This window comes from Helianthus annuus, chromosome 15, assembly GCF_002127325.2.
Source record: "Helianthus annuus cultivar XRQ/B chromosome 15, HanXRQr2.0-SUNRISE, whole genome shotgun sequence".
Lineage (NCBI taxonomy): Eukaryota > Viridiplantae > Streptophyta > Magnoliopsida > Asterales > Asteraceae > Helianthus > Helianthus annuus.
The window spans coordinates 6,588,610-6,645,500 of record NC_035447.2 but is presented as its reverse complement, the minus strand read 5'-3'; the positions used below and the strand labels follow the sequence as shown (position 1 = coordinate 6,645,500).

Below are 56,891 nucleotides of genomic sequence, written 5' to 3'. Positions count from 1 at the left end.
TTAACGACGAACGACAAAGTATAACCCTAATGTGGGCGGCACTTAAACATTCTTTGGATATATTGATCGCTCGGAAAATGAATCGTAATAGCGATTGAGTGATTATTGGTTAGAACACCAACGTATAGAGAGAAGAAGAAAAGAAATGAGCAAAGAAAAATGAATCCTAAGCTTCTTATTTATAGCAAGCAGGCAAGCACCTCAATTCATATTGTGGGATAAGTTGACGTGCCTACCTACCTGCTTAACGTGCTAGCTAGCTTGCTTATATATATTAATTCAGCTGCTTCACTCGTTTTTCTTGCATAACTTTTAAAATATAACGTTTTATAAAACGACGAATACGTATTTAGAACGAGCATATTTTTATCTACGTTTTAATCTAAGTTTCATTAAAAACGGAGTAAGGAAAAAAAAAATATATTTTATTATTAATATTAAACGTTCTTATACGACCCCATATATATCTATTTTTAATAAACCTTACTTAGCTTAATTAATCATGTTAGCTTAATTAATATTGATTAACTGATTAATTAATCATACTAAACTTAATTAGGGTTTCCTTATTGCATAATTATCATACTAAATATTGATTTTAGTGAGGGTTGTTACACTAACCATTCGATTATATCCATCTCCACTAGGCATAATGCGTATACACCAATTCAGGAGGAAAACCCAATAAATATGAGAAGACCTCCCTTGTGAGAATCGAACCCAAGACGACCATTTTACCTTATTATTATATTATACATATACATATATTAAAAACACAACCTAATGAATAGTGTTTTATTATTATTCCATATATAAATAAACAACTTTTTTATGCATAACCACTTGTACTATATGCTTTGGGAGTTTTTCAAAAAAAAAAAACTTGATTTTTTACTTTTAACCCAAATGTTTTTAGTTTTTTAATTTTAACCCTACATAATTTGTTTTTTTAACTTTAACCCAAAACTAAACTTGATTTTTTACTTTTGATCCAAAGGTTTTTAGCTTTTGCAATTTTAACCTTATATAATTTGTTTTTTTAACTTTAACCCAAAATTTATTTATTATTTGTAATTTAACTTTACAACTTTTGTCACTTATACTTTTCATCTTTGGCAAATTTTCGTTTTACGTATAGTTCTAAATTTTTTGACTTAATACAACGCAACGTACAAGTGTAGTTCAACTTTTTTATGTTTTGTTTCAATTTTTGCAAGTTAACACGACGCAATGTGCATGTGTGGTTCAATGTTTTTACCTCTATTATTCCATATATAAATAAGCAAGTTTTTTTGTACATAACCACTTGTACCTTGTGCTTTGGGAGTTTTTCAAAAGAAAAAAAACGTTATTTTTTACTTTTAACCCAAATGTTTTTAGCTTTTGTAAATTTTACCCTACATAATTTGTTTTTTTAAATTTAATCCAAAACTAAACTTGATTTTTTTACTTTTAACCCAAAGGTTTTTAGCTTTTGCAATTTTAACCTTACTAATTTGTTTTTTTAACTTTAACCCAAAACTTTTCATTATTTGTAATTTAACTTTACAACTTTTGTCACTTATACTTTTCATCTTTGTCAAATTTTTGTTTTACGTATAGTTCTAATTTTTTCGACTTAATACAACGCAACCTACAAGTGTGGTTCAACTTTTTTATGTTTTGTTTCAAATTTTGCAAGTTAACACGGCGCAACGTGCATGTGTAGTTCAACGTTTTTACCTCTATTTTTTCATGTTTGACAGGTTCGTCGCAACACGCAGATCCTAGGCCGAGTCAGTGTTGATGGTCGATGACGGTTGTGTGACATTAGTACTATTTGACACCATTTTACACCCCGCCGCAACACGGGGTCTGCTTTGGGGTTTTTCTAAAGAAAAAAATGGTTATGTATATGGTTATCATGACCTTGCCTTTGGGGGTTTTTCAAAATAAATGATTTTTTACTTTTCACAAAAAAGTATTTCATTAATTACTTAAACCCAAAACTATTTGTTTTTTTTACTTCTAACCCAAAACTTTTTATATTTTGCAATCTATCATTGCAATTTTTTTTACTTTCAACTTTGGTCCTTTATAGTTTTCATTTTCTGCAAATTTTTCGTTTTATGTTTGGTTCTATATTTTGTGACTTAACACATCGCAACGTGCGTCTTTGGTTTAACGTTTTTACGTTTCGTTCTAAATTTTGCGAGTTAACACGACGCAACGTGCGTGTGTGGGTGAACAATTTTACATTGTCTATTTTTTCCCGTTTGACAGGTTTAACATAACGTACGGGTCCTAAATCGACTTAGTTATAACTAAAGAATCCCCGCCGCATTGCGGCGGGTCTCAATCCTAGTTATAATAATAGTAAAGTAATATATAGTTTTTTAAATACTTTTTATTATTTTACTATCATAACAATAATTATTTTCTTACTTTTTAAGTTAAATACACTTTCATATTTTCTTAACTTTAATTATTTTTTTGTATTACAGGTTAGGATAAGTTTAGTGTCAACCGGTATCGAAAATACTGGTATGGTCATGTCCGGTATCTGTACATGAAGGTAAAAACCACCACAAGGCTGGTACAGAAAACACCATAAGTTGGTACCTAATTGCTATTGAAAATCTTTTAGATCGGGAAATTCGGTACTGCTATGCGGTACCATTTGCTCATCCCTGATCACAGGTAACGTACGAACAACGGTATTGTACAACTTTTTTGTTGATTTTCTTCAACTTTTTATTATTTCTTTTTTTCAATGGTAGGGATGAGCTCGGTGCCAACCGATACCGAACCAGTACTAGTACCGAAGATATATGAAGGTAAAAAACAGTAGCGAACCGGTACCAAGAACGCCAAAAGTCGGTACCGAATTGGTACTTAAGATCTTTTGGTTCGAGAAACTCGGTGCCGGTACCCAGTACCATTTGCTCATCTCTGACAACGGGTTTCATACGAACAACATCGTTACCATACAAATTTTTTGATTGATTTTCTTTCGGTTATCTTTTAGTGTTTTTTTTTTTTACATTTTCTTTTTATTCTTGTCAGTGATTCCATTCGTAACGCGGTCGTAATGATTTCAAAACATATATAAACACATACTAAATAAAATAATGTTCGCCGCGTTACGGCGAATTTGTTTAAACCTAGTTAATTATTAAAAGACATAATGTATAATGTGCAATGTTGAGCATTATTTTGTTTTCATGTTGTTTTCTATTAATTACTTTATTTCTTTCTTGTTTTAAATTTTTATCACTTTTGTTTTATAAGCTTATTTGAAAATTTTTTATTTTATTGATCATCAACTAATCAGAAATTCAGAATATAGTTTGTTGATAGATTCTTATTTTAATTACTATATATTTATTTTCATTTGCTCAGTTATCTATTTACTTTTTTTATTTATAAATTTTCATAATTCAAACAAAACAATTTGGTGAGTTGTGTTTTTTGTCATAAAAAAATGAGTAAATTGTAGAAAACGTCTTTTATGTTTTCTCAAACTTACAGGTTTCAGCGTTAATGTTTAAAACTTGTTAAAAACATCTTTTAAGTTTATTTTTGTTTCTGGTTTAATCATTTATGACTAACCGAGTTAATTATCTCAGTTTATTTCCCTCACATGCGTAACATGTGAGGATTATCTTCGTCATTTTCTTCCCCTACTTATAAAACCCTAAAAAACACAACATCGTCAAAACCAAATACCCCTCATTCAAAACCCTTCCGACGATCAACCACCATCAATTTTCCGGCTAGAACCAGCACCATCGATTTTCATGCACATCGAACACCACCATACCCAGATATGAAAGTCGCATCCATCATTGTCTATCCACTATCGTTTGATGACCGACATCAACTGACTCGCAAAATGGAACGAAGATGTGGTGCAAACGCAAAACTGTCTAAACCCAAGCAAATATGCCTCTATTTTCACCTGAGATGTAGGCCAAACAAAATTGGATCTCTTAAATTTATGGGGCCATTCACATGGAACAAGCCCCTTTTCATTCCGAGCTATCAACATCCAATCGGAGGAAAGATCCAGCCCGCGTTTCGCTGATTAATGCCAAACAAGCCAGATTTGCAGGTTGATAGCCTCACGTTAGTTCTGTATGTGAATTCATATTGAAAAGTGCATATCATTTTTTGTAATTATTTTCCTCTTTAGTTTTGATTACTCTATTGAGATTATATGTATTAGTTAGGGAAGAATAAAAACTAATATTAAGGCCGTGGGGTATGAGGCGGGAGTTTTGGCGTGGGTTGGGGTAAAACGCCTAAGTCACCACCCCGGGTGGGCTGGGTTTGGGGCGTGGCCCTTGGGGCTTGGGTTTCAAGCCGGGCGTGGGGCGGGGGACCAAGGTGACATGGCGGTTGCTGAGTGGCCCATTCAAAGTAGTCGTTGGCTAGCCGTTGGGGGCTAGGTTTTTTTAAAAAAAAAAAAAATCTTTTTTCCTCTATATATACTTACCACATTTAACATTTTTCTCACACAATATCAAACTCATAAAACACAATATTACCATGAGTTCTTCAAGTTATAGTGAATCGTCATCATCATCTGACGATGGTGCGGAAATATTTCTACAAACGATCGCGGCTGTGGTGAAAGCTATCGTGGAAGACGAAGACGATGAGGAAGAGACTCAACAACCTAAACGGAGGAGGAGGTACATCGCTCGTGAACGGCACAACGCTAACGATTTGTTGGTAAGCGATTACTTCTCAGCGGAACCTAAGTATGATGAAAAAATGTTTAGGCGTCGTTTTCGTACGAGTAAAAACTTATTTTTAAGAATATCTAGAGATCTTGAGGAGAAATATGATTAATTCAAACAAAAACCCGATGTAACCGGGCAATTAGGATTTAGTACGTGGCAAAAGGTCACGGCCGCACTTAGGCAGTTAGCGTACGGCAATAGTTCGGACATTATGGATGACTATTTAAAAATGTCTACACGTGTAGCTAGAGAAACTCTTCACAACTTTTGTTCGTGTATTCTAGAACTAAGAAAAGATATTTGAGAAAGCCCTCCTTCAGTGACATGCAACAAATATTGGAACATCACGCTGATTATCATGAGCTACCCGGGATGATAGGTAGTTTAGATTGTATGAAATGGCCCTGGGAACTTTGTCCTACCCAATGGCAAGGTGCTCACACTAGTGGATTTCACGGGGTGCCAGCCATCATGCTTGAGGCGGTTGCGTCCCAAGATCTTTGGATATGGCATGCGTTCTTCGGTATGCCAGGTTCACATAATGATATTACCATAATACACCACTCGCCTCTTTTCAATGATCGGGTAAATGGTATAGGACCCAAAGGAAGTTTCTTTGTATGTAACGCCCTGCGTTTTCAAACTTCCTACATTTAGAAACCTTACGTGAAATTCTATCTTTGGAAATCTTGTGTTCTTATAACCATTCTTTCATTGTAATCGTTGTAAAATACGGAACTTGCTTCGTAATAAAACTTGTACATTACACTTTTTACCTAGTTAAATCATGTTTTATTTCATATTTCACCTTGTTACAAGTTAGGGGAAACATTGTTGCACATTATTACACAACTTAACTAACAAAATTACTCATTATAATGTTTTAAAAAAATAAAAAAATAAAAAAATAAAGAAATATGGCAGCCCCAATTCAGCAAAATTCAGCCCATATAGTTGGGTTTTGTGGGCTAGTTTCAAGGTGTAACCCCTTCTAAACACTTCCAAAGCCCAACCCATTGAAACCCTAATCCTTCCCCCTATAAATACCACTTATAACCAGCCTCCCTACCACTTTTGCAACACTAAAAACTCTCAAAACATCCTCCAAACCGTAGCTGAAAGCAAAGGTTCGAGTAGATTGACACCCCTTCACGAAAATGAGCATAACTCACTCAATTCTTATCCGATTCACTCGATTCTTTTTCCTACTTGCTTGTATAATCATGGGGTTCGATTCCTAGACTTCTCCTTGGAGAAATCAGACCTGGAAATGCCCCGAAATAGTCCATAAACTTTTTGTTTGTTTTTATGTTCATCAAAAACTTGTTTAAACCTATGCAACTTGTGTCTAACACATCTCATACCTATGTCCTAATGCTTACAACTTATCCCATGGTTGGTTAAGCTTAAAAACAAGGTTGAGACATTTAAAATCAGAGGATTAAACCTCATAAACTTGGTGTTTTGTTTAGGGTTTTTAACCCACAAGTCATGTCAAACTTTGTCTTTGATACATGAGTGATTATGGAACAACTTGGGTTGTCCAAACATACAATCCTCACATGATTTGATGATTTCTCTTAGTTAGTGTGTATATTTCTTATTCTTTATTGTATGTTCATGACCCTCCTTGGTTGTTTTTTTTACATCAAGTGTAGTAGGGCTGTAAACGAACCGAACGAACACGAACAAGACCTTGTTCGTGTTCGTTCGTTAAGGAGATAAATGTGTTCACGAACGGTTCATGAACACTTACCGAACGAGATTTTATGTTCGTGTTCGTTCATTAAGTAAATGAGTGTGTTCGCGAACGGTTCACGAACACAAACAAACACAAATAAATTTGGCGAACACGACAAAAGATAAAGATAGATGGCTCAGAGAGTAGCACTCGAACTTGAATCCCTTATCGTGGGACGGGGGTCAATCGTATTCGCCGATGTAAATAATGAGAAATGAAAGGGAAATGATGCATAAACAACGTGAAAGTGGGTTTCTTAGTTTAATTATTAGGGTAATAAAATAAATAAAAGTTTAATAATATAAAAAGTACAAATAAAAAAGTACAAAGATCTTCAATTAAAACACAAATATACAAACATAAACGAACGCAAATCAACGAATGTTCATGAACATGTTCACGAACATGTTCACGAACACGTTCACGAACACGTTCACGAACACCTTACCGAACGTTCACGAACACAATCGAACGAACGAGACCTCCGTTCATGTTCGTTCATTTAACTAATCGAACGAAATTTCTTGTTCATGTTCGTTCGTTTATTAAACGAACGAACATGAACGAACTTCCCGTCGAACGGTTCACGAACTGTTCGCTGAACGTTCGGTTCGTTTACAGCCCTAAAGTGTAGTGGTGAACACATAGAGGTGCCTAAATGGAAGACTTGATCTTCCTACCTCCTACATGACTTCTATGACATTTAGAGGTACCAAAATGAAGATTTTAATCTTCTACCTCATGCTTGAACTATTGGACATATATTATATAACCTAAATATATTATTCGAATAATCGAATCTTTGATGATGAACTAGTGTTCATATGTCGGGGTACTAGATTACATCATCCTAGACTATGATAACTTGTCACGATTCTAATGGAACCTTGTTCCATGAAAACATCTAAACTCCTTCGAGTTTCCTAGTGTCAAGAACAAGCATCATATGTACTAAATGATTATTTTCCATGTTATTCTCATATCTTATTTTTACGTTGTTTTAAACACCGAATCTCGACTCTAAACATACTTGAACTTTAACCCTTATACATTCGGACTCTAAATCTCTACTCGTCAACAATTGGATAATCGGAAAACATATGCAAACTTTGTGAGTATACTCGTACTTTTCCCCTTTTTACTTTTACTACTTTTGGGGTGTAACATGTTTACCTATTGAAACTTACACATGAACTTTTGTCTAAACACATGAACATTCCTATAACATGCTTGTATATGTGATGGCTTGATACTTTAAATTTGGGTGATTCTTATGTGTTGAACTTATCATTAACTTCGTACGAGCCAAACCTTGACATATGTAGCGCTATAGGATTAACGACCCGCCTCTACTGAAACTTTGGTTATGTCATGAGCAAGTTGCGTTTTCTTGGTTTGATATGTTACACACATGCCATATTTAATGTTTATCTTGAATCGCATGCTTGCTATGAGGAATTGTTCACACTTTTATCTTATGCTATGTATGTACCAAACGTGTATACTCGCCTTTGCTTTTGCATTGAATTATTTTAAACATGTTACAGGTTGACGAGGACGATGCTAAGAAAAGAAATAGCGTTGATGCCTAGATACACATATAGACATTAGGGTTTAATATGTAGTATCAAATTTTGTCATGTTATCATGTTGTTTTGTTAAACTTGTTGTATTTGAATTCCTTGTAATGTTGACTATTTGAAGTTATGAAATGAAATGAAATTTGGATTTTCTAAATATTGTCACAAATAGCGTTATGATGTCTCTAGCAATCTTCACACTTCGTCTCATCCCGATGTTTCCGCCATTGGTTGGGGTGTGACATTGTAAACGGGGTTGAGTACGCGTACGGGTACTACCTAGTTGATGGGATTTACCCAGAGTGGGGGGTTTTTGTAAAATCGTTCACAAAACACGGTACCACAGATCCAAAGAGATTAAAGTTTAATAGGGTCCAGATGGCTGCACGTAAAGACGTCGAGCGAGCATTCGGTGTTTTGAAGAAAAGGTGGCGAATATTGGGAATTCCTTGTCGACTATGGGACAAGGATCAGATTGGAAACGTGATGTACACATGTATCATTCTTCACAACATGATTTTGGAGGATGAAGGTAAAGCGGTCATTACCTACTATGATGACGATGACCCCCAACCAGGTAACGTAACAGACGAAGATAAAGCGGCAAATGAATTTTTAATAAAGTCAATGGATATACATCAGAACCTTCGAGCTGATTTGGTGGAACACGTTTCAACGATTCCTGGGTTCGAAACCTACGAAGACGACGAAGAATGACTGTCTTTTATTTTGATAATTATTATGTATGTTTATGTATTTTTTTTAAATATGTATGTTATATGTATTTATTTTTTGTATAATTATAAATATAAATATATATTAAAATTAATTGTTGAGATGGCATAGCCACCCGCCCAACCCAAGCCCCGCCATACCCCGCGGACAAGTAACCACCCCGTGGGCTGGCTCCCTTTACACGTGTCACCTTTTGCTCAACCAAAGCCTCAATCCAAGTCCCACCATACCCCACGGCCTTAGGTACAAAGCAATGGATCATGAATAGGGAAAGAAGAAATCAATGGATTTAATGGACTAAATGTATATTTGGGTACAGAATTTGTGTTTCTTCGAATTGTGAATAGATTTATTTCCTACCCAAAAGTCTCTAATAGTGGTGGCAGCCTAAGGCTACGAAGTGTTGGTGGGTTGTGATTGTTGTGTTGGTTGATGAAGTGAGAGTTATGGTGGGGCTTAATGAATTTAGTATTATTATTTTCTTACTTATGGTTTTTTTATATTTTTCGGAGGTTTTATAACAGGAACTAAAATGATGAATATAACCATCACATGTTAGGTGTGAGAGAAATAAACTAAGATATTTAACTTAGTTAGTCATAAAGGATTAAATCAGCAACAAAAGTCATATTAAGGCTGGAACCTGCAGATTTACAAAAACATAATTTACGCCTATTTATTTGTTTGAACACCAGTACAGATACCTTTGTAATTCAATAAACACAAAAATAAGGTATTGCATCTCAGACTCTCAGCAATACATCATCGAATTTAAGAAAAAAGAAGTATTGCATCTAAGCAATACATGTTTTTCTTTTCAAACACATATCTATGTAGACAAACAAATTCAAAATCTAAAATCCAAAACCATCGATTTCCAATTCAATTTCACAAGAAAAATAAACCCTAATTAATCACCCTACCAACAAGCAGTTGCAGGATCATTCATATTCTTTCAACCAGAAACAACATTATCTAAAAACCATAACACTAAAATCAAACTCTATAACCTCCCCATGGGCAACAATATGATAAACAGTCTAATTATACACCCATGAATCCACCATCATCACCTGAAAAACTTTACATCTAACATCTAAACCAAACACATTCACTTCTTCGCTTTCCTAGCCGCTCCGGCTCTCTTAGCCGGAGTAGCTTTCTTCGCCGCCGGTGCTGCCTTCTTCGCTGCCGCCTTCTTCACCGGTGTCTTCTTAGCCGCAGCCGCCTTGGGAGCCGCAGCTTTCTTGCCTGGAGATGTTCTAGTTGACGTCCGAGCAGCCTTAGCAACGGGCTTGGTAGGCGTCTTCGCCTTGGCAGCTGGCTTCTTCTTTGCAGGAGCTGCGGCTTTCGGCTTGGCAGCTGGCTTAGCCTTTGCAGCCGGCTTTGTTTTAGCAGCAGGTTTGGCTTTCACAGCCGGCTTTGCCTTCGCAGCTGGCTTGGCTTTCGCAGCAGGCTTGGCGGTTTTGGCAGCTGGTTTGGCTTTAGCTTTCGTAGCAGCGGCCGGCTTCTTTTTAGCTGGAGCTTTCTTGGCAGCCGGCTTGGCTTTCGCAGCGGTTTTTTTCTTCGGAGCAGCTTCGCCAGAAGCCTTCGACGGTAGCTTGTAAGAGGCTTTGACCTTAACAAGCTTACCGGCAGCAACGAATTTCTTCAGCTGAGTTGACAGCTGCTTCTTAAAGTTAGCCGGAAGATTCTTCTGCTTCCCTTCGATAAGCTTCGCAATTGCGTACTGGCTTGAACCGGTTCTTTCCTTCAAAGTAGTTATGGCGTCCGTAATCATCTGCATAATCAACATAACAACAGTTTGAGATCTGTAACTGAATCGATTTCAAACTTAGCAGACGAAATGTAACCTAAAAACTGCGTAATCCACAGAAACAATTATAGATCTGTAATCGTTCAGTTTCAAATTTAACAGGCGAAATGTGACCTAAATGCTGTGTAAGCAACAAGATATACAAAAACAGATCTATAATTTTTCAAGTTTAACTAAGAATATAGAGTCAAACTGCTACCTAATCAGCAAAACCAGATCAATAAGCAAATGAATCTCATATTTATCAAGCGAAATGCACTCAAAATGCTTCGTAATCAACGAATGTAACAAAATTAGATCTATAATCAACTCGATTTCAAGTTAAACTAGCGAAATGCGGTCAAAATGCTTTGTAATCAACGAATATAACAGAACTAGATCTATAATCTAATCGGTTTCAAGTTTAACTAACAATATACAGTCAAGACTACTACCTAATCAGCAAAACCAGATCTATAATCGAATTAATATCATAGTTAGCTAACGAAATGCATTGAAAATGCTTCGTAATCAACGAATATAAACAGAATTAGATCTATAATCTAACCGGTTTCAAGTTTAACTAGCGAAATGCTGTCAAAATGCTCCGTAATCAACAAATATAACAAAATTAGATCTATAACCTAATCGATTTCAAGTTTTAACTAGCGAAATACTGTCAAAATGCTTCGGAATCAACAAAAAAAACAAAATCAGATCTGTAATCGATGCAATTTCAAAATCAAGCGAAATGCAGTTGTAATACCTCGAGGTATGTAGGATGAGCAGCAGGAGTCCTAGGTTTCCTCGGAGCAGAAGCTTTCTTCGTTTTCTTCGCTTTGGTCGCTTTGGTCTCTTTCACCTCCGTTTCAGCAGGAGCATTCTCCGTCGCAGTGACGTCAGCGGTCTCCGTCGCCTCCACAGTAGGCTCGGTCGCAACGATTGGCTCTTCAGTCGACATTGCTAGCGTTAGGTTAAGGTTGAGATTAGGGTTTTGATTTCAATGAAAAGTTGCAGGTTTGTGAGGATGAAGAAGAAGATGAGGATTTAAATAATGTGAATTAAGTGAGAATATATCCGTATGCTGAAATTTGATTGGTGGAGAGGCTACAACGCGGATGGTGTCTGTTTGAATATCGTCCGTTGGATTGGTTTTAATCTACGGTTGGAAAGTAAGATGTGTGAGGCATTTGATGAGGGTTGTAATGAGGATTTTGAATGTGTGATATAGATATGGTGTGTTTCTATGCTTGATTCATTTCAGTATAACTTGAGTTATAGTTGATGGATTTTTGTGAAATTTTGTTTGGTGTGTAGAGAATTTAGTTAGCTTTGTAACGAGTATCTACATTGTTGCTGACGATAAGCGGTTTAGGAGATAACTGGCTTAAAAGGTACCGTGGTCAAAACGTTTGGTTTTCGATAGGAAATTGTATTTTAAAGCGTTTTCATAACCGCATTAAGGTAATTTTGTAATATTATTGACTTATGTGATGCTACTTTGATTGAGCAACGAGTAGATCCAAGAATTTACGAAAGTGGATGAAAATTGAGTATGTTAATGTTAGTTATACCGTCGTTAAAGATGAACACTTTTGATGTGTGATATTGTAACATGGAATTACATGGGAGATCAAACCCCTAAATTACGGTGAACACTAGTATTCGGGTTTTTGTCAAGTACTTGCATAAATACATGTATTAGAGCTTGATATCAATGATAAATTAGTTATGATATAAACATTATAAGTGAAGATGAGCATTTAGGGTAAAATCTTAGTCATTTGTGCATGTTTTTATGGTTAGTGTCCTACTTGGATTTTTTTTATTTTTTGTATGTGTTTCACCTAATTACACAATTTGAGTTTTTTCCTTGGTGGGTTGATATTTATAAAATATATTAAAAACATTCTATATAAACATGTTTGGATAAAAACAAACTGATTATATATCAATTTTGATTTATACTTGGACTATTGTCAATTAGACCATACACCATATGCTAACGAATATACTATAGTTCAAAATTAGTGTGTATATCTATAAGTACATATAACATTACAGTTATTAGTGATTTTACGTGTATGTACCTGTTGTGAGTTCACTGGTGAATCAAATGGTCCTAATGGATCAAACTATTTAAGAGTGATTTCACATGTAATGTACTCATGTTATTCCTTTTTTTTCCTATGAATCATGTGCCATTTACTATTTTTATAATTATATAATGTGGCAATCAAAGTTTAATTGTTGAGTGCATACTTCGTGTGGCAGTAATGTGTGGGAGTAAATGTGGAAAAAATAAGTGATTCTTACATGTTCGATTATGCTTTTTACTTTTGAATCTTACATAATTTTATTCTAAACACTAAACTATTGCTAAAGCATAAAACTTAAAACTGAACCGAACCGTGCACACCCCTATTTTTAAGTACGTACACAAGACTGAATGCTCATATGATAATTTTAGGCTACAACTCTCAACATAAAAGTAACAATAGACTACCAACAATGTTGATCAAGTGTAATTTGTCGTTTATGCCACTACAGGTTTGCTAAACGTTTCCCATCACGGTCTAGTATTATACCTTCCACATAGTACACTCAAGTAGAAAATGCAATGACAACATGATGCTACACACATACCTCATGGCTGGTGGTTAATCATGACGACATTCATTGCCTCGGTCTCATTTGCAATTGAAGTCTAGACATTTAAAGATGTCCGGATCTTTTAAACCTGTCTTTGATACCAACTTGTAAGGCCCTTTAAAGCGGGCACCCTATAGTTGGATCTCATTACAACATATAGTCGAAAGTTTATTCAATTATCTCGAAACACATAACGAAATTAAATACAAACCATCCACTAGCCAAGAGAAACCACAACTTGAACCAGTGACCCGCAGTCAAACTAACATACATGTAAATGTGAGCTACGCTGAGTGAGTTATAACAATTAAGTTTAAGCAATAAAGTTGACAACAAAACACTTTATTTTTGACTCAATAACTCTTTTATAAGCATCCTCAAAACTCTTTAAGCGTGTCACAACCCAACCAAAATCGCAGACTCAAAACTTGTCACCTAACACAACCCATAGCTATGACCCCAAACCCTTCTCACACATAATAGGCCACCCTTACCTCTTTAAACTCAATTATCTTTAACCATGACTATTCATCCATACTCATTACTCTATGGCACCAAGCACCCCCAGGTACAACTCAACACTAAATCTCCAAGTTGACATCTCTAACAAATACATAACATACCCACTAGTTCATCTACACGCACACAAGTATGTCACCTAAGGTGGGAATCTACACACAAATTTAGTCACATCACAAAGACATGATTGATCATCTCAACTGGGCTTGTTGATATAGTCTCCTCATCAACAACTCGCGCTTCAAGTACAACTCGCGCTTCAAGTGACACGTGAATGTGATCGTCTATAAGTGCTCATCTCATCCAAAATGGCATTGGCTACTAGCACACACTGATTTCATCTAATGTCGAAGGCTTACACAAACATCTCAAGAATGCTACATCACACCTAGCACATAAACACACTCTAGACGTTTAAGACCTTGTCAACATCACAACATAGTGGATTAGCCACATAACCCTTTTATATGTCATTTACCTTGTCCAACTACCTTTATGATACAACTACACATACGTTCCCATTGACGAACTATCCCAACTACACATCCAATACCTCGTTAGTAAATAAAAATCACTCGTCACACGTGCATTCCTAACCATATGTCAATCTATGCATGAGGCATTACTCAACCCTTGTACATCGAGACTCTACACGACTTACGTTATTCAACGAATACTGGCCCACATGGTTCCCTAACTTACCCTTTGACTCGGTTTTTAACTCAAATACCAGACTACATGTATCGACCCAACAACGCCATCTCTAAGGCTACTTACTTAACTCACATAAATATTTAAAATAATTGACCCATGGGAAAACGCTTAATAAACCATCTTATTCCCATTGATTTAATGTATGGGTTCACCTATGAATTACATTTGGACTTAGAAGTTTGGGCTTGATAAAAATTGGCCCAAATTTAGTTAACTAGAATAATTATTATATGATATGTTAGAAATTATATCATCATATTTTTCATTCTACTATATATATTAAATCAAAATACATCTATACACTATAAGACCATAGGTAATGGTTAATGCCCACTAAGGGGCATTTTTCATCACATCATCATCATAATGTCCTTTTAAAAAAGGTGTAATGGTTAATGCTCATTTCATTTTTTACTTTCCATTATTTTTCTTCTCTTTGGGCATTATTATAGAAATGCCCCTCACTCTTCATGCCCCTATAATGCCCATGAGTAATGGTGTAAGAGCATTATCAAAATCTTTCATGCCCTTATAAAGCCTCATTACATATGGTCTAATAAAACAAAATAATTTTATCTACATGACAAGCTTCTAAGCCCCATTACAAATTTCCTCACATAGTTTTTAACATCAGTAATATTAATTAATTAAAATTTTCATCTATTAATAATTACCAAAAATAAGTACAATTAATTTATTTCCATATTCAAACCTGTTTTGATTTACTTATGAAAAAAATGATTTTTTTTTTGTATCATATCAACACCATCAAACTATATCAAAAAATTCCAATGTTACTCAACTCAATTCTACAATTTTCTTACTATGTACATGTTTTCCTTTGGAATTTTTGTTTACATTTCTCAATATTTGATTTGACTATATCTCAAATATTTAATCTTGTTAACATATGTTACAAATTTCGTTTGTATTACTTTACTAATCTATCAGTTTTAATATTATAATTAAATGTTGTTTATACATTCTTAGGACAGGACGTGTCTCAAAAAAGGCGAAATATGGAATGATAATATATATATTTGTTACGACTAACTTCATTTGACATGACATAGACAAAAAAAGATTGATAGTTGTTTTTCTTGATCTCGAAGTAACTACATACTTTAAATTTCTTCATTTTATAATTAAATGTTGTTTATACATCCTTAGGACTCGGAATTTAATATAGAGTAAATTACAAAGTTCGTCCTTTATGTATGTCATTTATTACAAAGTATGTCATTTATCTTTACTAAGTACAGAAAACATACTTAATGTTTGAAAAACCATTCAGGTTATGTCTTTTACCCTAAACCTAGTTTATTTACCCAGTTAAGTTAGGTCACGTAAGAAGCACATGAGGGCATTAATGTCAATCCACCTACCAATTACAGTCATATCTTATAAAAACCCTAAACCCCAATTTCACCTACCATTGTTCCCCCAATTGCTCAACTCGTCCCTTAGGTTTCTTCGCCGATTGCAACGACGATTTCAACGACGAAACAGAACCATGTCTCAATCAGAGACTTGGTACATACGAGAAGGACTTGATCATTATCAAGTGATGCAGCTATACGGTAATGAATCCTAGATTTCTTTCTATAAACTTATAATTTTCTACAATACGTTACTGATCAAGTTCGAAATTGTTGAATAATGCAGACGGATTCCCTAATCTTTTCTCCTTTCGGATTCATCATGGTGGTAGGTTAACACATCCTCCTGGTCGCACTTATGTTGGAGGTAGGATTAACTATGTTGACCTAATTGATATCGATTTGTTCTCTGTCCATGAGGTGTCCTTAATGATTAATGAGTTAGGTTATTCTTTGAATGATCATATAATATACCATTACCTTAACCCTAAAAAAAATATGGATAATGGTTTCGGGGAACCCACTTCCAATGGCGGACCAACGTACCCTCATGGATTATCTACGACCCACTGTAGGTAATCTCGGCGCCGCTATCAATGCACCGAACGTTGAAGCCAATAACTTCGAACTTCGGCCGCATTTGATACAGATGCTTCAAAACTCTGCAACCTTCCATGGACTTGCGGACGAGGGTCCCCATCTACATATTACTAACTTTTAGAAATATGTGATACCTTTCGAATCAATGGAGCATCAAATGACGCCATCCGCCTCCGAATGTTTCCTTTTTCACTAAAAGACCGAGCAAAAGCTTGGCTTAACGCCCTCCCAGCTGGATCGGTAAACACCTGGGATGAACTAGCCCAAAAATTTCTATATAAGTATTTCCCTCCCGCTAAAACGGCTAAATTAATGACTGAAATTAATACATATTCACAAGAGGCCGGGGAATCCTTATATGAAACTTGGGAAAGGTTCAAGGAGCTATTGCGAAAGTGTCCACATCACGGCCTTGCGGTATGGCAACAAGTATCCACTTTCTATAATGGGTTGTTGCCACACACAAGGCAAACACTTGACTCTAGCTCCGGGGGACTTTAAGGTAATCGTCGCCCGCATGAAATATATAATCAAACTGAGGAAATTGCTCAAACCAATTTTCAGTGGCACACTCCCCGAGGCAATAAATCTATTGCCCCGGGCGCCCATAAGGTTTATGAAAGCACTTCTTTACAAGCCCAAATCGAGGCCCTCTCTTCAAAAATTAAAAAGTTGGAAATGACAAAAACGGTCTCGGTTATGGCTTGTGAAGGGTGTGGTGGGCCATATGAAAATTGGAGTTGTATGAAAGAAACAGACAATCAACAAGAATCGGTAAACTACATTGATAATAGACCTAGGCCGTCGGGTCCTCCAACGGGCACCTACAACCAAGGATGGCGAAATCACCCTAACCTTGGTTGGAGAGAACCCGGCAATGGTAGTAACCAACAAAGCGTAACCCAACGAACAAACTTTCAACAACCAAGAAATGAGTCACAAAATTTCCTTCAACAACAAGGTGGACGAGAAAGGCTTGAAGATACTATATCTCGCCTCATCTCCGACACTGAAAAGAAAAACTCGGATAGGTTTCTACAATTAGAATCAAATTTTAGAAATCAACAAGCTAGTATTCAAAACATCGAAAAACAAGTAAGTCAACTAGCCCAAAATTTCTCCGAGAGACCACAAGGCACTAGGGCTGTAAACGAACAGAACGAACACGAACAAGGCCTTGTTCGTGTTCGTTCGTTAAGGAAATAAATGTGTTCACGAACGGTTCATGAACACTTACCGAACGAGATTTTATGTTCGTGTTCGGTCATTAAGGAAATGAGCGTGTTCGCGAACGGTTCACGAACACAAACGAACATAAATAAATTTGGTGAACGCGGCGAATGATAAAGATAGATGGCCCGGAGAGTAGAACTCGAACTTGAATCCCTTATTGTGGAACGGAGGTCGATCGTATTCGTGGATGTAAATAATGAGAAATGAAAGGGAAATGATGCATAAACACGGGTGAAAGTGGGTTTCCTAGTTTAATTGTTAGGGAAATAAAATAAATAAAAGTTTAATAATATAAAAAGTACAAATAAAATATATTAAAGTACAAAGATCTTCAATTAAAACACAAACATACGAACATAAACGAACGCAAATCAACGAATGTTCACAAACATTTTCACGAACACCTTACCGAACGTTCACGAACACAATCGAACGAACGAGATCTCTGTTCATGTTGGTTCATTTAACTAATCGAACGAAATTTCTTGTTCATGTTCATTCATTTAATAAACGAACGAACATAAACGAACTTTCCCCCGAACGGTTCACGAACTGTTCGCTGAACGTTCGGTTCGTTTACAGCCCTACAAGGCACGCTACCAAGCAATACCGAAACAAACCCAAAGGCGCAAGTTCATCTCATAACACTACGGAACCGCACCGTGGGTCCTACGGAAGGCCCGCCGCCTACCGAGGAGACCGCAACACTGCCCCAATAAGAGAAGGGTTCTCCTCCCTCACCAGAGCCTACTAAGGCTCCTCGAGTTCCGTACCCCGGTAGGTTAATCTGTCAAAAGACCAATGAGTAATTCGCAAAATTCGAAAGTCTACTAAAACAATTGCATGTCAACATTCCTTTCATGGACGTCCTAACCCAAATGCCTAAATACTCTAAGTTCATGAGGGACTTCCTCACTCATAAAAGGAAAATTGAAACATTGCAATTAGTTAACTTAGGCGAAGAATGCTCTGCCCTCGTACTCAACAAACTCCCCCAAAAGAAAATTGATCCCGGAAGCTTCACAATTCCTTGCTCGATCGGGGACTCCCCCGTTCGTAATGCACTAGCCGACCTCGGGGCTAGCATTAACCTCATGCCCGCATCAATGTTCAAAAGACTCGGCCTAGGAAAAACGAGTCCTATAAAAATGAGTATACAACTTGTTGATCGATCCGTCAAATACCCGCAAGGTGTCATTGAAAATCTCCTAGTCAAGGTCGACAGTTTCGTATACCCGACCGACTTTGTCATACTTGATATGGAAGAAGACACCGAAGTCCCCCTCATACTAGGGAGACCATTTCTCGCCACCGCACAAGCAGTGGTGGATATGAATGATGGAACACTCACTTTAAAATATGGGGATAATGAAGTAAAGTTCGGGGTTGGGAAGAGAATAGAGGATGATGACCCGATCAATTACATGAAGGTTATTGATTCGAGTTTGGATGATGCTCTCCGACGGTGCAAATTGGGATGCAAAACATCCCGCTCGGAAAACATATAACCTCGCATTGGGTCTAGCCAAGGACCCTTATAAACGTGGCGCACCACGGAGGCATTCCGCGGAACTATCCTTAGTTTAGTTTAATCTTTTAATTTTAATTTGCAGAAATAAAACACACTCATGGTGATCAAGGATAACAAGGGAAACGAGAAACATAGGCCCATGCACGAAAACAGGGCCATCCGACAACAATTTCTCCATTACAGTAAGCTCAGCACGGGCCGTGCCCAGCCAACACGGCCCCGTGCTGAACATCCTGCAGAAAAGTGCCCAATTCAGGTAACTGGACACGGGCCGTGTTCACCAAACACGCCCCCGTGTCCAGGCTTCTGTTACTTTTCTTTAATTATTGTTACTGGCACCTGAACACGGGGCCGTGCCCGGTCACCACGGGGCCGTGTCCAGACTGCCAGTAACCTAAAATTTTGCTTTTAACACCATTTTACACATTCAATCAACCTAAAAAAAATTATTTTTGGGACACATTGAGGACAATGTGTAATTTAAGTCTGGGGGGATGCTAAAACCTTGAATTTTGCAAGTCCTAATAACAAGCGTTACACAAAACTCTATTGGAATTGCTAATCAGCCCAATTTTTTTTTTCAAAAATTTTCATTTTTTTTACTTGTCTAAGTTTAAGTTGGGAATTCTAAGACTAACAAGGTTATATTTTTATAAGTTTACAACCGATAGCGTCGTGATAAAAAGAACCAACATAAGAAAATTATGAAACGGCATGACAAACTTAGTTAAAATTTGATTATATATACTTGATCACATAAAAACCCATTCCCACAAAAGTGAGTTTTGAGCCTTTATTGAGCATACAAATATACATCTTTACGCTAAATGCTCATTTTTCGTTTCTTGTGTGAATAGCCGCTTGGTTCTTACGACTCTAGAACTTGCCACGATAATTCATTCCCGGTCCTTATCAACTTAAACCCAAGTAACTAAATGATGGAGGCACTAGGACTAACCCTTTTTCTTTCAACACCATTATTTTTATTTTTCTTTTCACCTACCAAAAAAATTCCCTCTAGTTAACCCCTTTGAGCCTAAACCTTTTCATTTCTTAACCCAAAACCCTTTTTTCCACCAAAAAACCCTTTTTGTTTTTACCTTTTATTTTAGTAACAAGCTCGGTTTTCGTGTGACTAAAAAAAATGATGATGAAGTTGAAAATAAACAAACAAAGCTCCTCAAACAAAAGCTTGTTTGAATAAATACTTCATTAAAAATAAAAAGTCACAAAAACAAAATGTTTTACGAAAACCGACGCTTTTTACGCCTTTCGCCCTTTTCTACTAACCACTAACCCAACAACCTACCTTTAGCCCAAGCCTAACCCTTCACCCAAAAAGTCCTCTTGATATTTACAAAGGTATAAAGTTAAAAAGAAGGAGGATTGATTGCTTGGCAAGCTTATGGTAGAAATAAGTTCCATGCCGCTCTCGAGTGATTCACTAAAAATACACATTCGGTCGAGTGTGAGTGATTTCCTCCGTGAGGCATGTGAACTTGAATATAAATGGAATTTTAAAAAGGTATGCTATGCCTTAATAAATAATTTATCCTATGAAACGTTTTTAATAAATCATGACGAATAGGATTGTAAATAAGTAAAAATAAAACCTAAACAATCTTGGAAATTCTCGACACTCTATGACAAGCCCAAAACCTTCTCTTCTACCCATTCCATTTGGGAGTGTAAGCCATATGTTAAAGAGTTTTGCTTGAGGATAAGCAAAAATTCAAGTGTGGGGATATTTGATGTGTGTAAAATGCAACATATAAATTACATCAAATAAGGCATAAAACTAACCCTTTTTAAGTACTAATGTTGGAAAAAAGTGTATTTTTGTCTTCCTTTTGTATTTTCAGGATTAAATGAGCTCAAATTAACAAAAGAAGCAAAAAGACAACTAAATCTAACATAAATACAAGAAAGGGAACAAAAGTGGACTGCCCGACCCCTCGACAGCATCCTCCCAAGCAAAACAGAGAAGACAGAAGACTGAACACGCCCCGTGCTCAGCGAGCACGGGGCCGTGCCCAAGAAGCAGCAGAAAAGACAAACCTGTAGAAGCTTCTATTGCTCACCACGGGGCCGTGCCCGGTGAACACGGGGGCGTGCCCAAAGTACTGCAGGCGCATTAATTGTAATTGCGAATTACAATTAATGAGGAGAGACAGTGTCAGACGGGCACTGAGCCGTGCCCAGCGGACACGGGGCCGTGCCCAGGCTTCTGTTTAGCCTATAAATAGGAGTGCTTGGAGCCATTGCAACTCATCCCTTGGCACACCACCTCTCTCACACTTCATCCACCACCCACCACCATCACAACACCATCATCCACCACCATCATCCATTGTCCATCATAGAGTGTGTGAGTCGTCTCGGGATCCAAGATTGATCGTAAGAGTTCTTGACAATCAAGGCCATGTTTGCCTAAGTCTCTTACATCACTTGGTGAAGACAAGTGTTTAGTAAAATACTTTTTAATTTTAATCTTTTGCACTTCTTAATTGGTTTTGTATTAATGATGTTAATAACTAGTTTCTTATGTTGAAGGTGATTCTTCCTTATCGTTTGTCCGTGGTGTCTTGTCATTATTTTACTATCTATATAAAATAAAAGATTTTCACCATTCATATCTCCACGGTCTATATGGAGGTATGTTGGCTACCTGGTCGGGGGTTAAGGGAACGGTTTGGTAAGGGTCTTGCCCTTGTTCAGCGTTTAGAGGTCCTGCAAGGGACCTAGGTCAAATTTAGTAGGACCTCCTTCAATACCCAAAGGTATTGGATCGCGGGGGTCCAAACTCTTTGATCCCCTCATAAGTTAACTACTATTAATACTATAACCCGGCTATTTAGGACTGTATCCCTGCTGACTCAGACTACTTAGTCAAGGGTAACGTCACCTCCAAAAGAGGGGCCTACCATAATTTGCATTAATAAATTAATTAATTATCTTTCAATAATCCGACCCTTTAGGATTGTATCCTTGCTGACTCAAACTACTGGGTTGAGGGTAACGTCGCCTTCAAAAGAGAGGCCTACTACAATAACTAAGATAATCTCTTAAACAAGTGCAAAAGTGCGAAAATAATCAAAGGTTATACTAACACACGAGTCGGATCCAAGTGATTTATCTTGTCTATCTGTTTTTATTTTTATTTTTCAGCATTTAGTTAGTTTTATTTTCTTAGTTTTAAAAATCTTTTCTAACATTTTGATTTGATTAGACGTTGAGGATAAACCGGTACTAAAAGCTCTTGTGTCCTTGGACGACCTCGGTATCTTACCAACACTATACTACGTCCACGATGGGTGCACTTGCCCATATGTGTGTGTGGTATTAGTAAATATCGTGTTTTATAAATTTATAACTTAGCTAAAAGAGTGTAAAAAGGGCTTAAAATATATACCTAAAACATATTACACCTACCGCACATCACGCCTGATTCTCTTGAAGACTATGGATTTTACTTGAGACCGCAACTTAGTGGAGCCCATGGCACACCAGCATGGATCCCATGTGAATCGATATGTTGTGCCAGGATTGAAATCTGCTAAGCCAGGATTAAACTTTGCCATGCCAAGGGACACGTGCCAAGCACCGGTTGTTTGGAAGTTTTAAAAGGCAATACTATATGGTCAGACTCATTGGTCAAGATGGCCATTTGGATGATTTTCCCATCGTATATTCATACCGACTCGAGTTTACACACTAATTTTGCCATCTTATTCCTATTTACTGATAACATATTAATATCAAGCTATTATCTTATACAAGATAAGTAACAGAGACATTAGCATCTCAGAATCCGCATAGATACAAAATGAGATCGATCATATATTCATATTAACAACAAACATAACAAACTAGCAACAATCATCATAAGGAAAATCAGTCAGTCACTAGTCAAACTGATCGTAATAAACCATTAGATACGTTATCCTATGATTATCTTCACTCAGACGTAAAATCAACTGCATTAACAAATATACTTCATATCACAGCAACACAGAACCTAAAATCAGTAATCAGAGACCCTAGCATCTCAAAATTCACATAGTTACAAAACAAGTTCAATAAAATCCACAACAGACATAACAAACTAGCAACTGATCATCACAAATTCCAAATCGATCGTAATAAATCATCAGATACGTCCTAAGATCAACTACATTTACAGAAATACTTCAGATAACATCTTAACACATACATTAACAGCACGAAATCAAATGAAATGAATTCAAATTCACTACATCTGTCTTCAATGAGATAGTTCAACGTGTTCAAATCACACCTCAACACATAATTTAAGAACACAAATAGTCAAATACAACGAAATTAAATCAAATTAAACTTACTAAATCCGTCTTCAACGCTTAATCTCCTAAGTCCTAACTATCTTCATCTGCAGGCAATTTTGCAGCCATTTCTGCAGCCAATTTTGCAGCCTCTTCTGCAGCTTCTGCATCCATACAAGTTTCGAAATCATAAGCCAGGTTGTCCCCCTTCATCACGGGTATGAGGATTTTGCTGAAAAAATCAGCGGTTAACCATACCTTGCCCCCTAGACCCCATTTCTTTCCAGAAGAGTTTCTTACCTCGAAACTATGGTCTAGCAAGTTCGGCTGATCACGGATCGTGTACATCCCCGTGATGAGCATGACATAGCCGTTTGGGGGATACCAGCGGAAATTTAAAGCGTCCGAGTAGTTGTCAAGACGACTGTTGTACGTCCCAAAGCGAAAGGGCTCGCTCATAGATGTTTGAGCAGCTTCATCGCTAGTTAACGGTTCCATCCTCTCACAACATGCTAGAACCGGATACTGGGGCCCGTTCGGACCAAAATTCCCTTTTAAAGCCATAACGATAGTGCTAAGCGTGTTATACTCGTCGAATTTTGCGATTTTCCACCTTCTTCTTCTGGAGATGTCGTAGTTATGATTAGGTACCACAGAACGCACAGCTTCATTGTGAAAACGGTCTTCAATCCCATGATCTCTAAGAATCTCTTCGAGTTGAGAAGTGCCAATCCCGTATACCGGATCCGCGTATGCGATTATGGCATCGGGTGATAGCAGCAAGTCTCGCTCCTCGGTTTTCTTCCTCAACACGATTGTCATCATGTGGGTGGCATCAATTGCCATACAATTACCGGCGTAGTCGCCCTGGTCCCAAACTTCCTTGTAAACATAATCGCATGATGCGTAATAGCCTCTGTCCTCAACAAGTGTCCTAAAATAATTGGAAAAAATATATATAATATAAACTTGCACGCAAAATAAAAAACTGTTGAGCTAAAACTTAAACTTACTGTTCTATTTTAATTTCTGGCGGGAGTGGGTTTGCCATGAGTGATACCCGTGCCGTCACACCTTAAATCTCCTGAACTTTAGGGTTGTTGAAGAATTGACGACAATCCAGAGATGAAAAGGGTGACCTAGTGATGAAGGATTGACGACAATCCAAGGATTAACTAAAAATATAGCCCTAGTGATGAAGGGCTGAAGGGGGTGACCTAAACCCGTGCCGTCACACACTTAACCAACGTTTTGAAACCCGGATCGGACCGGCCGGCCGGACCGGAGACCGGAGCCCTAGGCGGTCCGGTTCACTATGTTGGACCTGTTTAGCACGTGACCGGCCGGCCGGATCGGTGGTCAGCGGCCAAACCGGAAATTCCTTGGAAAGCAGCGGCTCAGCCGCTAGTTAAGGTGTCATTTGTGTTCGCCAGTGGTCAGAAATTAGGTAGAAAGCGACAGTTTTCGCCGGAGATGTCAATGTCCGAATCAAATTGTCCGAATCAAATAGAAGGTAGTAAGAAATAGTGTAGGGACTGAGTAGAAACTTTGTATTGAAGTAGAAACCTTGTATTGATGTTGATTCAGATAAAGTTGACATTTTGGATGAAGGATTTAGGGTTGAAGGTTGTTGAAAGAAATGAAGCAGAGAGGATGAGGCTAGGGTTACATAACATATAATGTGAGTTATGGGCTGGGGTTAAGGCTATTGGATTTTGGCCCATGTATGTTAATGTCTGACTTTAAAAATTTTAATGAATTAGAATTATCTTGTTCAACTTAACTGAATATTTAGTTTATGTTTATATGTATTATTAGTTTGTATACTAATTATATGTTATATTTATATTTTTTTACTTAATATTAATTATGAGAAGTAATGTAGAGTTATTTTTATATTTTTAATATTTATATAAACTTAAGGTAACATCCGGTTCTTAAATCCGGCCCGACCGATCCGCCCGGTTCGACCAGTGAACCGATAACACGTCCGGTTCATTGTCCGGTCCGGTTATGAAAACATTACACTTAACTTTAGGGTTGTTGAAGGATTGACGACAATCTGAACTTGAATATTTGGGCTTGAAAAAAAGTTGGCCTACAATAATAAGTACTTTTTATTAAATAAATTGTTAATTTATTTTTACACCATTTAGCCTTAAACTTTTTGGTCTTTTACCATTTGTTATTAATCACTTTAATATTAGACAAAGTTATATAATCTGTAATTAATAACAAACTTCCAAGCAAATTCGGTTTAGTTGCTAGGTATTGTGCGCTGCAATACGAGGACAAGACGAGGTATGACTGAAACTGAACAATAACTTTTGGTTAAAAAACGAAGAAACAAACGTTGGTTGTTAGCTTGGATCTGTTATTAAGGTGAGGTCTTAACGTATAAGTGTTCCTCCCAAAGTGTTGAGGGTTCTAGAGTCCCACAATAGACATTGGTGTATTTTCAGAGGTAAGCCTATAGCTGTGTGAGCTGGCTTTTCTATTTTTTTTTTAATAAAACATTAGTTTCGGCCCGCTTAATCGGTTCTCTCACCCTTATGTTAAGTCATTGTCCCATTGACATGTCATGGGAGGTGAAATTTTGATAATTAAAAAAATGAGTAAATTGCTATTTTAGTCCCGTGGTTTGGAAAAAAATACCACTTTAATCTAAATAGTTTTTTTTTTTTTTTTTTCTCATATGTATCCCTAGTGGGGTGGTGGTGATAATGGTGTGGTGAGCGGGGAAAATAAGTAGGTGGAGTTTAAAAAAGGGTGAAAACCCCGATAAATAAAAACAAATATGTAAATGATGTAAATGCCTCTGACTTAACGATAAAAAAGAATCAAATCAAGTAGGCTCAGACGCGGTGACCCAATTAGAAAAATGTTGAAAGCAGGCCCACGTTTGGGCCCAACCCACCTCACCAAAAAAACCAGTTCGGCCCAAAAACGGTTTGGACCCAACCTGTCCCACCATCATATTCTTGTTACCTAAAACCAGTTTTGACACGACCCGATTTGAAAAACATGTACAAAAGCCAGAATTTGTCGTCCCAAACCGATCTAAACCCGACCCCATTCGATTTGATAGGTCTGGACATCCCCCTCCTAAACCGGCTTATAACCAGAACCAGTTTTTTACAAACCAATTTTTATATTTTGGTCACCAACCCGGTTCACTTTATAACCTGGACCGGTTTTTCAAAAATAACTGGATTTGTAGTTTTGTACACCTCCAGTCCAAATGAGAGCTTGATTATAAATCGACAAAGGCATGTTAGAAACCGGCCCTTACGATCAACCCAGAAGCAGTAACCCACTGGTCACGGGTCGGGTCGGGTCATGACCCATGACCCGTGACCCATGTATCCAAGATTTTCAGACCCATATGATAAAACTGTATATGTTACTCAAAATAACCATCATTTCAGGCATTCAGCCCAACAAAAGACAGCAATGTACCACCAAAACAACAACAAAAGAAGTCAACTGTTCATGCTTCGAACAGAAACCAACCATCCCATACGAAATTCCGATCCAACCCTTCATATATTCCCCTCAAATCGCGCTAAGAACATGTCGGGACCCACCCAACGCGATCAAGAAAAGAGTTAACGACATAGATCCGGATCTTTCTCCTATCCAACGATCTTTTTTGTTTTTTCATGTGTTTGCCGATTGAGAAGGTACCCTTGTATGGTTGTGCTCCCCTTCATAGGTGACGATAAGCATCGTTGAGTCGTCCAAACACCGCTCCACATGCTTCCTTGCTGGACAACCTCTCATGCTGCTGCATTTATAGTAACCCCTGTTCACCATTAACCAAACAAACATCGAGTCATCACTATGTTGCAAGAGTACTAGTCAAATGTCGCAAGTTCGACCGGGTTACGTATAAATGTGCCGACGTGAGTTGTGGGTTTGTCTTGAAACCAGTGTTGTAAGAATCACTAGGCGCTAGTCGGCCGGTGGAGTACGGACTAGCGATTAATCAGAATTAATAGAGATTAATCGGATTGGGATTTATATATGTAATCTTCAGTTTTATATATATACGCATACATTTTTATGTGTAATTTTTTTAGCAAGACAAGTTTTAACCCCTCATCGGCTCATTTTTTTAAGTAGACAGATTAATCACCGAAATTTACAAGGTTTGACCGGAAAATGGCAGATTTTTGGCCAATTAGTACCTAGGGCCACCATTGACCGTCTAGCGATTAATTGGCCGATTAGAGGAAAATTACTTGGTGAACCTCCGACTAGTGATTAGCCGGCGACTGATCGGATGCTAGTCGGGATTTTTACAACCATGCTTAAAACACACACACACACACACAAAAAAAAAAAAAAAAAAAAAAAAAAAACTAAAAGGGAGTCTGTCAAACGGGTCAAACATGCTGAAAATTGGTCAGAGACTATTGGTAACGTATTTTTTATCCAAAGATTTAGATTGTTATTTTAATGACATTATTTTTATGATCATGATTAACACATTATTAACCAACTGTAGAAGTGTTTGTGAGTCAACCCAGTTTCTACCTGTATTAAACTGACCCTTTTAACCTGAACCCATTACTAATCCGCCCATTTTGTGAGTCAAAAAATGAGTTTCTGAACTGGAATTTAATTGAACTCGTGCGTGTGCAGCTTCAAAAACCCGGGCCCGCGTCGGGCAGTTTTTGCACAATTTAACCATCTGCGTTTTTAAGCAGATTATGCAGTTTTTTTCGTATTAAAAAATGACCCAAACGAGAGGTGAAAACCTAAAAAAAAAAAATTACGTAACTGTCGCTAACTTCGCTATTCGTCGCTAAGACCCATATAGCGACACTTGGTTGCAAGGCTACATAGCGCGCTATAGCCGCTATTAACAACTATGAATCAAAGGGCATCTGAGTTGGCAATATAATATTTCTTAAAGAAAATAAATTCCTAATCATAATTAGCGGAGTCGTTAAAAGGTACCTGGGATGAGGAGAACCTTTGATAGGCTTCTGGCCATATTTCCTCCATGAATATTCATCTGGTGGGATATCAGCAAGTTTGTTGCTAACAGCCGGTACTTTCACCGACCTCTTAATCCTGTGCTTCCTGATTAACAAAACACAAAAAAAAAAAAAAAAATTAAAATTTTTGATAGCATATGAGGCCGTTCTGTTTTAAACGCATTGATCACATTGAGTGTTTGGTAAATTCAGATTATTTAAATAATAATATTATACAAGGAAGAAAAAAGATCTACAAAATATGATAATTGGGAGGTGTTTGGATGTGTGTTTTGAAAGTGTTTATGTGATACTAAATAATCAAAATATGATTATTGTACAACCAAATGCCACCATAACATCATTTATAGCTAGGGCTGCGAACGAACCGAACGTTCAGCGAACAGTTTGTGAACCGTTTGGCGGGAAGGTCGTTTGTTTATTCAACGAGCGAACACAAAAACTTTTTTTTTTTTTTAGTAAAATGAACGAACATGAATAGAGGTCACGTTCGTTCATTTATGTTCATGAACGTTCGGTAACGTGTTCCTTTATGTTCGATTGCGTTTGATAGTTCATTGCTGTTTTTAGTTTTTACATTTTATTTAAATACTTCAAAATTTCGACAAATAAAATATTTAATAAGTGTCAGTGTATTATATATTATGTTCATGAACCCTTGTTTGTGTTCGTTTGTTTCCATTTGTGTTCATGAACGATCGTTTTCGTTCATTGCCTAAAATTAACAAACGAACATGAACACGTTCATTTCCTTAACAAATGAGCAGTTCGTGAACACATATATTTCTTAGCAAACGAACACGAACAAGGTCTTGTTCGTGTTCGTTCAGTTCGTTTGCAGCCCTATTTATAGCTAAAAACATATTAAAATGCGTCACGAGTAACAAAGCAAAGATATTAACCTCTTCTTGCAGTGACATCTACCCGAACTCCCACATTTCACGCTCCCATCATCTCCCCTACCCGAGCACCTCGGTTTATGTTGTGTCGTTTGATCAGTTGACCGAGTTGACCCGATCAAATGAAAAGAACTCCCATCTAAAGTAGTCACACTCCCTTCCATACTCATCGACGACATAAAAGACCTATTCGACGAAATAGTAGGCGTACAAACCGCACTATCGAAATTCAAATTAATCCCACTATTACTCCGCCGATACATCATCTCCGCCTGCTGTTTAAGCTGCAATTGCGCCGGCGGCTGGTGGTTATGTTGCAGAAACTGGTAACCGGAATTAGGGTTAGGGTTTTGTTGCGAATTCCCGATTTGAATCGGGTTCTTGTTGTTACTCCCAATTAAGCTCAATTCGAGCGACGGTGATGGCGTCGCTAACGACGGTTTGTAATTCGCTAATGAAAGCGTGTTCTTGACACCATTCGGAACACTTTCTTGAAAAGGGTATGTCTGATTTTGAGATTTCGATAAAAATTGAAGGGGCTTTGGTTGTTCTTGAATTGGGATATGGTCAAGAAGTATGTTTTGGGGGATCAAGATTTGATTTTTATTAAACTTTCTCACTCTGGGGTGGCTTAAAGTTAAACCTCCATCAAGAAGAGATACAACTTTCTTGAATCTAACTACAGCTTCATCTGTTTGTACCTTTAGCTTTCTTGATTGTACATGATCAGAGGGTTGAGCTAATAAGTTAAGAATTCTATGGCAACTTTCAACAGCAGATTTATTAGCTGCTTCAATCTCCTCCATAAATCCCCAAAAATCCCAAAATTCCCAAAAATCAAATCCCTAAAAATAAACCCTAATTCTCAAAATCCCTAAAAGATCTAATTATATAAAAAAAAAACTAAAAAGGTAAAAAACCCAGCAAAATTCTACAACTTTATCATGATATAAGTCATAAAACACAAAAAAGATTGATACCCAGATGAAATCTTGAACTGAATCAAGTAAAGAACAGACCTTTTTCAAGAATTTGATAAGAACCCTAATTCTCAAAATCCCTAAAAAGATCTAATTATATAAAAAAAACTAAAAAGGTAAAAAACCCAGCAAAATTCTACAACTTTATCATGATATAAGTTATAAAACACAGAAAAGATTGATACCCAGATGAAATCTTGAACTGAATCAAGCAAAGAACAGACCTTTTTCAAGAAGTTGATAAGAACCCTAAATCAAGATTCTTGAAATCTTGATATGAAGTTGTGATGTTTGAGATAAAAGATTCTTTGATGGTTGATTCATGGAGAGAATTCACAAGCACAAAAGAAGATCAACAAGAACATGATGCTAATATTTATATTTTTTTTTATTAAAAATTAGAGTTTCTAGAGAGAGGGGGGGGGGGGGGGGAGGAGGTCAGAAGAAACAGACTGCCGTCTCTGCCCTGATTTCAAAGGTGGGTCCCTCTCGTTGAAATTGGGAATATATTTTCCACTTTTTTGTTTTTAGTGCATTAAATGATAATATTTATTTAATAGGTCATTATAATTATATTTTAAATAAAATATTGAAATATATGATTGAAAGTTGGAAGAGTAGATTGTTCGGAACTTCGAATGGTCCATGTATGAAGTGGAAATTTTATGTTTTGATTCTAGCTTTTGAAAAGTTATGCATATGGTTCTACTTGTTTGCTAAACGTCATACTTTACGCAATGGCGAACTCAGTTTGTGTGTGCACTAACGGATCTACACTTGGTGGTGGGGCAGCCGCACCCTAAAAGAATTTTAGTGTAATTTCTCATCAAAATTCTCGATCGTCCTCCTTGAAAGATCGGTTAACCCCTCTCATTCTATCCCCCACAAAATAAATTTGTATCACCTAAACCATTTGTGTAGAAAAAAAATATTTTATAACAATTACTCAATCTTTTAATTTAAATGTTTAACTGATCATTGTATACTTTATAATAAATGCACAATCTTTTACATTAATTTAAGGTTTTTTTTTTTTATAAACTATTCACTATAATAAATGCACAATCTTTTACATTAATTTAAGTTTTTTTTTCTAAGCTATTCACAAACATAAAAAGATACTAAAAAACAGGTGTTTATAATATGTCTAATAACATTAATAAAAATGGTGAAAATAATTGTTTTTTTTTTTTTTGTAAGCTTTAATCATATTATATAGATGTATACAACACAGCTTATCAACTTTTGACACCTAATGTATATTATATGGTGTGTATACTATGATTGATGAAATATAACTAACGTATTTATTATAATAATAATAATAAATACTATTTTTGTATCATTATTTTTTAAATAGGTGCATTGTCCATTTGGACACGTAACAGTGTAACACCCCACTACCTCAAGTTCTCAACCTTCTTTAGGCAATATTAAAAACTATAGGTGTTAAATCATAACAAAATAACAATCCAACACGAAATTAACGAGTTCGGTTTGAGTTTAATCGGATTCAAGTCAATCCCGCGTTAAACCTACATGCATGTTTAGCTAAACAGTTTTGTTCGTGTGAACCCAACGGATTTATGGGTTGATATGTTTAACCTATTTTTTATTCTTTATTTTTTTAATATGTATTTATTGTAATAAATTAAATTTCGACTACTTTTGTGTCATAATGAATATGTTTAAAATTAAGAATACACAATTTAAGAATGATTGCTTAAAAACTAAAATGATATGTACATTTATGATTAAAGCATTAACATGCAAACAATATTAAAATAAAAATTTTCGGAATAAAGTTGTTTTTGCATCAATTCGGGAATATACATGTCGTGTTCGGGTTCATATACGTGATATCACGACTCGTTTAGTAACTCTAATAAAATCAATAGGTGATTTTGGTTCAATAATTTTAGTGAAAGTTCTAGGTTGAATTGTTAATTGTGATATGTAAAATTACATTTTAATTACAAGACTTTTAAAGTTTATTTTTTATTTATTTATTATTTTTTTTTTTTTTGTAAAACTGTAAATGCAATGCAAACATATTAAAGTATAAATGGTTATATTAACTATGTAAAAAAATATATACACAGCTAAGAGTCGTGTTATGTTATAAAAATGTTAATACTAAAATGTGATCTTATTTAGGTATACAAACATAGAAATAGATAAAAGCGTAACAATGAACAAAGCATATGTTATCATATGAATTGTATTTTTATAATTCGAATCTTTAATAATAGACCATCTCCAATATATATGCATTAATTAAAGTAAAATTTAAAATTTAATGTTGGATTATCTTTTGTCATTTACAAGAAATAGTGCAATTGTTGGGATGTAACAATATTCATTACACAATTTCTTTATCAGTTTATTTGCTAATAGTATTTATTATCTTAGTGTTTTATTAATTTTTTAAATATTGAAAGTAACATCTTTAAGGTATAGATTATTTTTTTTTTCAATAATAGATATTATTTGAATTATTTTAAAAGTAGGAAATTACATAATAACGGTTGGTAAACGAGCAACAAGTTGCACAGCCACCCCCTTTTAAATTGCAAAACCGATCCTACTGAAAACAAAGCTCTGGTTCTCCGGCGTTGATAAATTATTGTGCACGACAGAATGTAAAAACCTAAAGAAGAGGATGATGTTTGATTTCGTTTGTAACCGTTTTTTAAAGGTGATGCTATACGAACAACACCCTAAAGTATACACTAGGTCTGTTGTCATATAATACGACCATATTATGTTATATGTGTCATATGCCCATATGGCAGGGTGTAAATTGATAATATAAGCCATATAATTTTGTACTCACGACATCAATCATTTATATGTTCGTCAAACACATCATGTGTGACGTATGATTTGGCGAACACCACCTCATAGTCATACTGTCTAATCATAGAACCCACCTGACCGTCTTTTTCACTTGTCATACACCTGATATGACATCAACAATCTGTATGACACACCAATAGTGTTGAGATAGTGGGTTGGTGGTGTTCCAGTAGAGGCGGTATTTTTGAATTCTTTCCACAATAACATATAAAGTAATGATAATTAAAGAATAGGATGAGAATAATACAAGAGAAAGTATAGTTATTAGCATACATATCAACCAATCCACTTTGTGTCAACCGATCCACTTTATATCTACTAATTAGTCTTCAACGACTATTTTGTCATCATCATCGTATTCTCCCTGAAAGATACGAGGATTACTTGCTTACAAACTTATCTGTAAGTTTGTAGACATCGCCAACGACTTTACCATGACTATAAATGCTATTGATCAAAAGTTATGCTTCATAAGACAATTGGTGTGGATCATTCGAGACTTATTCAGATGTGTAGAATACATCAGTTGTTAATCTATTATATTAAATTTCTTACAAGAGAAGTATTAGGGACTTAAGATCACTCGAGACTAACTTACACATCTTGTTTTCAGTTATGCAGTTGGCTTGTTTGTTGGAGGTTATGCAATTATGAGCGTACGATTGTTTTCAATTGTCAATTACATCACATATTACTATTTTTGTTGTTAACAAACGAAATGTTTTTACAAAACCACCGTGAGCGACAACCAATACTGAAGTTACGGTGTGTTAATTCAAAGAATTTAGACTGCAACGTAAACATATAAAATAATAATTAAGTCGATTTAGGACCCCGTGCGTTGTAACGAACCTGTCAAACGGGAAAAAATAGATGACGTAAAAACGTTGACCACAAACGCACGTTGAGCCGTGTTAACTCGCAAAATCTAGAACGGAGCGTAAAATGAAAACGTAAAAACATTGAACTACACACGCACGTTACGTCGTATTAACTCGCAAAATTAAAAACGAAAAATCTGCGAATAATGAAAAGTGTGGGGGACCAAAGTTGAAAGTAAAAAACTTGTGATGTTAAATTGCAAACGATGAAAACTTTTGGGTTAAAAGTAAAATGTCAAATAGATTTAGGTTAAAAATGTAATATCAATTTTTTTTTTTGAAAAACTCTTAAAGCATTTGAGTACAACACTTGTATACCCAATTATGTTGCTAATTTATAGTTTTTTTTTTTGAACGACTAATTTCTTTAATCATCTGTCGTGTATGGGACTTGAACTCAAGACCTTCCCCTTCCCAACCTAGATGTTTTTTAAAGGCTTTGCCTTTACCAATACAGAGTCGTCCCTGAGAACTCCCAAAAAGATTTAGGCCTTGGGCGACAAAAAAAAATTGGGCCCAAAATTATGGTTGGGGAAATGAATTTAAAAAAAAACAAACCCTTGGTGGTGTAGTCAATACTAGAACTTAATACCATTATATTATTTTGAGATGGTTTTTCCACTCCAACACCAACATTTTTTACATAATGAGTAGATGCAGATATTAAATATATAACTAAGTATATATGTAAAAGCTCATAGAAACCTTTCGGGCACTTTAAAAATTTGGGCCTTGAGCGATGACACGGGTTAGCCGGCCCTACCAATGGACCACCATCCCATTGGTTAATTTATAGTTTGTTAATAATAATACATAGGTGTGGGTGTGTTACTAAAAACTGATTTTACCGTCAGTCAAATCAGTCACCAAAGGATGAGTTCTTTGCTTTCCACATGTTTAACTTGGACTTGAATCTATTAATGATAGATAGGCAGCCAAACACTCAACAACTCCATATTTGCGAACCCAAGTGTATATATGGCTATGAGTCCACTCCACAATCTACACAGTTAGCAAACTTCTTGATTATCCACCCGGATCCGATCAACTTGCTTTCGATCCGAAATGCAACAAAGAATCCTTTTGAGGTTCAACACAAACAAACAACTAGGGCTAGGGCTGTAAACGAACCGAGTTGTTCGTGTTCGTTCCTTAAGGAAGTGACTGTGTTCACAAACGGTTCACAAAAACAAATGGGCACAAATAAAATCGACGAAAGAGACGTCGGCTAGAGTTGGACGGTGGGGGGAGCAACTGAAACTTGAAGTCATAATCCTGGAACATAAGTCAATAATGTTCGTCAATGTGAATATTAAGGAAGGAAAGGGGAACAATGTATAAACGCAGTGAGAATATGACTTCCTATTTTAATTTTGGGGATAATAAAATAAATAAAAATTAAGAGCTGAACGAACACGAACAAAAGGAATGAACATGTTCATGAACGGTTCACGAACGTTTACCGAACGAGATTTCTTGTTCGTGTTCGTTTATTAAGAAAATGAACTGTTCACGAACACTTACTGAACGTAGACGGACGCAAACGAACTCAAACAAATGTTCATGAACACAAACACAATATTCATTTAAGAAAACAATCTGCTTTTTTCATCAGAAAGATTACGAAGAATCCACAAAAATAAATAGATACTTAACATAATTAACACAAAACTTAAGAAGTTTGCCAAAATTTAACACAAGCTGAAATTAAAATGATCAAACGAGGGACGTTGATGGAGGTGAATACTAAATAGTATAACTATGCTTTCAAATTTTAAAAGCTAAAGTCAATAAAATAAAAATATAACATAAAAAACATTTAAATGAATGAACACAAATGAACATAAAGAAGCAAATATAATTAAATATATTACCAAACATTCACGAATGGAACCTCTGTTTCTTTTTATTTATTTAACTTATCGGACGAAATTTATGACTCGTGTTTATTCATTTATTAAACAAACGAAATTATACAAATTTTCGTAAAAAAGTTTACTAAGCTAAGCATTGGTTTCAACTTTCATTGGTTTCAGTTGGTAATTTTGTCAAGACATAATAGAAACAAAATTACAAAACAACCTGTACGTAAGTGGGCCCACGAAACAGAAGCGGGAATTACCATCAAACCGATAGCGCGTGGAGATACACCACACAGTGTGCGAGTGTGCCTGCCTTGTCTTGCCGATGGGACCTTGAAAGACTAAAGATGTGGTGGGCCCCAACGTTTGACTCTAATTAAAGTCTTAACAAGTCCACAAAGGGTCAGCCTTAACTCCAAAGGTCAAAATAAACACAACCCACCCAGTGTAAAATAATCAATAAAATAAACCAAATAATAATAAAAAAAAAACATGAAATGGAGTTGCTTTATATCACCATTTGGCCTCTATTCTAACTAGTGTACTAAATATGTTTATTTAACGATAAACTTACATCTATCTATTATACTAAATGAATTCTCTTAGGCCACAAGGCCTATTCTTAGCCAATCATTTTTATGATGTGGACACTCTCTTTGTGTAGAGAATTCTCTTTGAGCGCCAAACCTCTATTCTCCTTTATCTCATTCGTCCGCTCTTTTTTATCAAAGAGTGTTTGATACGTTTCATCATCAATAAATTCACCAGACTTTCCATTCTGTTTAAACTCTTTCTTTTCAATCTTATTACATATCACAAACCCTAAATCTAAGACAATCCTTGCACTTTGACGATTCATCTTCTACCGCTTTTATCTTCAATATCTTCATCGCAAACAAGAAGGTCAGATCTGCCCCTTTTGTATTCGTGATTTTTCATCTCTAATCTGTATGCTTTCTTTATCAATTAGGGTTTTTCGGAAACCCAGATTCATTGAAAAAAAATCAATTTCATCTTTTTCCTGATTATACTCAATCATTGAAGACGTGATTATGATTCGGGTATTCAATTTGATTAACCATGTGTTCAACCCGTTTGAGTTTATCCCGATTTGATTTACCATGTGTTCAACCATCTTTGAGTTTATCCCGATTTGATTAACCCTGTGCTCAATCTGAATTGAGTTTATCCCGTTTTGATTAACCATGTATTCTTCTTATTTGATTATGTTTTCGTCTGCTATTTTAATTTAGTTTTGTTATCGAAAACCCTAATTTTCGATACAATAGGTACTCAGTTTCTAATTTTACAATAGGTAGTTGAACTTCTTTGTTTGTTTTCTTTAGGGTTCTTGTGGTTCCTATTGGGCTTTTGTGATGCAGCAAATTTGTTGATTCAAAACAGGACACGTGTAACTTTTGTTCTCTGATTTGTAATTGATATTGTTGGACAAGCTTGCACACCTTCTGAAATTACGGTTCTGAAATTAGTGTTAATTTATGTTTTTTCATTTATTCAATTTGTGAAGAATGATATTAGGGCATCAATTTCATGGCAATTACGTGAACATGCTGTAACTATTAAGTCTTGGTAAACAAAGTCAAGGTTTGATTTTGAGTGAATTATGTGTCTCATATTATTGTTTTATGGATTACTAATATGATGTTATAAATTACAATAATTTATTTGTCTTATCTTTCAAAAATCCAATTCTTGATATTTATTGTATAGATATAGATACAAACCTGGATTGTATTTTATTTCTTTACGAGTTCATATTGAGGTATAGGGTTCAGTTTCTTTTAAATCGCATATAGTATCTGATTTCTAACTTTGTGTTTGCTGTTCATTGAACTGTTATTCCAAGATTTCTACAGCAAACAATCGACTGATTCAAGCGTGGGAACGCGGATGATGATAGGTTAAAATGTTATGGTCATCATTTTTTCTCATGACTTCTATTGCATTTCAGCGTGCTGCTTATATGGAACAGTTACCTCTCTGAAAGTTGAAGCACTGATGTCATCGCACCATCAAAGTTGTCGATTTGAAGGCCATCGCTCTCTTGGCTCATGAAATCAAGGTATGTCAATTATTGTATGGTGTGTTCCCATTTTTTGGTCAATTATCTTCTCTATCATTTTTTTTGTTCAGATTAGGGTTTTTTTAAAGTGACATGAATGCGATGGGGACAGAGGGTTTTGGTAAATCTTGTGACTAGGAATGTTCATACGTGTTGTTCGATGAAATGCCTGAAGAACATTTTTAATATTTACCATTGTGCTACACTGATATGGGTTGGTTTTTGATATTTAACATTGATGTGTTCGTTGTTAACGGGTTTTACATTTGATCGGATATACTTTTGTTATGTGTTATTATTTTCTTTGACATGGGGTTTTGTTAATTTGACTGAATATATTATAACTTGAGCTTAAAACACTCTTTCTTTCTAATTTGTTGAAACTATGTTAATAAATAGTTAATGCGTTAGTTATAGTAACCATGTACAATATTATTACGACAATGCAAATCTTTAACATCGGCTCTTGGCAACTTTCAACCTGATTGACCATTTTCAAATAGTTTACTACCAAATTTCAAGGTTTCATAACTTTATTTAAGTTTCTTACATTTGTGTTATATACTAGGGTGCAAGAATAGTTGATACGAAGGCTGAGCGATACATGCGGGTTTGTTGTGTGATATCTTTGTCCATTCATTTTGTATATGTTCCGCAAAACTATTGCGGATTTACTGTTTCAAACCATTATCTTTAATGCCTAATGTTTTGCATTCACAGTGGTCGGTTTCCGTTTACTCCCGTGAATCTGCGATACCTAATCTGCTATTCTTCCCACACACTGGCGCACTTCGGCGACTCTCTGTCGTCCAGCATAGAGGTAACTTCTCATTTGTTTAGCTGCTTTATTTATTCTACTGTTTGGTTCTATATTGGTGTGACCTATGCATAGTGTTGTTTAGGTCCCTCGACGGTGCAATAACCAGACCCACATAGATAACAGTATGTATGTATCGATGGGCAATGGCCATTCTTTATTTTGGTAATTTCACTGATGAAGTGTCTATTTTCATGATTTTTCTTATCAATACTTTTTACGTTACGAAAAACATGTACCAGGTAACAAATTAAAAACACGTATATATGTCACCAATAAGCAAACATTATTGAGTATTGACCCACAAATGACTCAGTTTAACGCAGAGGGTTGGGTTTCTAAATAAATGAACAACCAAATATAATGTTTTCAAACTTTTTTTATAGTAACTGGGCAAAGCACGACTGGAAAATCATTACCATAGTTCAAAAGATGTGATAAGCGTGCAGAGGAGCATAGCGTTTGTGAAGTTGTTTGTCTTACTGACCGACGCCAACTGTTTAACAAATAAAAATAAATCCATCGTCGATTGATACATTAACTGGAAAAGTGGAATCTAGAGTGCAAATGTTATCTGGTATGTTAAAAAAACACCATTCTTCTTAGTTGAGATTGAAAATGTGGAAGAATCCAAAGTTCACATTTTTCATCGGCAATAGAGCTACCTTTTGTAAGTCCCTACTCCTAATATTCAGTTTTGTGTTTGAGTGTTTATTTAAAAAAAACAATTTATGTAACTTTTTACACCATGTTTAATTTTGTACGACACTTTAACTTATATAAATTTCTTGAAGGTAATTTATGACTTTTGGGGTTTTTGATCTGTAATTTTAGTTTTGACTTGTGGTTTTGGTGCTCAATTTTTGTTGGAGGATATGCATTTGAACGATTAATCCAGTTTGTAATATGGGTTTGCAAAAGGTTGTTTTGAATCAAGGGCATGGCTAAGTAGACAAGAAATCATTGATGGTGGCTAGAACAGAGCAAGGATTACATCAAACCGGCCCGACTACGCCCCAAAACCACCACCAGCAGTAGCAGCTTATCTGTGATCAGCTATTCGTCGGGGCTGGACAATGAAAAATTATTTGATTTAGACTAACACGTAACTTAGTGACCCGGTGACTTCTTAAATAACTGCTCTTGGTGAATAAAAAATTGGATACTAATAGGTGGTCAAAAGTGTTTTCTTTATTTTTATTTTATCGCTACAAAATATAAAATTTGATAGTGAACTGGTGACTTTTTTAACAATTGGAACTGGTGAATTTTTTTTTTAAAAATTGGATACTAACAGGTGGTCAAAAGTTTTTTCTTATGCTATCTTACGCCTTATTGCAGCTATCGACTTATAGCCACCATCTTCGGCGAAACAAGAAGTGTGCCTATCTTCCGTCGTTAAAGGTTTTTAAAAATATTCATTCGAGAAACTAAACAAATGTATTGAAGATCCGATCCAATTCCTATGATAAATGGACGTTGGAAACCATCGGCAGAAGAGAGAGTTGAGATGGTGTTGATGTAGACGACTAAGAGTCACAAGGTGCAGTCACCCACTGTCTCGCCGAACGCTGGTTCACTTCCACTGCCATGACCACAACCTTCGTTCCCACATTAACTTTAGTATACATCAGAGGTATTTGATTATTTTAATTATTATTATTATTTTTTTTGCAATTGACATCAGTTTGTTTTAAAGTATATGTTTTCTATGCTTCGATTTTGTTGATTATTGGTTCTTAATGTTAAGAATGTTATACCTTTTTAACATTTGACACTTGAAGATTCAGTTACCGATCAATTATTGTGTGTGTCATTGAGTGTGGCGGGTTTATGTTTATGTACTTAGGGTGTTTGATAAAATGCTTATGTGGGTTCTACTAGACAAGTTCATCATTGTTTGGATTTAAATTAGTATCATCAGCAACAAAAGGTCACAATCTTGATTTTACGACTTTTCAATGTTCTTAATCGCTAATCGTTATGTTTAGTTAAATTGTATACGCGATTTTTTTAATTGAACGTTTCATCGACCTGTTGTTTCAGAGTGTAAAACGAACGTTAGTTCCGGTGTTAATCTGATTACTAAGGAGGAATAAGTTGAGAAGATCTCATCAATTTCTGTAGCAGTTGACGTAGATCAGTCAACTATAGATGTAATTCGAATCATCTGGTAAGATCTCTTTTGTAGCCTTTTTTGTTCAGAGTACATGGCATTATTTGTCTTTCTAATGATATGATGAATAAGATCTAAATTAGTGGACTTTGAAACCGATTATTCTGATTACTGTTTTGTTGACTTAAATTTTGTATTTGATGGGGATTAGGGTTTGTTTTGATGATATTTGAATTGTTGTTGTGCACTCGCCAATATCACTTATACATACACTTAACTATATTTCAGCATAAAACATTTAATTTATTTGTTTCAAGTTTATATGGATTACATAACAAGTATGAAAGCCATAACAAACATGTATACATACATCTATATGTTTATTATAGATATATGGAAGACCAATTAAATATGATCATCATGATGATTTTTAGTCACTATCAAAATTTTATACACACATATAGAGCCCTGGACTTCAAATATGGTTATTACAACCTCGATTACATATCTGAGCCTTGAAGGATGTTTTGATAAACAAAGGGGGTACTTAATTGGTTGTTTTGGGTGGGATTCCAGGATAACTGAATCCTTGGAAACTTATGCCAGAATCGTGTGTCGATGTGTGATGAGAACCCCTGAAGAGCTGCTCTGCCATGGTTGAGGTTGTCGTAGAACTCGAGAAAACACCGAGATAACAGGTGAATTTCACACTACTCATACAATACAAGTAAGATGAAGCTCATCTGATGATCAATTTGGACCTACTTTTACAAACCACAATTGCAAATTTTTTGTTAAAGAGGTTGAAACTTCCAAAGTGACTTTTCTAATGCATAAAACCTTATAAAAGTTTTTGTTAAAATAATATAAACTTTACTCAACATATACAACAAATTATCTGTTTGTAAAAAAACATAAAAATGTTGGACAAAAGGTCTTCAGGTCAACCTGAGATGACACGTTTTATGTTAGATTTAGGGTTCCCGTCACTCCTAATTTGCAACCTCTATAATTTCGTGGTTGGGTCTATGATATCTTTTGGACTGAGAAACCTATTTTTGATGGAGCAGCTGGATTGATGGGAAATAGTGGAGGCGTTTCCAACATTGCAGGGAAGTTGGCACACATGACCATTGGTTCAGGTAAGCTAGACACCAGACTCATGTGACTAAGATTTGTCACTACTCTTTATACACACATTGGCCTGGACCTTATTTTTTTTTTAATTTTCGGCTTGGTTTATATTATTCGGTTATTTTCAGTACTAGACCGAGAACGGACCCGAAATCGAAAAGGGTACTTTCAGAACCAAGGACCTGCTTATATGGATTATGAATGTTATCAGTTTCGCTTAATTCTTGGTCCGGTTCTCGGGTCTTTTCGGGTCGACCTGTATCATGCTCGCCTCTATTTATGCAGTTTGTTTTTGGTGTTGAATTAATAATGATTAACTTACGTTTTTATATATATGAAGTTCCATCATCTATAGTCCTTTGAGTTGTCTCTGCCTATATAATGATATTTGTTAATTATTTTATCATTTGTGTTCTTTCGATAGGATTTTGTTAATAGGCATTTTAACTACAATTATTTCCACCCCGAGAATGCATGTGTTTTGCCAACATTGATGAGGAGGTTTCATGATGCCAGAGTTTCAGGAGATAAGGAAGTGATGGTGTGGGGTCCAGGGTCACCGATGCGTGAGTTCCTGCACATCGATGATCTGGCTTATTTAGTGTCGTTATTGTTGGAAAAATATTCAGATCTGTCGTCGTAATCTAATATATTCTGTTGTCTTTTACCATGTATAAAATCATAATATTTAATGTCAACGATATTAATGAAGAAATTTTCTTTTATCAAACCGCGAAGCTCGCGGGTTCTTAAGCTAGCATGTTTCCCGCCCTCCCAACCAAAAACATCTTTTTTTTTTGTATACAATGTCTTTCATTTCTAGCGGTTTCACACTAGGTTGATGCCTCAGTTACGAGCTAATTATTATAAGGCATATTTTTGAAGTCTAGAATAATAACAATCGATCGTAACTCTAAATAATGTATATATTTAGGATTCAGAGTTAACGTTTTCCATAGTTTGTGTTTAATTTTATTTTAGTGTGTTCAAAGTTTGATTTTAAGCATAGTTTGTTTTTAAATATATTGTTTTATATCTTAGGGTTCATGTTCATGCATACGAGGATATATGATGACTTACTATTGATGACTTAATTTTTTTTCAAACTTGATACAGTATCATATTTATCCGATAATAAAGTATAATAAAATTTATGAGTTCTTATAATATTTATTATATTTATACTAGATCAAATAGCAGCCAAAGTTTGGGATGGTGTGTATAGTTGGGATTGTTTCTTTTTTCTAAGGTGTATACCATACTATATATACAAATGGGCAAATATAGCACCTAAACTCAATTATTAAACTGTTAGTCTAAGAGGGTGTTTGAGACTACGTTTTGAACTGATTATTTGATTATTGCGTTTGTAAAACATAAATAATCTAAAAAAGTGTTTGGATGAAAAAGTGATTATCTGCCTCCAAAACGCGGTTTTGGAGAAGCATGTACCTACATGCTATTTTGAAAACGCAACACCAAACACCCACTAAAACGGTTTGCCAAGTTGTGTTTCCGTGTGTTTTCACAGCAACGTGCCAAGATGTGCTCAATGGTCTTAAAATATCATGCTTACCAAATCATAGGTTAGTCCTTAAAGTTGGTGTTCCAGTAATGTTATTACGAAATATTGATCAACGGAATGGATTGTGCAACGGTACAAGGCTACAAGTAAAAAAGCTGCACAACCGTGTAATAGAAGCCGAGATAATATCTGGTGCAAATATGGGTAGTTGCACATATATACCTCGATTAAACTTGATACCTTCTGATAAAAAGATTCCTTTTGCTTTTCAAAGGAGACAATTTTCACTGGCAGTATGTTTTGCAATGACGATCAACAAAAGTCAAGGTTAGTCTCTTTCAAGAGTTGGTTTGTACCTCAAACAACCTGTCTTCTCTCATGGTCAATTTTATGTTCCCTTATCAAGGGTGAAAACAAGAAATGGGGTCAAAATGCTCATACTTGACAACAACGGAAAACCTACAGATAAAACAACTAATGTGGTGTATAAAGAGATTTTCAACGAATTGTGATATCTGCATATTGATGGTTAATAAAAAGTTTTTACATGATCCGTTTCAAGACGTGTATATATTCATAACATTTTATGTAAACAACGATGATGAAGCGATATTATCTTTAATCAACCCGTGTAATACACGGGATCTTAGGCTAGTTAAAGAATAACAAGAAACTAGCAAGGAGCTAAACGTCAAGACAGATTACAAGAATTTACATCAGTTGTTTAATGAAAGAGACTTAAGACTAAAGGGTATGGAGAGGATGGGCTTGGAGGGGATGAGCCGCCACGTAGGCGCCACGTAGGAGTGGCTTGGAGGGGATGGACCTAGGGGGGTGGGGGATGAACCCCTTTATGTATATATATGTGTGTATGTATAGGTATATGTGAGAGGCAAGAGGAGAAAGTGGTCCGGCTACCCCGGCTGTGGGTGGCCGGTTGTGCCGAGCCGAGCCCCAGGGGGGCGGTGTGGGGGTCCGGCGCCGGGCCTAGCCGGGCATCAGCCGGCCCCCATACCTTCCAGTCTAAGTGGTGATCTATTTCTTAATCTAAAGGTATCCAAGCGATTTAATTACTTCCACTGTTTGAGATGTTAAATCCGTTTTGTTGGAGAAAGTGTGTTTATTCCTTGCTTTCCATACACACTAACAAGTCGTCAATATCACATCTTGAAAAACTTTATTCTCTTTACGCCACATGTTGGAATGTTTATGAACCACAAGTAAATCACGAAATGAGAACGCAAAGATCGCTTTAACACCACACCAACTGCTAACCAAACTCCATACTAGCGAGGCAAAGTGACAAGAAGTGAAAAGATGATTGCTGGACTCATTTTCTTCACCGCACAACCCACACACAATCGATCCCACACTCACGTTCCTTCTACTAAGTGCCACATGGGATTCAATCCATTTCCGTGGACACAAATAAAAACCATTAGAATGTCCAAAACGTCCATGTGTGTGTAGCCCCGCGGACACTCTGATGATCAAGTCGATTTTATGTTTGTTTAACGACTAACTCAAATGTGTTTCTTTTTAAGTGATTAGATGTTCTAATATAGTGATGGACATTGGTGTAGATTTGTAAGTAGATTGAATTGGTGTGTAATTTGACTTGATCGCAAGAGTGTCCGTGGGGATCTAACCATATGGACATTCTAATGTTTTTTATTTCATTCGTGTTCACAACTTGCTTTCGACTCTGAAGATGAGGTACGATACAACAACTCTAGCAAGACTGAATTTGGTTCAAAAAGTCTGTTCATCTGCGTTGTTGCTTGATTAATGGTATGAGATCCATAACCAAAAACCAAACCAATCTGAATTAGAAATGTCTCTAACCGAACCGAATTCACAATTCGATTCATTTTTCTAGTTATAGATCTTGTTCAGTTTTTGGATTTTTTCGGTTTTCTTTTTTACACACCCATAAGCAACAATCATAAAGAAGGGTAGTTTAATTTTGATGTCTTTAAAGTGTTTTAATTTTGGCCATTTCTAACTAAAAAAAAGAGTTTTTTTCTAGGTGGCTAACCCAATAACGAAAGTTTCGTAAGGGGACTGGAGCAGGCTACCATGAGACAAAAGATCTTCTTTCTAAAGAGATTCGATTCGGAACTAGCCCATTACCATTTTGGGCGGAACAGATCTACTAATTTTTTGATTCCAGTTAGTAAGAGGGATCTTGAACTAAGAAATAGACCCTAGATTTGTTGCTAAAATATCGGTATTAAGTTTAGAATTTTTTTCACACCCATAAGCAACAATCATAATGAATGTTAAAAATTGTAAAATTCAAAGAAAAGGATTTGAAATCCCACTTTCATGAGGGAAGAAAGCGATATTAAAATATCTATAAAACTTGCATCTTCAAAGAAAAGGATTTGAAATCCCACTTTCATGAGGGAAGAAAGCGATATTAAAATATCTATAAAACTTGCATCTTATTCCAATTAAATTAAAATATCTATAAAACTCGCATTTGCAAGTGGAGGAAAAAATATTTTATAAGAGCCTTCATACAACATCTTTAATTTTAGAGTAAACCGTAAAATTGATCTCTGAGTTTTAGTTATTTTTGTTACTTTAGTCTAAAAAATTTAAATCTTTTAAATCTGAGTCTATGTGGTTTCAATTTTATTGTCATTTTCGTTCAAAAGCAAAATCTGGTTAGATTTTTCAATTAACATCCAACTTTTTTTGTCTTTTTCTGTTAACCAGATTTTGATTTTGGATGAAAATGACAACAAAATTGAAACCATGGAGACCCAGATTCAAAAGGTTTGAGTTTTGAACTAAATTGACCAAACTTCAGGGACCATTTTGGCAGTTTACTCTTAATTTTTAAAAACACTAGTTAGAGGTAGGGGAGGTCTCAGGTTCAAACTTGGCCAAGGAAGTATTTTATGATTATTGGTGTAAAATAGTAGGAGTAACATTTGCCGTTAAAAAAAAGTAGTCAACCGTTATTCGAGCTCATCGAATGGGGATTTGAATACTTAAATATAAAAAGGAGGTACTTGATTTGACGTGAGGAACACCAGAAAATTACACGAATTAGCGTGGGAACCGGGTGGATAAGTGAAGATGTATGATGCTAAATCTAGTATGTCTAGGTCAGATATAATCCATGAGGTTTCGATCTAAGATCCGGGATCACAATGGGCACACTAACAAACCATGTCGACGTGGAATATCCACGAATTGCATGGTAATATGACCGCTGCAATCAAAATACAAATGTCAACATCAAATCAGTTATACCCTAAATGGTCACACATCTCCTTAATAATGACGAATAACAATACTTTGAGTAAATATTAGTGACCTCATGTAAGTTAAGCAATTCATTCTCTCTCAGCTCTCTCTTACGTACTTGTTTTCCTACTGATAAACAAATACATATTCTCGCGTGACGGTCACATGAACACTTCTCTTCCTATAACGAGGCTAACAATGCTTTGTTTTGTATATTAGACCAATTCCAAACCTTCAAACAATGCTTAGAATATTCTTTGGTAGAAGTCAACATCCCAAGTCAAGTTGATTTCGGGTCTTGCTTTTCATTGGCGTCATTCGCATTCTTATTCAACTTATATTTCAGCTTATATTCTTTGGTAAGTTACCTGCTACCATATGTGTATCCCCAACTAGTTCACTTCCGCTCAATGTCGCTGCGTAGTCTGCCCCCACCATGTTGATGGTTAGTCCAGAGGTGTGGCGTATGAAACAGTAGCAGATGTTGTTGATGTATGAGTCAATGCCTAGGGAAGCCGGATTAGCTGAGTTGCGCACACAACTTTCTTTTGGAGACGTAACATTAGTGACTCCTGCTGCAGCCGTGCGAATGAGCGCACCCACCGCCACGGGTGCAAACATGACAGGAGGTAGTATTGGCGAACAAGTCATTCTCAGCAATGTATATATATGTATGAACGCAATCGATTACAGAGGGAGAACAACGATTTAAGCAAGTTATACAAAGAGCCAATAAGGGAGCCAACAAACTACTATAAAAACACTGTAGCAATAGCTTCATTCGATTGTTAAGTAATCGAAAAAACAGTTTCTCGACCCATACAAGTAATATACACAAACAAACATCCATTTCTAACAATACTTCTTGAAGAAAAAACTACGGTTTGACGGGTGTTAGTGTGCAAGAATGGAATGAAAAAATAATTTGCTAAAAAAAAAAAAGCTAAAGTGCATTTTGAGTTGTGACTAATAAGTATTTGAGTAAAAGATAGATATCAAGTGATATTGCACTGCTGCAAATAAGGGTGATTGAATTTAACATGTTTCCTCCAATACGTTTTGTATTTTTCGATGCCGATATCTAACCATGGTTTCATAACTCCATCATAGTGTATGACTGCCGCTTGCGCGATATCTTCTTGTTTGATACCAGAATGATATCCTAATCCATGAACATGCCATTTTTGGTCCAAACCAGTGGTCTGATTGTAAAATGTCATCCAACCTAGGGGTAAGCTACCAGCTTTCCACATCGGTTTCTTTTTTCCCTATGGTAAAAAAGTAATAAACATTTTCAAATTGTTAATGCCGATGACTACTAAAAAGAAAACGAAATTGTCTGAGCTGTTAGATTAAAATGTCATTTTCGTCCCTGAGGTTTGGCCAGTTTTGCGATTTTCGTCCAAAGGTTGGTTTTTCCGTATCTGGATAAAGAAAAGTTTGAAATCTTGCCATTTTCATCCAGCTCGTGAACTCCATCCATTTTTCTCCGTTAAGTCAAGGGTATTTCCGTCCTTTTTGTTAACTTAAAGGGCAATTCGGCACTATATGTAAAAAAACGAATACCCCTGAAAAAGACTGAAATGCTCTTCAAGTTACCAAAAAAGACAGAAATACCCCTGACTTAACAGAGAAAAATAGATGGAGTCAAGATTTCAAACCTTTTGGATCCAGATGTGGAAAAACAAACCTTTGGACGAAAGTCGCAAGACTGGCCAAACCTCAGGGACATCAATGACATTTTACTTGAGCTGTTATTTATAAGCTAGCTTTCTTGAACGGTAGAGGTTGAAGTTTCAACTAATTTACTTAGGAACGGGTCAATTTCAGTTATGTTTATCTCTAACTAGTCAAATTAGTAAAATAAATAAAAATAGCTAAGTAATAAAAAGGGTTGAAGACGTTGGACGTCGTCCAAAGTGTTTTGCAAAGGCATATAACCTACTAAATCGCTTAACTCGAAACAAAATTAGTAATATATATTTTTTGTTAAGGCATATAACCTACTAAATCACAAATTGTTTTAAAAAACGTTTACATGACAAAATGGAGTTTTGGGTCGACCCAACCCAACCCATTTGACATGTTACCAATCTCCCCAACTTGCCGCGTAAGAGGGGCAACCCATTTATCCAGATGGGTCAATTAAAACCCTTTTAGCTATATTTTATTTGACATGTTAAGCGGATAGAATATAATTGAGTCGACTCGTTCATAATTAAAAGGGTCAGCATTTGTAGAAAATCAATTTTAGTGCAGAAAGTCGTAAAAAATAATATTATCTTTAGATCTGCATGCGATTTCAAAGCAAACAATGGTTGGATAGAGCGTAAATTACTAATAAAATTTTGAAAAAAAAAAAGAAAAAGGAACATACCAGTTGCAAGTATTGGTTATAGACATTGGTCAAATTTCGTTTCCTCCACTCTTGCAAATCAAACACATTTACACCAAACGCCCATACGCACGCCTTGTCGCTAAATCGTTTTCCCACCATCGGGTCCGATAAGTTGAGTAACAAATCCATCCTCCGAAACGCAGGATCATGCCCTTGACAAGTCTTGACCGCCCCGTTGACTTTTCCCATCATATTTACCCTCCAAAGGCGTATTAAATCCTTTTGTACGACCACGTCATGGTCAAGAAGTACGATTTTATTTAACACCGGAAAAATGTCCGGTAAATAAAACCTGAGATGGTTTAAAGTTGAAGTATATCTCGGATCCTGTGAATCAGTATTCGGTGGGTCGTATTTAGTCGAGAACCAATCGAAACCATCCATGTTATGAATCTGGATTTTTGCTTGTTTCGGAGGATGTAATATGAACCACATCGAGATTGCCGCAAAGTTAAGCGAATCCGTCACCACATGAAACACGATTTTCCGTGGGTCCTGCAAATTAAGTAACGTGATAGGATCAAAACGAGTATATCTTAATGCAGATCAAAATGGGTCAGGTGACTCAGGTGAAGTCGCCTTGACCCGTCAACATTTTTTGTTCCTTTTTAAACGGTTGTAAGCAAATTATACCCTCAAGTCACTTTTGATACCGACCCATTTTACTAGTAGATACAAAACATAACCCAAATCAACCATTTCTAGGTAAACGGTTGCCACCTCTAATATTATTAAACCTAGGGCTGCAAACGAACCGAACGAACACGAATAAGAGTGTTCCTTTGTTAAGGAAATATATGTGTTCACGAACTGTTCATGAACGCTTACCAAACAAGATTTTCTGTTAGTGTTTGTTCATTAAGGAAATGAACGTGTTCGTGTTCGTTTGTTAATTTTAGGCAAAGAACGTTCACGACACAAATGAACACAAACTAATGTTCATGAACACAAATGGAAACAAGCGTTCATGAACATAATATATAAAACACTAATACATATTAAATGTTTTATTTGTTGGAATTTTGAAGAATTTAAATAAAATATAGAAATTAAAAACACTAATGAACTATCGAACATAAACGAACACGTTACCGAATGTTCATGAACATAAATGAACGAACGTGGCCTCTGTTCATGACTTCATGTTCGTTCATTTAACTAAACGAACGAAATTTCTTGTATGTGTCGTTCATTTATTAAACGAACTTCCCGCCGAACGGTTCACGAACTGTTTGCGGAACGTTCAGTTCGTTTGCAGCCCTATATTTAAACCCTATATAACATAAAACTTGAGTTATATTCTTATTGTATCACTAAATGTATTACATACGAAATGTGGTGTAAACTGAGACAGAATAACAATTTGTTAGAATCATTTAAGCTTCATCAGCGAAGGTGTATTAACTAATTATCTATAGCTTAAATAAAGAACTGACATATGTAAAAAAATAAGCAGATAAAGCAAGGTCAGCATACCTTTGTGGTGGAAACGGTAGAGTCAACCACAACGGAGCATGCCAAAACATTGTCAGAAAACACAACGAAATGATGCAGATTCGGATCATGCACGTCGGGATTACTAGGAAGCTTTCTCTCTTCGGGATTTAACGCAAAATACTCTGCTGTAAGCCTCATGGAAAGACAATGAAGCCCCTTTGGAGTCGTTCTTCCTGCCAGCTGTACGAGAAATGCTTCTTGCTCCTTTTGTACTTTAACTTGTTCTTCAGCGTTGTTCGTCATCGCACGAAGCTTCTTCACCATGCTAGAGCAATCGGGATAAATTCGGCCCGCTTTTTGCAACGAATTTTCCATGGCCCGCATCCTCTGAAAGGCCCTGAAGAGATTATCAGACCGGTAAATTGAAAAACTTTAGCTTTAAAGAAATGGGTCAAACATTGCACGAGGTGTATTTTTAATGCATAAAACTTCCTAAACCCTTTCAACCGAAGTAATTATATTTTCATTGAGACGATATGATTTTTGTAAATAATATTTGAGACACTAATTACTTGCAAAAAAAAAAAAATCAAAAACAGGACAATAGCGTTTCAGGTCAACCAAACACGTCTACTTTTGACGCATGTCAAAAGCCATTTTGCTAATTTCTAGATGAGTAAAATGCCATTTTCGTCCGGTTTGGCCAGTTTTGCGACTTTCGTCCAAAGGCTTGTTTTCCGCATCTGAATCCAAAAGGTTTAAAATCTTGCCATTTTCATCCAGCACGTTAACTCCATCCATTTTTCTCCGTTAAGTCAAGGGTATTTCTATCTTTTTTTGCTAACTTAAAGGGCGATTCAGTCTTTCTCACTTTATGCAAAAAGACCGAATACCCCTGAAAAAGACTACCGAATTGCCCTTAACAAACAAGACAGAAATACCTCTGAATTAACGAAGAAAAACGGATGGAGTTAACGATTCAGATGAAAATGGCAAGATTTCAAACCTTTTGGATCCAAATGTGGAAAAACAAACCTTTGGACGAAAGTCGCAAAACTGGCCAAACCTCAGGGACGAAAATGGCATTTTACTCATCTAGAAATAAGGCTTGGCATTTATAGTTTTATACAAAATCAAGCTTATGCGTTTGATTACATAGTATATGAATTTTTTTTTCATCTATATTCCACAATAATCACGCATATGAAGCAAAAGAATGAATAAGTAACCTCTTAGACAGATCAGAATCTTTGCCAGCGTCTCCCATGGCTCGTTCTAGTTCTTTAACTCGTAACCGTAATTCCTTTATTAAATGAGTATTGCCAGCTGGCAATGCAAAACTCAAGTAAGCTTTGGCCCGTATCAGCTGGTCTTTCATCTCTTTGATCTTCTTATCCATTACCCTCCGTTCTTGCGGTTGCGCATCATTCCTTTTTGTGACATCATTGTTTCCTTTTGCATCAGGTTCTCCTGCTGAAATCATTCATCGTAAAATGATTAATACTCGAAGGAAAGCAGTGATCAATTAACCTTAGATACAAATAAGACACGCAAAAGACCAACCATTTCGTTTTGTAATATCATTGTTTTCAGCGGGTTCATCAGACTTAACACCCAAAACTGGGGATCCGGAACTGACGACAGGATCAAAGGTTACATCTTTGTAAATGTTTAAGATGGGTTCTCTTAAGCCTCCACCTTCCTCCTAATACACCACCATAGGTAACTTAAGGCTCCTCAAAAATAATAATAACAAATTTAAAACTATAGTTCTTTGTCACATGAATATTACAATGAAATTACAGGAGAAGCTAGCATTTCATATTACCTGCTTAACCAAATTTAACCTCAATAGTTCCCTCCTGCCTTTCTGGAAAATGAAAAAAAAAAAGAACCCTTATAAACCAATCCACATAGTAATAAACACTAATTATAGCAAAATTAACAAGAGTGTTCATATAAAGAAACTGTGAGTATCTAATTTTATCACTTTGTATGGGGTGGCGTTATACAAACACCACTCACACACGCACACTATCTACAATTCTAGACACCACTGATGTGTCATACGGGCCGTACGAAAGGGGCAAAAAGTAGTCACACAGGCAAAAAGTAGTCACACGGGCGTTATCACTTTGTATGATAGAGGCAAAAAGTAGTCACACGGGCCATATGAAAGGGGCAAAAAGTAGTCAAATGGGGCCGTATGATAGGGGGTAAAAGTAGTCAAACGGGCCGTATCATCATACTCAGTATATCCCACCAATAGCAAAGCTAAAGTAGGGTCTAAGGAGGGTGAGATGTAGACAGCCTTACCTCTACCCCCCGTAGGAATAGAGAGGTTGCTTCCAATCAAACGGGCCGTATGATAGGGGCTAAAAGTAGTCAAACGGGCCGTATGATAGGGGCTAAAAGTAGTCAAATGGGCCGTATGATAGGGGCAAAAAGTAGTCAAACGGGCCGTACGACAGGGAGAAAAATGTCCATATGGTTCGTATACTCCTATGAAAGCCAAGTCATACGGCCCGTATAACTTTTTAACTGACAAATAAATGTCTGATGTGACCACCAACAATGTCATACAGCCCGTATGACAATTTTCCGGCCTATCATATGGCCCGTATGACGTGGTCAACAGGTGACCTAGTGTACACGTTTCGGGATGGTATCTCTATAACCACACCCTTTTGTATCCTTTGTTGCAATTTCCAAAACAAACAAAAAAACAATTTCTGGCAATTGTATTTTACTTTTTTACCAAAATTGTTACAAACACATTTTCAATTCAATTAACTACAACAATCAGTCAATCAATCACAATAACTCAAAAGCAATGAAAACATACAAAACTCGATAAGTCTTCAATAAACCCCTTCGATTCTGCATCAAAACAAACAACAATCAATCAAAACACACATCACACAAACAAACAAATAATCAAAATCCACAACAATAAGTCAATAACGGACCGTATAGCAACAGGATCGGAGCAACAACAGAAAGAAACAGCAGCGAGAGGATGCAAATCCTCGTGCGTCGACGAAATTGCTTCATCAAACGGAGCGAAAAGTAGAACAACACTTGATCATCGGGAGTACGGATAGAGTACGGATAGTGATTGATTGAAGATCGAGATTTGATGGTGGTTAATTAGGGTTTTGTGAGTGAATTTTAGTGTGTGTGTTGGTGATGAGAGTAACATGTAAATAGCGTGTGTTGATGGTTTGAGGAGAGAGAAAGAGTTTTTAGAGAGAGAAAGAAAGGGGACGCGGGGAAGGAGGAGGAGGTGTGAACGCCATGTTCGTTGCTGCAAATTTATTTTTTTTATATTAAATTGTATAATTAATTACTTTGATAATTGATAATTATTTATTATTTATTATTGGTCTCTTAATTACTATGCTAGTTATCATTTATTGTTATAAGTAGGCATTAAAAAGTAAGTATTGAGGATCAGTGGCGAAGCTTGACCCGGGGGGGGGGGGGGGGGGGGGGTTAGCAAATCATGGACCGACAGACCAAGCAACTCAGACGCTCTCGCATTCCTATTGTAAAAGTACGATGGGAAGGCAAACGAGGCGCGGAGTTCACTTGGGAACTCGAAAGTGACATGAAGGCCAAGTACCCGCAGTTGTTCAGATAGATCTGAAGCATCAAATTGGTAAAATCACACGGCGATGTACGGTTCTCGGCCTAATTTCGGGACGAAATTCCCTAAAGGAGGGGAGACTGTAACACCCCGTGTTTTCCCAAAAGTCAAAGTCAAAGTCAAGAGTTGACTATTATTGGAATTAAAGATCAATAAAGATTAATTTCATTTTAGTTTCATTTTGATTTTCATATTATTTGGAGTAAGTGTTGTATAATCAAACTAATCGGCCGATAATCGAACTGTGAATCAACGACCGACTGTGAATGATAGGAAGTAACAATGCAATAAAGCTAGTCAATCAATAATCAAGCTAATCAAATCAATCATCAAACTCAAGTGTGGATAATTTTAATGCTTTTATACGTGTGTGTGTGCCTTACGTGTTACTTGTGCATGTTACTTTTATGTTAAAAGGTGTGGTGAATCAATCAAATCAATCGAGACTCGAAGGATAATCAAACTCAATCGAAACCGACTTTGAAAATAGGTTGTAAGGATGCTTGTATGTTAGATATAGTAGTTGGGACTGTAAGTAATTTGAATAGAAACTCTATCCTACTCTACCCCTCAAACTATCGAACTCGAAATATCAAAAATCGTCGCGAAACACTCAAAACCAGGCAAGCCGATCGAACAGGGCAACCTGATCGAACAGGCTAGCCGATCGAACAGGCTGTTCGATCGGGCAGCCGCTCGATCAGGGATGCTGTTCGATCAGCCAACCCTTTCCACTTTTGGAAGCCTATAAATAGGGCTGTCCTTGTCAAGCTTTCCACTTTTGGAAAAGCTCTGACCGACCAGCCTTCTATTCTCGCCATTTCTCAGATTTCTCTCAAACCTGTAAGTATTTCACTCCAATCTTTGTACAATCTTGTTCATTAATCGATTCTCCATCTTTCTATCTTTCAAAACTTGGATTTCAACCGCGAAATCACCAAGATCTAGGTGTTCTTGGATGATGTCATCATGGTGTTCTTCAAGAACACTAAGTTTTGACATCATTCCACCATGAATAGCTTAGATCTAACCGATTTCCACATAAATAACCTAAAATCTACCAAAGATCTTAACATTTCACGGTGGAAAAGGATTGGAAGATGGGTTTTCATCTATCTTTCAACTCTTTTACACTCAAAAAGGGTGAAAACGAGACTAGAACCGATTTACAAATCAATCTAAACAAACACATGGTTCAAGACTCGGGTTCTGCCGAGAGATATACCGATTTCGGGTTAAACGTTAAACTTAGGTTCCAAACCGTCTCTGACCGAGCTTGGGTGATTCCTGCTCGAGTCAGTAGACTAAGTAGGGACTTCAGCTTTGTGGTTCAACTCGTAGTCAAAATATCTCTAAAACATCAACAATTAACGGGAATAACCAGGTGTTAAGTGATAGATTAACCGAATCGAGAAGCTGGCCGAACGGCTAGGCTGTTCGATCGAACAGCCCAACCGAACGACTACGCCAGCCGATCGGCTAGGCTAACCGATCGACTAGCACCTGGACCCACCAACTCACAAAAGTGTAGTATTGACGAGGTACTGTTCGATCGACTACGCCACTCGATTGAACATTACTGCTCGAATCATGAGATACTATACTTCAACACTTAACCTTTTCGAAACATTGGAATGTCACCCGATCGAGCATGCCACCCGATCGAGTGACACCTTGCCAACCCTCAGCTGCTAACCGATCGGTTGGGCTAACCGATCGAACAGCCCGTTCGATCGGCCAACTTGAAAGGTAATGCTGCAAGAACTTCAAAAGTTCAAACCATCATACACAAACACATCTTTCTCATCCAAGGAAGAAACAATCCACTTGAAGGAACCAGCCGATCGAGCCAGCCGGCCGATCGAATGGATGTTCGAACGGACTTTCAAACCAATCGAACAGCCCACTCGATCGAACTGCCGTCCGATCGAATGGCCTACTCGATCCAAGTACATTGTTTACTTTTTCCGCGTTACTCATCGTTGTGTTATCGAACTATTCAGGCTAACCTATTCTCAGTGCTCCCCTCAATCCACGACCAACCACTGTGAGTATACTCGATCCCTTTTTGCTTTCAGCACTTTTGGGTGTTACATACGTAATCTATCAAATTCACAAACGACACAAACTATTTGAACGCTAACCTACTGGCATGTATTACTTGTCTAAATGATTGCTGTTTATTATGTTTACACGTGGAGTGCTATCTGCCTGCTTTAGCAACGTAGTACTATAGTTTGGACTCAGCACCCGTTCACACGGGGGTTGCTAAGGACAATTACTTGCATGGATTACGGTGGTAATCATGTATTGCGAACTGTCTCGGACAGTCAACTCGAAGTCATTGGTATCGATGGTCCCATGTTGATAATTTACATGCATCGTTTGCCCTTGTGTACGTGCTTGGTTATGCGTAAACTTTCGAACTTTATATGCTATATCAAACTTGTGTACTCACCTTTACATTATATGTATTG

General features: G+C 36.4%; 4 protein-coding genes and 1 non-coding gene across 6 annotated transcripts; all 5 read right to left on the bottom strand.

Annotated features, from left to right (window-relative positions):
* Positions 1-9,638: 9,638 nt before the first annotated feature.
* Positions 9,639-11,612, bottom strand: LOC110910434 (histone H1). Its single transcript, XM_022155074.2, has 2 exons — positions 11,345-11,612; positions 9,639-10,563 (listed from the first exon to the last, which is right to left on the bottom strand). The coding sequence occupies exons 1-2, from the start codon at positions 11,537-11,539 to the stop codon at positions 9,895-9,897; spliced, it is 864 nt and encodes a 287-aa protein (XP_022010766.1). The 5' UTR covers positions 11,540-11,612; the 3' UTR covers positions 9,639-9,894.
* Positions 11,613-16,748: 5,136 nt separating this feature from the next.
* On the bottom strand, positions 16,749-16,855 carry LOC118487786. The gene has a single exon (XR_004882729.1). It is a non-coding gene; the product is annotated as a small nucleolar RNA R71 (small nucleolar RNA).
* Positions 16,856-23,548: 6,693 nt separating this feature from the next.
* On the bottom strand, positions 23,549-25,192 carry LOC110914736. Its single transcript, XM_022159491.2, has 2 exons — positions 24,521-25,192; positions 23,549-24,441 (listed from the first exon to the last, which is right to left on the bottom strand). Exons 1-2 carry the CDS (start codon positions 24,556-24,558, stop codon positions 23,601-23,603), a joined length of 879 nt encoding a protein of 292 aa, XP_022015183.1. The 5' UTR covers positions 24,559-25,192; the 3' UTR covers positions 23,549-23,600.
* Positions 25,193-26,893: 1,701 nt separating this feature from the next.
* Positions 26,894-30,872, bottom strand: LOC110910436 (probable WRKY transcription factor 74). The gene is made up of 3 exons (XM_035984125.1): positions 29,416-30,872; positions 28,473-28,598; positions 26,894-27,312 (listed from the first exon to the last, which is right to left on the bottom strand). The coding sequence occupies exons 1-3, from the start codon at positions 30,216-30,218 to the stop codon at positions 27,168-27,170; spliced, it is 1,074 nt and encodes a 357-aa protein (XP_035840018.1). The 5' UTR covers positions 30,219-30,872; the 3' UTR covers positions 26,894-27,167.
* Positions 30,873-47,656: 16,784 nt separating this feature from the next.
* LOC110926905 (probable galacturonosyltransferase 6) lies at positions 47,657-54,073 on the bottom strand. 2 transcript variants are annotated; one of them, XM_022170535.2, is made up of 8 exons: positions 53,735-54,073; positions 53,611-53,645; positions 52,594-52,635; positions 52,329-52,470; positions 51,995-52,238; positions 50,805-51,162; positions 49,308-49,823; positions 47,657-48,198 (listed from the first exon to the last, which is right to left on the bottom strand). In XM_022170535.2, exons 1-8 carry the CDS (start codon positions 53,817-53,819, stop codon positions 47,926-47,928), a joined length of 1,695 nt encoding a protein of 564 aa, XP_022026227.1. In that variant the 5' UTR covers positions 53,820-54,073; the 3' UTR covers positions 47,657-47,925. The 2 variants fall into 2 exon arrangements, with proteins under 2 accessions (XP_022026227.1, XP_022026228.1); XM_022170536.2 differs by having other exon boundaries at positions 47,681-48,198; positions 51,995-52,235; positions 53,735-54,064.
* Positions 54,074-56,891: the final 2,818 nt, after the last annotated feature.

What these genes read in the sequence shown, in the direction of transcription:
- LOC110910436 (XM_035984125.1), bottom strand. Translation starts at nt 30,218, where the DNA reads ATGGAGGAGATTGAAGCAGCTAATAAATCTGCTGTTGAAAGTTGCCAT. An exon ending in AGATGTCACTGCAAGAAGAG is followed by an intron (nt 28,599 to 29,415) that starts GTTAATATCTTT and finishes TTTGTTAATCAG; the next exon opens with GAAGCACAGGATTAAGAGGT. An exon ending in AAAGGTTCTCCTCATCCCAG is followed by an intron (nt 27,313 to 28,472) that starts GTACCTTTTAAC and finishes AATGGTGAACAG; the next exon opens with GGGTTACTATAAATGCAGCA.
- LOC110926905 (XM_022170535.2), bottom strand. Translation starts at nt 53,819, where the DNA reads ATGAAGCAATTTCGTCGACGCACGAGGATTTGCATCCTCTCGCTGCTG. An exon ending in GGTTAAATTTGGTTAAGCAG is followed by an intron (nt 52,471 to 52,593) that starts GTAATATGAAAT and finishes GTGGTGTATTAG; the next exon opens with GAGGAAGGTGGAGGCTTAAG. An exon ending in TGATATTACAAAACGAAATG is followed by an intron (nt 52,239 to 52,328) that starts GTTGGTCTTTTG and finishes GAATGATTTCAG; the next exon opens with CAGGAGAACCTGATGCAAAA.
- LOC110910434 (XM_022155074.2), bottom strand. Translation starts at nt 11,539, where the DNA reads ATGTCGACTGAAGAGCCAATCGTTGCGACCGAGCCTACTGTGGAGGCG. An exon ending in CTCATCCTACATACCTCGAG is followed by an intron (nt 10,564 to 11,344) that starts GTATTACAACTG and finishes TTGATTATGCAG; the next exon opens with ATGATTACGGACGCCATAAC.
- LOC110914736 (XM_022159491.2), bottom strand. Translation starts at nt 24,558, where the DNA reads ATGGCAAACCCACTCCCGCCAGAAATTAAAATAGAACA. An exon ending in CCAGAAATTAAAATAGAACA is followed by an intron (nt 24,442 to 24,520) that starts GTAAGTTTAAGT and finishes CAATTATTTTAG; the next exon opens with GACACTTGTTGAGGACAGAG.